The 66,442-nt window shown below is 37.0% G+C and overlaps 4 protein-coding genes, 2 long non-coding RNA genes and 1 pseudogene across 7 annotated transcripts; all 7 read left to right on the forward strand.

Moving 5' to 3' along the window:
- The first annotated feature begins 2,447 nt into the window (after positions 1-2,447).
- Positions 2,448-2,840, forward strand: LOC115978895. Its single transcript, XR_004088890.1, has 3 exons — positions 2,448-2,458; positions 2,547-2,726; positions 2,820-2,840. It is a non-coding gene; the product is annotated as an uncharacterized LOC115978895 (long non-coding RNA).
- Positions 2,841-38,077: 35,237 nt separating this feature from the next.
- LOC115979564 lies at positions 38,078-38,794 on the forward strand. Its single transcript, XR_004089097.1, has 3 exons — positions 38,078-38,142; positions 38,573-38,679; positions 38,763-38,794. It is a non-coding gene; the product is annotated as an uncharacterized LOC115979564 (long non-coding RNA).
- Positions 38,795-38,834: 40 nt separating this feature from the next.
- LOC115979672 (serine/threonine-protein phosphatase 7 long form homolog) lies at positions 38,835-46,365 on the forward strand. Its single transcript, XM_031101731.1, has 6 exons — positions 38,835-39,520; positions 39,693-39,780; positions 43,508-43,906; positions 45,052-45,736; positions 45,837-45,921; positions 46,003-46,365. Exons 1-5 carry the CDS (start codon positions 38,835-38,837, stop codon positions 45,884-45,886), a joined length of 1,908 nt encoding a protein of 635 aa, XP_030957591.1. The 3' UTR covers positions 45,887-45,921; positions 46,003-46,365.
- On the forward strand, positions 40,899-41,009 carry LOC115983093 (annotated as a pseudogene).
- On the forward strand, positions 46,028-48,492 carry LOC115979565 (phospholipase A-2-activating protein-like). 2 transcript variants are annotated; one of them, XM_031101615.1, is made up of 4 exons: positions 46,028-46,530; positions 47,189-47,292; positions 47,447-47,515; positions 48,228-48,492. In XM_031101615.1, the coding sequence occupies exons 1-4, from the start codon at positions 46,448-46,450 to the stop codon at positions 48,236-48,238; spliced, it is 267 nt and encodes an 88-aa protein (XP_030957475.1). In that variant the 5' UTR covers positions 46,028-46,447; the 3' UTR covers positions 48,239-48,492. The 2 variants fall into 2 exon arrangements, with proteins under 2 accessions (XP_030957475.1, XP_030957476.1); XM_031101616.1 differs by having other exon boundaries at positions 48,239-48,492.
- Positions 48,493-51,227: 2,735 nt separating this feature from the next.
- LOC115979673 lies at positions 51,228-53,855 on the forward strand. Its single transcript, XM_031101732.1, has one exon. The coding sequence runs from the start codon at positions 51,228-51,230 to the stop codon at positions 53,853-53,855; it is 2,628 nt and encodes an 875-aa protein (XP_030957592.1).
- Positions 53,856-55,999: 2,144 nt separating this feature from the next.
- LOC115979674 (B3 domain-containing protein At4g01580-like) lies at positions 56,000-58,081 on the forward strand. The gene is made up of 4 exons (XM_031101733.1): positions 56,000-56,101; positions 56,988-57,339; positions 57,437-57,564; positions 57,800-58,081. The coding sequence occupies exons 1-4, from the start codon at positions 56,000-56,002 to the stop codon at positions 58,079-58,081; spliced, it is 864 nt and encodes a 287-aa protein (XP_030957593.1).
- Positions 58,082-66,442: the final 8,361 nt, after the last annotated feature.

Raw genomic sequence — 66,442 nt, forward strand, 5'->3', positions numbered from 1 at the left:
CCAGGGTTTTAACTAGGGTTTTGAATCAAGCACAGCTGCTCTTTCTTTTGTGGTCTTCTGCTTTCATCGAAGCTGTTAGAGATATATATTAGACATATTAGCCCAATGTAATAGGCCCAAGCCCATTCCTGCTTGTACTAGTAGTCTAGGGTTTAGTCGCCTATATATACTCATGTTAGGGTTCATTGTAACATAGGAGGATATTGTACTACACTCTCATACAATAAAGATGTAGCCCTTAAGGGATTCCTCCGTGGATGTAGGCCGTCAAGACTGAACCACGTAACCCTCGTGTTCTCAGTGTTCCTCTTCTATGCTTCCTCTTCCGCATCTATTCTAGCATATATAACATGGTATAACACATCTCGTTGCTAATATTTAACATGGTATCAGAGCCAAACTTCGTTCTTGGTATTAAACAAAATATCTCTAGCAAACAAAGAAGATTCTCACGTGCATACCGCCAACAGAAGTCACACATGCTTGTCTGCTGGATCTAGACTCCACAGCATCTCGCAGCCGCCATAGCTCCTTGCTGTGTCCAGCTCCTCAAGCCCAAGCAATCCGTGCCTCTCCCTATCAGATCTGCGCAAATCCAAGCCTCGCCTGACGAAACCAACACGACAGACGTGTTCCAAGATCTCTCGCGACCGAAACCTAGAAATCCGGTCACCCAAAGCCTTGCCACGCGCCTACACCCGCCACAGAAGCCTAAGGAAAATTCCCACGCGCCGTCTCAGATTTATCACTTTCAGATCGTCTAATTGGTACACGCGCCACCATGAAGGCCTCCTCGTCCACCGATCTACTTGGCCTGAGAATCTGGTGCTCATACGACGCTGCACGCGCCACCACGCGCCACCCAGGATTTCTGGCTTCTCCTCCACGCGCCGGTCACGCGCTGCCACGCGCCGAAAAACTCCTGTTGTTGTCATCTGACGTCACCGGATGACGTCATCTAGCCACGCAAGCATGCCACGTCAGCCCTAGTCCACGTCAGCGACACGTCATCAGCCACGTCAGCAGTGTCGTCTCGTCAGCACCACGTCGTTGACCAGGACCGACCCGACCCGGACCGCCCGGATCTGACCCATGAGCACTTTGACTGTTGACTTTGACTTTGGACGATTTGACTTTGACTTTTTGCGTTGACTTTGACTTTTGCGTTGACCTTTGACCAAAAGTCAAAATTTCCAAAAGGGCTTATCTTGCTCAGTTTTTCGCGTAGATTTCAATTTTGGCCTTCGTTTCTTCATTTGAAGCTCTGAAATTGGACATTTGGCACATTCTTCATTGTGGTTTCTTCAAAGGCATTCTTCAAGGCATCTCCAAGTGATCTTCTCATGCTTATCCAACCTCAAGTCTTCATCGAGCTTCTGCCTTGAGTTTGAGGGAGGGTGTTAGAGATATATATTAGACATATTAGCCCAATGTAATAGGCCCAAGCCCATTCCTGCTTGTACTAGTAGTCTAGGGTTTAGTCGCCTATATATACTCATGTTAGGGTTCATTGTAACATAGGAGGATATTGTACTACACTCTCATACAATAAAGATGTAGCCCTTAAGGGATTCCTCCGTGGATGTAGGCCGTCAAGGCTGAACCACGTAACCCTCGTGTTCTCAGTGTTCCTCTTGTATAACACATCTCGTTGCTAATATTTAACAGAAGCTATGCCCATTTTTCTGGTACTCTTCTTCTGTTTCATCTTCTCATTTTTATTTCCGAACCTCCTTTCATTAATATTCTCACAGTGCCAATTTTTTTTTTTTTTTTTCATTTTTTATCTAATTTTTTCAGAAACAATTTTGTGGCAGAGAAAGCTCTCAGTTTCCAGTAGAAACTCTCTCCTTCGCATCATAGCAATCGCTTCTGCCGGGTTGGGTCTTTTGTATGCCAATAGCAACTCAAATTCCAGTAAGCTTCTAATTTTCTTTTCTGGGTTTTGATTCTTTTACCACTTCTTTGCTTTTTTTTTTTTTTTTTGGTATAATTGAGAAGTATTAAAGTTTAAATTTTGATTCTTTCTTTGTGGGTCTTTCTTGAAATAGAAAACTGAGAATTGGGTTTTATTTAGTATTTTCTGAAATCAAACAGAACACAACAATTCCAATTGGTTCTTTATAAATAAAAAATCTTATATGCTGTTATGATAAATTTTAGGAGCAAATGTAGCTAAAGTTTAAATTTTGATTCTTTCTTTGTGGGTCTTTCTTAAAATACAAAACTGAGAATTGGGTTTTATTTAGTATGTTCTTAAATCAAACAGACCATAACAATTCCAATTGGTTCATTATAAAAAAAAATCTTATATGCTTTTGTTATGATAACATTTTAGGAGCAAATGTAGCAGTGAAGGTTCCTGTGGCTCTGCAGGAATCACTATCGCTACCATGGCGAATTACGCAATACATATTTCCCTGCCCTTCGTTACTTTTAACGGATCCATGGCAACCTGGTTTGTTCTTAAATTTTATTTGGCAATAGATTGTGTCCTATTTATGTATATATATGTTTTTGGGTTCAATTCGAGCTTGAAATTGTAGGAATGCTTCCATTATTTTCTTCTAGAGTTGGTTCGGCTCCATCATCGGATATAAAGAAAGACAATTCTGGGGCAGTTGGAGGTGACCCCAAACCATGTTGCAATTGTTTGGGGAGAGATACAATTGCAAATGCTGCCGCTAGGGTTGGTCCTGCTGTAGTAAATCTTTCGGTTCCACAGGGTATATATTTTGGGTTGTTGTATATGTTTGAGATTTAGTAAATTTGTTTAAAAATAGGATCTAACAGTTGTTTGTGATCTTTGTGTTTGATAGGGTTCTATGGCATTACTAATGGCAAGAGTATAGGGTCAGGAACTATAATTGATCAGGATGGTACAATTTTAACATGTGTTCATGTTGTGGTTGATTTTCAAGGCATGAGGGGTTCAGTCAAAGGAAAGGTCAGTGTCTTTGGTGCTTTGTATGTGTTGTCTCCCTTAGTAATACAACTGTTCCATAAACGAAAACCTATATACAACTTCTCCATAAACCAGTAGGTCTTGCTTTCCTCATGCTTCACAGATTTGACTGGTCTTCAAGTTATAGTATACCAATTGAATAGCTTTATTTTACTAATACTTCTGTCATTCTTTGCAATCTCATGCTTCACAGATTCTTGGTTTTAAATTTCAATATGAACTGATTCCAATTTTTCCCAAGGTAAGGATGTGTTGTAGGTTGACTGGTCTTCAAGTTATAGTATACTAATTGAATAGCTTTATTTTACTAATACTTTTGTCATTCTTTGCAGTCTCATGCTTCACAGATTCTTGGTTTTAAATTTCAATATTATCAGCGTATGGAAGTAAATAGTCCTATACCGCAAGACAATATGTCTTTTAATATATGCATGCTTTATTATTTTCCAATAGTTTTCCCGTGCATCGCACGGGTTAGCGACTAGTTAATATTATTACCTAACCATTACAAAGTTTGTTTGACAATTACGACAAAGGAAGAAAGTTTTGAATCCGAACATGTCTTTATTGAAAATAACAAAAAGCATTGAGTTACTCTTAAATCTAAACATAGTTTATTTGTTTTGGTGTGACTGTATAAAAACAAATATATCTCTTTAATTTCAATCGTTATCAAAATTATTTGATTCATATTTATTAAATTTTGACCAAACATTAACTCAATTTAATAGTCAAATCATTTGATCACTAATTCAATTTGCGGGTAATCGATCAACCCGTAAGGTCAAATAAAATATATAAAAATAAGTTTGAGAAAAAGTTGAAAACAAATAGGCATGCCTAAATTAATAAATAAAATTAATTCTAAAGAACTAGTCAAGTTTCACATGCAAAAACATTATTAAAAAAATAAAATAAAATAAGGGTAAGTTTTTCGTAAATAAATCTCAATCACAACAATATATATATAAAAGAAGAGACCTCATGAGAAAGACTACGAAGTTCTGCCAAGTAGGGCATTCTATGCAAAGAAAATTGAAATATTCTCAAGTGTCTCATCAAAGATAAGAATAAATTAAATATTGACTTTTTGTTCCATTTGGTTCAATGTTTCAAGACTTTTCTAATTAAAAAATAAATATTCTTTGTATTCTTTATTTCAATATATCAAAACTTTTTATCCCTCACACACACATGCGTAACTCTTTGCGTTTTAATTTACCATTTTCACCTCTTGCACTTCTACTCCTTTATATATACTTACTTATAGCCCTTCATGCCATCTCATATCAAATAGATAAGACCAAAAACAATGTCATTTACTTTCAATCTTTTGACAATACCTATCTAGCTCTAACATTGTTGTTTCATTTAATCCTAACATGTATGTGTTGGCTACAACCAAGAAAGGGGGACTTGCATTTTATATTGAGTAACAATGGCAATATAATTATGATTTTGATATTAAGATCAGACGTTGTGGATTTGTGGATTTTGTAAATAATGTGATTGACTGCAAATGTTTGGGATATGTATTTTATTTTAGAATTAAGTAAAAAGAGAAAGACACATTCTATATCAACTTTGATTCTATAATATTCCTCCAGAGTTGTTGTTGTTGTTTTTTTTTTTTTTTTTTTTTTTTAATTGAATAATTAAAATGGATCTGTGTGTACAATTTATAATTGTTGATTTTTATGATGAATTCATTACTAATAAAATTGTATAACAAGGGTTAGGTTCAAGTTATACCTGATATAACTCTAAGCAATATTACACTACTCAATTTTTTTAATTGGATGCGAATATTGACAAATCCACCGTTAGATTACATTATTTTCGTATATTCTTCATGCTTGCAAAATTTCGAGGTGATCAAAAATTAAGAGCCATGTTATCAATCAATTGTTAAAATTCAAATTTTTGTAGTTTAAAATAATACATAAAAGATGAGTTTATAGATCAAATCGTAAATAACATCCAATTGATATGAAAATTAGCATGTATGTTAAGAACATATAGAAAATGTAATTCAATGGTTGGATTTTCAAAATATTAATTCAATAACAAGTTATTGGGTGGTGTAACATTGTTTAGAGTTACACCAGGTGTAACTTGAACCCAACCCGTATAACAATTATGCTATAATACATATACAACATTCTCTAAAATCATTTTACATAAAACATTATAACAATTTATGTGTATCGCACAGGTAACTTACTAGTTACTTAGAATTCTAGTTCCAGGGACGAAACCAGGATTCAAACCTGGGAGGGGGGGGGGGGCAAAGCTTGAAACAATTTTTTTTTTAATGAAAATAAAAACTAACATCTATTTCATATTCAACAAAATACTACATAAAATAAGTTTTTCTTAAACATTTGATATTATAAAAATGTCGACAAAGTATAACATACAAAATAAGTGTTTTTTAAACATTTCAACACATTTATCAAAAAGGAACTTGATGCTCTTTTAAGTCTCGAAAGTCGTCTATGATTGATTCAATACCAAATTTTGCAACAATCTCCTTCTCAATGTACAAAATCATAGAGTCCATTAGAAAATCATCAGATTTTTTCTTTTGAAAAAAATTAATATTGTAGTAGTCTTACTCATGATCTACAAATTAAAATTTTTTTAAAAAAAAAGTTTCATTATTTCCATATTTTGTAGTTCTATACACCAACTAAAAAAAAAAAAAGACTTCTTAAAAAAAAAAAATCTAACACCAAAATAATATTCACAAACAGACAAGCACAAATTTATATATATTACTAATATTAGCCACATCATACAAAGTGACAAAGACAAAGTTCACAAGTTCATATATATTACTAATATTAGCCACATCACACAAAGTGACAAAGACAAATTTTTTGATAAAACCAAAACAATTAGACCAAAACTTTGGTCAATTGATCTCACAAAAAAGTCATTAATGACTTACCAAAACACTAGTCTCACATATTCACAAAACTAGTCACGTCCTTGTCCTAGTGGTCCCCCTTTATTTCTTTATAGATAAAAGTAAAACCAAAAAAAAAAAAGTTACAATTTACAGACACTGGAACCGGTCCACACAAAAGCCACAATTACAAAGTGGTTGAGAGACACAACACACTAGTTAAAAAGCCACAACTCACAAACACAACAGTCAAACACCACAGTTCATAAAAAAACTCAGAGGGCAAAGGGCTAACCGGCTAAGGCAGAGCAATATAGCAAAGGATCTGAGGAGGAGGAGCAGAACAGCAACAATAGTGATGAAGATTGGAGGTGTTGATGAGGTTGAGTGGAGGAAGAGTTAGTTTAGGGTAAAAATTTGAGAATTGTAATTTAGGTTTTCAGTCTATATTTATTTTTTATTTTGTAGTTTTTAGTTTGTCGGTTATTATTATTATTATTATTTTTTGGATGAGAGTTTGTGGGTTATTTTTTCAGATTGCATTCAGGTATACTAGTTTTTTTTTTTTTTTTTGGGGGGGGGGGTGGTATTAGGACGAAAATTTAAAATTGCAACCCATATATATATATATATATATATATACACACACTAGGTCCATCCCTAACAAAAACACAAAAAACACATCCTATACATATTGCATTCTCACTAGTTGCTCTAGTCTCATAAATTACAATTTGACATAAAACTTGAAGCTCTAAAATCACATCCTATGCATATTATTTAGAGGACTAACTTATCTGTTAGGTTCTAAAGTGTAGGACTTTATGTATTTAGAACTCTAATTTGTATTGTTGGCAAACCATGATCAAAACAATGTGTTTAGAAGTGTTTAAAACTAGCTCAAAGTTGTATGTCAATGTAAAGTTGGAATCGAGTGTAAAGCAGAAAGCACTGTGGCTTTCGGCCTGGCTCGATCGATCGAAGCTTAGGCTCGACCGATCGAACGTCGGGCAGATTGCTTTTCTGCAAAATTTTCCAACTCAGCCCTAGTTGTTTTAAAACGTTTTTAGGGTTTCTTATTTGTCCTAAGTATAAAAGGCAAACCCTAGCCACGTTTTAGTGTTGCTCATATTGCAGTTTGTGTAAATCTCTTGTGAGATCTAGAGGAGTTTCCCTTTACACAAACTTAGGGTTTTCAAGGAGGAGATATTCTCTACACCTTGATGATCAAAACAGTTGCTGCCATTAAAGCTTAAAGAATACACAAGCGGGGGTGCTTGTAGCTGGTGGGAATCCAAGAAAGAAGGAGTCCGTGGATTCGGAGCTTGCACGTGGTCGTGTCAGTAAGTTCTACTGGTTGGTAGCATTAGGAAGTCGAGCGGGGGTGCTTGTATGTCCTTTTGTATGAACTTCGATTCTCTCTGATAGTGGATTCAAGTTTACCTTGAGGATAGCTAGGTCAAATCCTCCCCAGGTTTTTACCGGTTTGGTTTCCTGAGTGGTCATATCGTGTGTTATTTATTTTCCGCTGCTTTGCATGATTTGATCTTTATTATTGTGATAACCTAGACTTGTTTAATTGGACTAAGTAACAACTTGGCTAATTACCTAGGTTTAATCAATTGTTTAAGGGGTCTAAAAACTGTCATTATCTAAAGAGTAAAAGGAAAATTTTAGGGTACATACTTTTGTAAGGGTTTTTTTTATTTATTTAATTGAACACTTTGTTTTTTTGGTTTAGACAACTAACATTTTTTTAACATATCATACATTTTTAATCTTAATTGTTAATATAAGAAAAGATAGTCATTTAGGTGAGGAATCAAATCCATTTAAGAAGAAAAAATTTTCCCTAATTAATGTAATGTTATTGATAGTGTTTTTTTTAAGTACATAAATTATTTTGGTTTGACTAAAGGTTATTCGTGTGGTTTGTGATGTTGATTGGGTTAGTATTTGGGTTGTGATGTTGTTTGGGCTGGGTTGTGAATTTAATTTTGGAGGGAGGCCAACCTTCGATTTTTCTTCGGTCTGTCTCTGTATAACTTCCATGTAAGTCTATTGACACACAAAATTACACAGAAGCCTTTTGTGTCCTGCTGGCCGCTAAAAATTAAAATCAAACTCAAAATTATGGATCCAGTCATTGGCCAAGTCAAACTGTGAAAATATTTAGTAAACAGGCAAAATAAATTCTACAATTTTTGTTCATAACTTTTTTTTTTTTTTTAAAGATAAAGTTTGTTCATAACTTTGAGTTTGAATAATGTGATCTCAATTTTAATGAGATCACCATTCAAATATAATTATAATTGTGAAATTTATAGTGTCATTAGACTTAATTGTTTATAAAATTCAATTTATTATATTCATTTAGTATATAATGTTACATAAAGGAATACCTATCAAATCCAGGGTTCAAATCCCCCTTCTCATTTTTAGATTTAGTTTTCGTGAGTATGATAGAAAAATAAACTCATTTTATTTTGTTTTTGTCTTTTTCTAGACTCTTAGTTAATGAGATGTGGCAGTGCGTGTTGTTTTATTTCTAAAGAGTGCAACACACAATGAAAAGGATATGCAGTCATTCCTCAACTGCACTAAAAACATGGAACGAGTGGCACTAAAAAATCGTCCAAATGCACTAACCTCCTATAATTTCATTTCTTATTTTATGAGTAATATTGTAATTCTATTGTCTATGTTGCTTCTTTTGTATAGCTTTTAAAAAAAAAGTAGGATTGTGCAGCCAACCCGCTGATCTATCATAACTAATTTTATCACTTTGACATGTACAAGCAGTTATCATTTCTTTTTTCTTCTTGTCATAACTCTGGTATTCTAATCCACCATTCTTACCCACCTGCTGTGGAGCCAACACACACAGAGACTATAATTAATAACAAGCCCATAACAATTAGAAGGGTATCAGGTATTTGTTGGAACATAGCAGCAGACCCTAACGAATAAAACATATAGGTCTCATGTGAGCCAACATGAGTACAGATCTTAGCAAGGACTGTCAAATAGAAGTAGTGTCCACTTTTCCATTTACATGCAATTAGTAAATGTAGTTTGTGAAAATGTTACATGCTTTTGCAGAGAGATTTTAAAACCTGTTGAGGACTTAGGTTGAAGTCAACAAATTAATTTGTAGTACCTTATAATTTATAATGAGGGCATGCAATGTTGATCGATGGCTAGATCAATTCGATAATTTAGGATCCTTTCATTCTTATTCAATTCGATAATTTTGTTTGTTGTTGTAGGGCTTCCAAATTATATGATGCTTCTTTAATGATAACCTTCACCACAGTTCATAGTCTAGGAATGGATGTAGCTTTTACAGAAAGTGATTATTATTTGTCAATATAATGGGTTTCAATTAGCTCAACTAGTAAAGTCTCTGATGGTTATATAAGAGATCTGAGGTTCAATCCCTGCCTATAACAAAAACTGATTGGTGTCTTGGTCTGATGATAAAAAGTTATTATCAGGAGCGGACGCCATAGGTTGAAACTCTCTAAAAATATAAATAAATATATATATATATATATATATGATGGTGTAATGAAAGTGCACAAGTCTCATCTCATCCATACGGGTCATCCGTGAGAAAAGAAGGAAAAAGTGAATGCATCCCTAATAATCTCGTCCGTCCTTAATAAAGGATGGACGAGTTCATTGGAATCTGAACGTGTTGAGCTTTGGACGACTTTAATTTCCACCGAGCGTAAGGGACAAGTTGAGCTGCTATGAGCCAAGTTCTCCATTAACCATTATGGAACACAGGCCCAAATAAGGTAACTTCCATAGCGGTTATGGAAATTACCTCCGAATCCTTCGAACTCCTCGACAATAGGAATGGTTATTAAACAAATAACCGTTTCACGTATGCTATATAAGCATTCATCGATGAGAAGGTAAGGGACATTCAAACACTTTGACAAAACATTGAAATTCCGATAATACTCCCTTTTTACTTGGAATCACAAATCCACTGACTTTACTATCGGAGGACTTTTGGCCGGCCTCCACCGGTCTCCTCTAATTTAGTATTTGTTTTTTCAGGATCAAGCCCTAAGATCATTAGCGCCTGAGACTTTCAGCCTATTGATTTCCAAGGAATCATCAGTTGGCGCCGTCTGTGGGAAAAAATATTATTTTGCAATTTTCTTTTCCATGACAAATGGTTGGATGGTTCGGACTAGATCGAGGGCTACTAGCCCAGGCCATCAAGGAAGCAAAGATGCTTCAAGCAACCCCCATTGCAATCGCCAATCTGCATCGGTTATGCAGACATCATCTGTCCAACATGTGCAATCTATGGCGGCTGCAATGGCGGAGTTAACTCACCAACACCAAGAATTAAGAAGGGAGATTAATCTGAGAAGGCAGAGACATGAAGAGCGTGAAGGAGGAGGACAAACACAGAGTCAAGATGATAGAGAAAACATTGAAATTGGAAGTCAGTTAAGAGGTACCACTTCACGAATGGTGCCATATTTGAAAGAGGAGATGGACCAAATGAAGAAAGTCATGGAAGAAATGAAAGAGAATATGAGAAGGGCAAACCCTGTAGAAGATTTGGTCCACAGAACTGATTCCCCCTTTACGGCTTCCATCAATGGTCACCCTCTACCGCCAAAGTTCAAGTTGCCTTCTTTGGATTCGTATGATGGAACGCATGACCCGTTTGATCACATTGCTACTTTCAAAACTACAATGCACCTTCAAGGGGTCCCTGATGAAATTATGTGTAGAGCCTTCCCTATTACCCTTAAAGGTCCGGCACGAGTCTGGTTTAGCAAAATACCCCCGAATTCGGTAAGTTCTTTTGAAGAGTTGAGCAAGTTGTTTGTTAATAACTTCATTGGGGGGCAAAGACACAAGCATTCCTTGTCCAACTTGTTAACCATAGAACAAGGAGAGAATGAGAGCCTGTGGTCATTCATCACTCGTTTCAACAGAGAAGCCCTGAGCGTGGACGAGGTAGATGACAAGCATTTGTTGGCGGCCTTTCATAATGGGGTTAATTCTGACTTATTCATACATAAACTCTATGAAAAAGAGCCTCAGTCCATGGTCGAACTCGTCCATTCGGCCCAAAATTTTATGAATGCAGAAGACGCGATCATTGCTAAGAAGAGGAAGAGATCTAAGAGAATAGAAGCAAACCCCAATCGTCATTCCGAGCAAGGCTCTCGTCCAAAGAAGGAACAGACAGAAGAAAAGAAAGACCGAGATAATAAGAAGCCTGGCTCTTCAGCACGGAGTCAACAATATACCCCTTTGAACGTGCCACTTGAGCAGGTTCTTATGCAAATCAAAGATGATCCTTCCTTGAAGTGGCCGGAGAAAATGAAGGGAGATCCTAATAAGTGCAATAGGAATAAGTATTGTCGCTTCCATAGAGATCATGGGCATGATACAGACGAGTGTTTTGATTTAAAGCAGTAGATTGAGAATCTCATAAGGCAAGGGAAGTTGAGGAATTTCCTTGGACGAGACCACAAGGACGAGAAATTGAAAGGGAAGATAGAAGAATCATCGCGACCACCGCTCGGAGAGATAAGAGTTATCATAGGGGGAAGTTCGACAAGCCAGTCGTCCAAGTCAAAGAAAGCATACCTGAAGGTAGTGCAGAGCGTCCAACTTTCTGGATGATCACCAAGGGCAAGGTCCACAGATGAGCAAGCGATCACTTTCACGGACGAGGACGCTGAGAGAATTCACCACCTTCATAATGATGCTATTGTCATCACCTTGCTTATTGCTGACTACACAACCAGAAGAGTGCTAGTGGACAACGGAAGCTCAGTGGACATTTTATATTATCCAGCTTTTCAGCAGATAAGGATAGGATGAGACTAGCTCCGTCTAGTGAACTCCCCCCTGGTAGGTTTTGGTGGAATGAAAGTACAGCCTCTGGGCACTATTTCATTATCAGTGGTAGTGGGGGCATACCTGCGACAAATCACCAAGGATGTGAACTTCCTCATGGTAGATTGTTCATCCTCTTACAACGCCATAATTAGAAGGCCAACTTTAAATAGTTGGAAGGCTGTTACATCTACCTACCACCTGTCGGTCAAATTTCCAATAGAATACGGAGTAGGACAAGTACAAGGAGACCAATTAGCAACAAGAGAATGTTATCTAGCCATGTTGGCCATAGACGAACAAGTTTAGGCCATGAATATTGAAGAAAAGAGAGTTGTAGCAGAGCCCACCGAAGCGTTGGAAGATATTTCCTTAGATGAAAATAACCCTAAGAGGTGTACCAGGGTTGGTGCAAATCTAGAAGAGAAGATTAAGAAGGACCTCGTCTAGTTTTTGAAGAAAAATATTGATGTGTTTGTTTGGAGTCATGAGGAAATGCCGGGTATAGATCTTAGTGTCATTACCCATTGTCTAAATGTATATCCTTCGTCCAAGCCAGTGCGACAAAAGAAGAGGGTGTTTGCCCCTGAAAGAGATAATGCTATCAAAGACGAAGTTCAAAAGTTAATTGTGGCAAAGTTTATTCGAGAAGTGTACTATCCAGATTGGTTGGCCAATGTAGTAATGGTCAAGAAGGCAAACAGCAAGTGGAGAATGTGTGCAGATTTCACCGATCTAAACAAGGCTTGCCCTAAGGATAGCTACCCGCTACCACGCATTGACCAGTTGGTAGATTCCACTGCGGGCCACAAGTTACTTAGCTTCATGGATGCTTTCTCTAGATACAATCAGATAAGGATAGACGAGGTAGATCAAGAGAAGACATCCTTTGTCACCAGTCAAGACTTGTTCTATTATAAGGTAATGTCCTTCGGTTTGAAGAACACGGGGGCAACATATCAGAGATTGGTTAACCACATTTTTCGTCCACAGATCGGGTGAAATGTGGAAGTCTATGTAGATGACATGCTAGTGAAGAGTCAGGACAAGGGAAGGCATCTAGACGACCTGCAGGAAATATTTGACATACTTAGGTAGTACCACATGAAGTTGAACCCTAGCAAATGTGCTTTTGGAGTATCATCAGGGAAATTCCTTGGATTTATGGTCTCCCATAGGGGAATTGAAGCGAATCCTGACAAAATTCAAGTAATACTAGACATGAAGCCTCCGCAAAATACTAAAGAAATCCAGTCCCTCACCGGACAAGTTGCTGCACTTAACAAGTTTGTCTCTAAAGCTACTGACAAATGTTTGCCATTTTTTAAGGTTCTTAAAAAAGCATTTGAATGGACCAATGAGTGTTAGAAAGCTTTCAAAGATCTGAAGGCGTATCTCACCATGGCTCATTTGCTAAGTCCGTCTGTGTTGGGAGAGGAGTTGTATTTGTACTTGGCAGTCACCCCACATGCCGTAAGTTCAGCATTGATAAGAGAAGAAGACAAAGTGCAAAGGCCTGTGTACTATACAAGTAAGGCATTAAGGGGAGCGGAAGGACGATATCCACAAATGGAGAAATTGGCCTTTGCATTGATAACAGCTTCCAGGAAGCTAAGGCATTATTTCCAAGCTCATGTCATTAATGTCATGACGGATCATCCACTCAAAAAAGCAATAAACAGACTAGAAGCTGCAGGACGATTGATCCAATGGGCTGTCGAGCTCAGTGAATTTGACATTAGATATCAACCAAGGAATGCCATAAAAGTTCAAGCCCTAGCAGATTTCATTGCGGAGTTTACCCCAAATTATGATGATTTAGATGAGACGGAAAATAGTAAGAGATGGGTCGTCCATGTGGATGGTTCGTCTAGTCAGCATGCAGGAGGGATTGGTGTGGTTCTACAATCCCCGGAAGGAGATAAACTGAAACACAAGATTCGTTTGCAGTATTAAACAACTAATAATGAAGTCGAGTATGAAGCCCTCCTCAAAGGGCTGGAATTGGCTAAGTCTGTGGAAGCCAAGTCTATACTCGTCTTGGGGGATTCTTAGTTGATTATGGGCCAAGTGAATGGGATATATGAGGCTAAGGAAGAACAGATGAGGAAGTACCTTAATAGGGCGATGCGCCTTATGAAAAGATTTGAGGAAGCTGACTTCGTTCAAATCCCAAGGGAAGAGAACGTGAAAGCTAACACCATAGCGAAAGAAGCCTCAGCAAATGAATCCATGGACGAATTTGATGAGATTCAGTATATGCCAAGTATAGATATCCCAGAAGTACAACAGGTAGAGAATAGAGGAAATTAGATGACCCCGATTGTATTATACCTGAAAGAAGGACGACTACCAGAAGAGAAAGACAAGGCCAAAAAGTTGAGAGTAAGATTGGCTAGGTATGTTCTTATGGACGAGGTCCTATACAAAAGAGGTTTTTCTCAGCCTTATCTTAGATGCTTGGCTCCGGACGAGGCGAACTATGTATTGAGAGAAGTTCATGAAGGAGCGTGTGGCAATCACTCAGGAGCCAAGTCACTCGTCCACAAGGTCGTCCGTGAGGGGTACTATTGGCCAAATATGCAAGCTGATACTAAGGCATATGTCAAGGTTTACGACCAATGCCAATGGTTTAGCAACGTCCCCAGGCAACCATCAGAGTACCTCACCTCGATGATGGCCCCGTGGCCCTTTGCACAATGGGGACTAGACATTTTGGGTCCCTTTCCGTTGGGCACGAGGCAGATGAAGTTTCTAGTGGTAGGCATTGATTATTTCACCAAATAGGTGGAAGCTGAACCATTAGTAAATATCACATAACAAAATGTTAAAAATTTCGTTTGGAAAAACATTGTGTGCTGGTTTGGAGTGCCCAAAGTACTAGTATCCGACAACGGACGACAGTTTGATAATGCACTTTTTAAAGACTTCTGTGAGAACTTTGGAATTCACAATCACTACTCCTCACCCGCCCGCCCACCCACAAGCAAATGGTCAGGCTGAAGTTGCTAACCGATCCTTGTTGAAGATCATCAAGACTCGGCTTGAGGGAGCAAAGGGAGTATGGCCTAATAAACTACCAGGTGTTTTGTGGGCATACCGGATGACGATAAGAACCCCTACAAGGGAAACCCCTTTCAAGCTAGCGTACGGAAGTGAGCAGTCATACCTGCAGAAGTGCATATGGCCAATCATAGGGTGATGATGTATCAAGATAAGGATAATGAGGAGCAACTTTGTTTGAACCTTGATCTAATAGACGAGGTAAGGACAGATGTAGAGCACAGGACAGCAAAGTACAAAAACCTCATGGCTAGGCAATATGATGCAATGGTAAAACCAAGGCGGTTCAACGTAGGAGATCTCGTCTTAAAGAGGGTTTCCTTAGCAACCAAGAACCCGGCTCATGGAAAACTAGGACCTAATTGGGAAGGCCCCTACAGAGTTGTCAACTATAAAAGACAAGGATCCTACTACTTGGAGGCCCTAGACGGGAGGAAATTGGAGCATCCTTGGAATGTTGAGCACTTGAGGAGGTACTATCAGTAAAATGCCAGCCTGGATGAGCATAATTCTAAAAAAGCCTGGACACCATTTATCTACTTGTCCATTTACATAAGGAGCTTGTTTATATACATATTTTTAGTATTGCTTTGTTATTATTATGTTGAAGTTATGGACGAAGTTATGGTTTGGCTTGTATTTATTTCCCTATAAGGCATTAGCTTCTAAAGCGCATGCCTCGTGTATGAACAATATTTATGTTATGTACATAATGTTGTGCTTAGGTTCTTGATTTCCACTATTTTCATTGAGATTAACCCATAAGAGGGCTAAAAACCCAAGACAAATAAATTCTCTGGACGCAGGGATATACTGTCTAAATTCTCATGCTCGTCCAAACCATGGGTGAATTGAAGAGCTTACTCATCCTAATCATGGACGAGCTGAAGCCATAGTCGAATGAAACTACAAATCGTCTAAGTAATGGATGAGTTAAAGTCTATTGCATTAGTTCAACCCATGAACGAGAAAATGCATAAGCAAATGTTTACTTTATCTATTAAGATCCCAACCAAACAGGATCCCAACCAAATAGTCCAACCTATGGACGAGTAAAAGGCTGGGCCTTGTCTTTATAAAACATGAAAATCAGTCAAGTCTAAGGACGAGTAAGGCTGACAATTACCATTTCACGAAGACGAATCATACTTAAGAAATTCAAGGAATGAAAAGTATACGTTCGTGTTAAAAAGGGGGAAATTCCTTCTATGGACGAGCCAAAGTTCTAAACCTATCATGGAAACAGAAATTCTCATCCATATTATAATAGAAAACAATAATATTCATTCAGTTAATTAAGGGCGGACGACCAACATCCAAACACCCTTGTATAATGAAACTTAATTGTTTTAACAACTCATCCTAAAATCATGGACGAGCTTAATGTACTTGAGTTAAAAATGGAAAAGAAAGGTCCTAAATAGTGGACCAGATAAAAAAGGAACACAAACATTGAAATAGTTTCTAAGCAGGGGGAGCATCAGCATTAGGGTCGTCCTGAGGAGGCAGAGTTGTAGCGTCATCCTCAATATTAACGTCCTCAGAGCTGGTTTGAAGGAGAGAGCTAGTGGCAGCAGCATTCAGATTAAGCTTAATGGAGCTGAAGTCCACTTCAGGGAAGTTTTCTATGGCATCCATTCTAAAATCTTCAAAACCTGCTGCATAATTGGTGTCCAGAAGATTAGTGTATTGCTTGGACGCCTTGAATTTAGCCACTGCATCTTTTTTTGCCTTAGAGAGAAGAGTACTCAGCTTGTCGTTCTTTTTCTGTAGATGATCAAGACGAGTATCTTTCTCCACTGCATCAGTTCTCAACTCCTCAATCAAGTTTTGTAGCTCCTTCGTCTCTTCCTTAGCCTTGGCAGCTACGTCAGCCCATTTCTTAGATTCGTTCTTTAGCTCCTAATTCCTCGTCTCTAACAAGACCCTCGTCTTGTCCAATTCTATGGCCTGTCTAGATGCTACTATAAACTTTGACATAGCCTATAAAAAGGTAAAGGACAAATGATCAAAAAAAAAAAAAAAAACTTTTTTATAAAGATGAGGCAAAAGACAATTATTTACCTTAAAAAGATCATGAACACCAGAGTGTTCAAAATCCTTTAGGGACATGTCATAGCAAGTGTTTATGTCCTCATCAGAAACAACATTCTGAAAGCATTCCCAGGCCAGATCTTCATTTTCAATAATGTTTGAAGGAACCCTTTGAGAAGGTTGAGACAAGGCAGACACAGTCATCTTGGGTGGAGGAGTCTTGGATGGGGTGGTCTCAACCGGAGTGAACGAATCTACATCAAATACTTGGGCAAGCTGTTGGGGTGAAGGAAGATTTGGCTTGATTATTTGGGACGAGCCATGCTTAGCCTTTTTGCCTCGTCAACTGGGGAGATTTCCCAAATCCAAGTTCTTAGACAAAGGTTTCCTTTTGTCCCTAGCCAATGGACGAGCCTGAGACTCAGTCTCAGGACGATCCCCCTCACCAGCTACCTCTTTTCCTTTGTTCCCTTTCATTGTTGCCATCCCTAAGAAAAGGGGGGGGGGGGGGGAAGAATAGTTTTTAGAATTAAAAAAAAAAAGTAAACAATGTAAGGAATGTTTGGAATTTTATACTTACTTCTTCTTACTGTAATTTCGTGTGCTAGTGCTTTTTCGAACGGGTTAGGGCCAAATCCCCACTTGGCAAGTCATCTAAGCGTGACCAAGGAATGGAAGTCCCTATCCGTGTGTAGACGAGCCCTATGGACGCGGTCACGATGAAATTTACTCAAAGAAGGTTGTCTAGCGGTTGAAAGGAAACAAGTAAAGGTTAGACATGAATAAAAAATAATAAATAAATAAATAAAAAAGAAAAAGAAAAGGGGTAGGGACTTACCCTTAGGACGAAGGTTCCCTAGGTCCCCAGTGTAACGACCAAACGTGTCCCGACCAACGTCCACAAGATTCCCAGCCCAGAAGCCAGAGACGAAGAAAAACTTCGTCTTCCATTTTTTGTCAGACAAGGCTAGGGACTTTATAAATCTACAGTCTTTACCCCTAGCTTTGAATTGGTAAAAGCCAAGGGATTGGTGAATTTCCGAAGGTTTGTAACAATAAAGGAACTCATCCACAGTAAGAGGACGGTCCCCTCCAAATACTTCCCCCCACAAAATTTACATAGAGGTGACCAATTTCCACACATTAGGGTTGAATTGACTTACCCCAAACCTAGCCTAACCAATAGTTCTCTAGTAAAGGCATTTAAAGGAAATCTCAGACCCCCCCCCCCCCAATAAATAAGCCTCATAGATGCCTATCCCAAAATGAGAATTACAACACCATTCTCCATGGACGGGCAACCTAGGGTTAACCTCGTCCAGGATCTGGTACCATGCCCTAAGATTATTAAGTCTTTGCTCATCTGTTTTGGAAGGGATATCTACCGCACAACTATAAACAGTAATCTCCGCCTCGTCCAAAGGACTAGACGGAGGGATATTGGACGAGGTAACTGCTTGGGACCCCGAAACCTTCCTAAGCTGTTCTTGGACGACTTCCACAGGGAACCTAGGGACGCCAGAAACATACTCTTCGTTCGTGGTATTCCCCCACTACTATTACTAGTGCCCCTAGAACTAGTGTTATTATAACTACTCTCGTCGTAATACTCGTCTATGGCTCTTTTTGTACTACTACTAGACGAGGAAATAGCTGTTTCAAACATTTTTGAAAAAAAATTGAAGAAACCTAAAAGACAAGAAAAGAGGGAATACCTGGCTCTAAGACGAACGGAGGCTATGGTCGCGAGGAAACTCCTAGACGAGGCTCTAGACGACAAATGTCAAAGATGGAAAATCTTAGAAATATGAAGGGTAGTGGAGGAATTCCACTATATATAGGCAGTTGACTTGGGCATATGAAACGACACAACAAATCAGGAGATGACACGTGGCTTTCACCTCGGAAAAGCTAATCGACGGGATTAGTAACCAGTTAAATTATGACACGTGACACATCAACTCATTGATACCAAATGTGTATGTCCAAAGGAAATGACATCTGGTTACCCATCCTCTTGACGACCCATGTGGACGAGGGGGCAACTAATGGTGTAATGAAAGTGCACAAGTCTCATCTTGTCCATACGGGTCGTCCGTGAGAAAAGAAGGAAAAAGTGAATGCATCCCTAATAACCTCGTCCGTTCTTAATAAAGGATGGACGAGTTCATTGGACTCTGAACGTGTTGAGCTTTGGACGACTTTGATTTCCACCAAGCGTAAGGGACGAGTTGAGCTGCTATGAGCCAAGTTCTCCATTAACCATTATGGAACACAGGCCTAAATAAGGTAACTTTCATGGCGGTTATGGAAGTTACATCTGAATCCTCCAAACTCCTCGACAATAGGAACGGTTATTAAACAAATAATAGTTTCACGTATGCTATATAAGCATTCATCGATGAGAAGGTAAGGGACATTCAGACACTTTGACAAAACATTGAAATTCCGATAATACTCGCTTTTTACTTGGAATCACAAATCCACTGACTTTACCATCGGAGGACTTTTGACCGGCCTCCACTGGTCTCCTCTGATTTAGTATTTATTTTTTCAGGATCAAGCCCTAAGATCATCAGCGCCTGAGACTTTCAGCTTATTGATTTCCAAGAAATCATCAATATATAATTGCCCAATTGTGGTCAAGCTACCAAAAAGTAAAAGAAAAAAAAAATTAATTCTTCAAACAAAGAAAGTATATTCAATTTTTTTTTTTTAAATTCAAATAGATAGATTTTTTTTTTTTTAAAAGTACATTTTTAGAATATCGTTGTCTTGATGCTGTTTTTAATTTGGTTATTGGTATAGCTACACCTTTGAATTATGGTTTTGCTTTTAAATAATAATAATAATAACTTTGATTTTTTTTTTTTTTTAATTTATAGCCGTAGAAGTCAAAAGTCTTATATCTCAACTAGTTTACACTTAATAATTGAGCATCATAGATAATTGTCATAATTAAAGGATTTGGACATTGAATGCTCTAAAATGTGTGAAAACACAAGAGTTGTTTAGATCCCAAGTTAAAAATTACGGCTCGATAGATTTTACTCTAACTTATACTGAGTGTGGAATAGAGTAAAAGCGAGCGGATGAACAAATAAACTACTCTAATCCATATTCATAATAACACAGCAGTAAAATGAAAGGAAATATAGTAGGAAAGAAGGATGCAAACACAAAAATAACAAAGCGATGTGTTATCGAAGAGGAAACAAAAGTCCTCGACGTAAAACCTCTCCGCCGCCTTCCAAGCGGTCAATAATTCACTAGAGAATGAAGTTGGGATACATGAACAGTAGAAGACCCTCCAAGCCTAATCTACCTAGTGTACCTAAGTTCTCCAAGCTTTTTGCTCCAACAAGTTTACACTGAACCTTTGTCTTCTCTAGCTTATCGGATCCCGCTATAACCCATAGCATCAACGAAGCCTCACCGACTTCTTTTGGCAATTCCCCAAAACTTTCCAAGCTCCAAATAGGTCTGGGTTCTGTTTGCGTACAAATCTTCTCTCAAGGTATGACAATGGGAGAGGGATAGAGAAGAGGCTACAATGATTTCTCACTAAGGATGAATAGCTATCTATCAAAAAGATGGGTGTGTGTGTTGTAGAAAACCTATCTAGGGTTTTTCTCTCTAATTGGCCTCCCTTACAGTTGTGGGTAATGATGGTATATAAGTGTGGGTACAAATAGAGTGTATCAGAAATGACAGTTCAGCAAAACAGACTGTTTCGCGGGTATCTCGCGAGTATATCTCGCGAGAAGGCCTTACCCACTAGATACTCGCGAAAACCACTTCAGTCTTCAATTGCTTGAGTCTTCACACACTCTCTCTCACACACAACCCTTACAAATAAATCCCACAAAATACAAGGAAATAAATTAAAACAATTACAACACTTTTTGTCATGAAATAAAGCCAACATAAAATATAGTTGTAAATCACAACTTTACAGACATTATTAAAAAAATGTTCCTATATATCAGCAATTCCACAAATATATAATCATTTGAAAATATTTGGTACATGCAACTTAATGAAATAATAAAGCTAGAAAAATAGAGTGATAATAAAAAATTAATTTTAAAAAAAAAATCATAATCCACTTAAACCATTTCATGCCCTGGAGAAGTTTTATGGGGTAGAACCCATTTTTAGCACCAAGCATTCTGGCATATATCAGTCAAGTAACTTTTTCAACTAATGCTTCTTTCATAAGAGGTTCCATTAATGGAACAACAGCAGAGGTTGCACTATGTAGTCATTCCTCAACTGGATCATTTTGCAGTCTTTTTTAGACCTAGGTAGATGTGATGTTTCCATTAGCATTTGCTTTCGAATTCTTATTTTGAACAAAATATCGTATCCCTAAAATGAAAAATATTGCTTTAGAAAAACAAATGAAAAATATCAGAAAGATTTTTTCTTAGTCATGGAGAAAGAGTTTGGAGCTCAGTGACATAAAAAAAGAAAATATTGGACATCATTTGAGGACTTATGAATAAACAAGGGGCCTGTTTGAAGCAATTGGGGACCAAATCTTATACGGATCGTGGGCAAACTAATAGGTCGGGTATGACTAAATCATATACGGATCAAGCCCACTCCATGACTGCTTAATTAAAGACTCAACCGCCTAAAGGGCCCAAATCCAATTGACTCTGGTTTCTGCTATGATCGAACATGTTGAACTCTATTCTGCTATCAGATTATCTGAGCAACACAGACCGCATTCTTTCCTTCCATTTCCAGATACACTCATCACGTGTAATGCTTTAATCGCTCTTAAAATCCTACGTTATCACAGGACCCATTATCACTGCTAATGTTGTTTGTAATTGCTAGATTTCTTGAGGAAGTTCATATCATAAAAATCCTCATCAATCCTACTTTGCTTTGCGAAATCAAGTTTCCTATACAGAAAAGCAAATTAATTATTTAAAAAAAAAATCCATTTTCACTATAAAACTTACTACATTATATAGATTAAAAAAGACCCATTAGTTAATAAAACAAAATTAAACCTCTAATTTCCATGTCAAAAAGGACATTTTTAACCCAAAAAAAGGGACCTTTGGAGCAGGTGAACCAAGAGACAATATCATTGCCGAGTTCGTGTACAACCATGTGTTATTCTGTAGTGCCATTTGGAGTCCCCACTAGGGAGAGAGGACTAGGAATATCATTTCTCTTAATATTGACAGACCCTCCACCGACAAAGCTCTTCGAGAATCACCACCTAAATCCAATGGAGACTCTCTCAGCCAAAAACCCTAAACCTCAACTTTCATTTTGGTTAGAATCATTTAGACCTGGCAAATGGTTGGTTGGTCGGGTCGGGTCGGGTCAATTGGGTTGCAAGTAAAAACGAATCGAGTTGAAAATGGTCAATTTAAATGGGTTGAAAACAGGTTCAAGCCAATTGGGTTGCTGGAGGGTTAGTCAGGCCAACCGGTATTTTCACATAAAAAAAAATTAAATAATTAACCAAATTTTTAGAGAGAATGAATTAAATCAATAAAGGAAAGGAATTGTACCTAATACCCTTTTTTTTTTTTTTTTTTTGGGGTTAAGTACTTACAATTATTACTATATTATTTGTGTTATTATTATACATGCAAAGGGAAAAAAAACAAACAAAACAAAAAATATAAAGTTTTCCATATCCTTCCAACTCTAATAGTTTTGAGCATTATTAAAATTCTTTATAGTTATGATAACAAAATCTTTCATGTTGATAACTCATAGTCAGAATGCTTTTAATTACAAATTTACAACTTGAAAGAAAGATAGATTCTAAGGAGCACCAAAAGGAATATATTTTAAATTTACACACTTCAGATTCAGAATTCAGAAATGATATGAATTTTTTCAACCTTTTCTTTTACATTAGCATTTTTGTGTTAGTTAGACTTAGTGTTAGTAACTTAGTCTTATTATTTAACTTAGCATTAGACATATGGTAATATAGACATGTAGTTGTAGATGCTTTTTCCTTCTATATTTTTTTTCCTTTTAATTAAATTTTTTTTTTTTAATAAATGGGGGTATACCATTGCCACTAGCGGCTACTAAATGGCTAGGTAGTGCAAGTGGAGTGCTTTGTTCTTTTATGTCTATGTACCTAGCACTTTGGCATGTAGTCTAAATATTTTGTAAAAAAAAAAAATGGTTAAAAAACAACAGGTTGAGTCACAGGTTAGCCGAGTCGAGTCAGGTTGGCTAGCAAAAAAAAGGAAAGTAATGGGTTGGGTTCGTATAGGGTTAGAAAATTTCACCCCGTTTTGCCATGTCTAAATTTGGTATTCATCATTCAATAACACAAATAAGAAACAAAAAAAAAAAAAAAAATGTTGAATAAAATAAAATTCACGCATATAGTTGGAAAAAGTTTCTCAGAAACTCTTCAAACTTTGCTAATATTTTTTTATTAAATGTGAATTTTGAAAATATAACCGTTAGATTGCATATTCTCATTATATCCTAAATACTTGAAATTTTTGAAGAAGATTAAAAATCAATAGTTATGTCATTAATCAAATATTTAAATTTCAAGTTTTATGATATAAAATTGTGCGTAAAAAATAAGTTTATTGATCAAATAATAAATAAAATATGATTTGAATGAAATTTTACTAACGTATTAAGAATATAAGGTATATGAAATCTAATGGTTAGGTTTTCAAAATTTACATCCTATAAAAATATTTAGAAGAAGTTTGAAGGGTTTCTCTTCAAAATAGTTTGGAGAGAAATTTTGTCTCATATGGTTATTAGTAGTTAAAAAGGTGATGTGAATTTAAATAAAAATCAATAAAGAGTAAAAAATTATCAATTCAACTGTTGTGAAAAAAAAATTAGAGGATTAGATCAACAATTAGTGGATCAGATAAAGAATTATAAGATTTTTTTACTAAATAGATCATAATATTAAGTATTAACTAATTACAAATACATTTTTTACAAAATAGCTCAAGTTTATCAAAAGTGAGCAAAGGTTCCACCATAGACACTTAGACAGTGGTTCATTCAAAATATAGAAGTCTATTAATTGTACGATACCAATTTTAGCTAAACTATTGGCACATCTATTTGCTTCTTTGAATATGAATATATGAGTCATGGTAGAGTTAAGGAAGGCCCTTAGCAGGTTCCTACAGTCAGATAAGAAGGGTTCCAACATAAGGTTAATAGTTGATGGACTCGTAAACATATGAACAAGAACTTCAGCATCCATTTTTGCATTAACGTTATTAAATACCAACTACAGAGATAAAATAAAGTCATTTTTAAGGCCCAGAGTTCTGCCTTAAGACTAGAAGTGGTCCCTAAATTTCTAATGAAGCCCAATATCCAATCACTTGCACTATTACGAAGAACACCACCTCCACAAGCCTTTTTGCAGCTCCCAATGACTAATCCATCTATATTGATCTTCACCCATCTTGGCATAATGGCATGGGTTTGTTCCATTTCACTTGTGCCTGGATTCTTGGGAGGTTTGGTAGAACTATTTGTTGCAATTGCATAAAACTCTGCTCCTTTCTTATACAATAGGCCAGTGGATGTTTTTCTCAATCAGCCCTTATGTTACCTTCAAATTTATTCTTGTGAAGCCAAATAAGTTAGATGGCTTGTGGGAACGAAATCATTCAGAGAATATGCGGATGCTTGAAAGTAGTTTGGGATTCACTGTTCCTTTTCAACCGCTTAGACGGAGGAAGCCCCCCCAAAAGAAAAAGAAAAATCATGTTTAGTTCCATTGATATCCAATGCTACCCAAACTCTTTTGGCCATTATAAAGTCGAACCATAAGATCTTACCTTAAAAAAAAAAAATTGATGTAAGAAAAATGTGATGTACGTTTAATAATAATTTGTATTGAGCAATTTTTAAAAACATTTGTTCTTCAAATTTAAATCATCATATCTAGACGCAACCATCGCTTCTTTTAAAAATAATGGTTTACTAGTCAATATTCGTATAATGCATTGAAAAGTTTAGCAAAATATGATTTTTCTTTCCATTTTCTTTTAATATTTAAATATAGAATTTGATAATAATATTTATTCATAAATATTTATACGATTATGTTTGTATATATTTATTATTTAATCATCTACTTTATTATTTAAATTAAGGACAAAACTTAGATACAGTACCTTATGTACTATTCCTTAGATACTCATCTTAAATTTTAGAAATAACTCAACTAATTAATGGGAGTTTAACATCGTCTCTTTAATTTTTTTTTCTTCTTTTTTTTTTCACCGTCTCTTACAATGAGAAAACCTGATAGCTTCTCAGACTTGAAACTTCTCACACATAATCTCAGAAGTTAGAACTCAAAAGAATTTGATGGCTATTATGCTTCTGAAACCCAAACTCTCGGAGTTCTAATAAAAATCAAGCAAAGAATGGCAAAGGGATTGGCTTGTGAGCATCACATCGACAACAAACTCTAATTTTTCATGCTCTATCTCAGAACCCAATGGCTTCTTTAAATCAACAATCCTTTAACAATATTTGGCAAGTGTTAACGAAATTATTTAATTAGACAAGTGTTTGCAACTTAAAAGGGGTACTTAATGAACAATACATAAGGTATTATATCTAAGTTTCCCTTAAATTAAACATGACATTACAATATTTTAATGGAGGTTATAAAACATAGGGTGTAAATATTTAAGCTTTCAAAAACTTATATGTCAAATTAACATAATACAACAAAAGAGTCAAAACTTTTGACTTTATGTGTGTATTTGGCAAAAATTATTTTTGCTAACTTATTTTACTATTTAGCTTATTTTTGTTACTATTCATGGACCCCACTGCACTTTTTGGTACTATTCATGGGTCCTAATGTACTATTTCAGCTAACTTTAACCTTTATTTACAGTACTTTCAGCAAAAAGTTTTCAGTTTCAGTAAAATAAGCGGATCCCAAACAGACCCTATATATAATTTTGAAATTATAGATTTTAAATTATACATTGATCACAAATTATTAATAAATATTAAGTTCAAAAAAGAAAGAAAGAAAAAAAGCATTCACATTTAGTAATGTACAATTTATCTATTTTGGCTCTTTAAAAAAAATTCTACTTAACTAACTATTATTATAATACACTCTACATCTCAAATTCCGTTCTTTTACCACTCTAAACATTCTTTCTTTTTTATATGTTTATATTCACCATTCAACTGGAGTAAGCTTAATACGGCATATTGGTTTGGTAGAACTATTTGTTGCAATTGCATAAAACTCTGCTCCTTTTTTTATACAATGGGAGTGGATGTTGTTCTCAATTAGCCCGTATGTTACGCGACCATAATATTTTGTTGCCTTCAAATTTATTCTTGTGAAGCCAAAGCTAGATGGCTTGTGGGAACGAAATCTTCTAGGGAATATGCTGATACTTGAAAGTAGCGGGGGATTTATAGATGGAGGAACTGTTTAGGTCCATTGATATCCAGTGCTTCCCAAACTCTTTCGGCCTTACAGAAAAAATAATGTAAGAAAATATGGTGTATGTTTATTAATAATTTGTATTGAGCAATTTGTAATAACATTTTTTCTTCAAATTTAAATCATATTCAAGCGCAACTGTTGCTTCTTTTTTTTTTCTTTAAAAAAAAAAAAAAAAAGTTATTAGTGAATACTGTGTAATGTATTGAAAATTTCAACAAAATAAAATTTTTATTTCTATTTTACTTTTAATATTTAAATATAAAATTTGATAATTTTGATAGTTATTTATAGATATTTATATGATTGTGATTGTATATATTTATTATTTTATTATTTAAATTAAATATGACAATATTTTAACGGAAATTATAAATATATAAGTTTTTATAGAAATTGGTATAGAATTTGAAGTTTTAAACTCAATTAAAAAAGGACAGAATTTGGCATGAAACATGTTTGGAGTCCTAGGCTCCAACTATCAATAGGATATAGTTTCAAGTTTCTTATCTTTTACTGTAACTATCAAATTATTATAATAAAAAATAATGCCAAGAGCCTTATTCTTGAAGTAGAATTGTGCTTTGGTTCGCAACTTTGCATACATCCCCTATTTTGTGGAAAACAATCAAAACATGATCAATTTCAATTATTTTATTTTATTCCGAATCTAATAATCTATCTAATATTAGTGGAATTTTGTGCAGGGGCAATAGTAATAAGGCTATGAATGGATTGAATATTCAGCTCCATTCAACACGCTCCACTAACTCTTTCTCACACTTAACTAACTCCTCAATTGTCTATGGAGAATTTGTAGTCATATCTTATTACTTTAACTAACTCCTCAATTATTTATGGAGAATTTTGCAGTCTTATCTTATTTCTATGGTTCAACAATTATAATCAATCTTCCAATTAATGTTGACGTTAGTCCTGAATTTTCAATTTTAGACTATGTTTATTTCAATGTAAAGTGTTTCTTGAATGTATTTTCAATATTTACAGGTATATGAAAAAATAATGATGAATTTTCTGTTTGTTATATTATGTTTTGTGAAATTTACAGTAGATCTTGGTATTGTGGATTTGTTGGTACTATGGATTTGAGTTATTTGTGTTAAATTTTGCGAGATTATTCTCTGTAAAATGTTGGAATGGTAAATTTTTTTTTCTTGGACTATTTTTATTTCAGCATGAAAATATGATTTTTTTTTTAAATATTCCATAAAAACCAAACATTAGAAAATGTTTTTCTGGACATTTTCAAGATCACAATTTAACCACCCCAAAAAAAATTTTTCCTTGAAAATATTTATTATAAAAAATATTTCACTTTGAAATAAATGCAATCTCAATAACAAATCGTGATGCTCGAACAAGTCAGTCCTTCCCATCTCCCACTAATGCAGCATGACTCATTTAGTCCTTCCCAAAACACACGGCTAGTTAATCTTTCCACCCTAATGGTCAGTTAGTCAACAAAACAATTGAAAGCACATCAACATAAGTAAGAAAGTAAAAAAGTAGAACAATTAAGTCAATCTGATTTCTATATTTTATACCAACACTTTCATTTTTTTTAAACCTAACATGATACTTCCTTCTAATGTATGACATGTTGATTCCCAAGCATGACTAGTTAGTTAACAAAGCAATTGAACAATTGCAAAGATCATCATAACCTATTAGAGACAAGTAAGAATTATGAAATATAGAAACCTTCATTTCAGCAACGGAAAAAAAAAAAAAAAAAAATTATAATCTAGACAACCACTAAATGGGTTGAAAAAAAATCCTTGAATATGATGGATATAGCTAGTTACACACTCAATTTCACTACCTGCTGAGTTGTGTAACTATGAGTGGTGGAAATTTTTTTCCCTGTTCAACCCACCACTTTACGTAAACTTCTCACAATATCATAATTCAGCAAGTTGTGAAATTAAGTGTGGGAATGGTTGTATTCGTAGGCAAACTCAATCTCTCTTACAACTTAATTTGTAGAAAAATTCCTCAACTCAACATATTACAATGGTGAAAATTTAAGGATAAAGCAAAATCTCTCAACATTTTTACAATAGCCTTTTAGTTGTGGTGGTTTTTGGTATAATCTTATTTTAATTTTATTTCATTTTATTTTGACTTATAGTGGGTTTTTACCTTAGCTTGTTGTGAACATGTGCAATTTTCTTATGTTCATAGTTTTTTTCTCTCTTTATTTTGTGGTGATGACAAGATTTGTGAACTCTGGATTGTGTAAAGGTAAAAATATTTGTAAGATTTAACTTTTATTTTTTACTATTTTGTTATTTATTCTTGTATTTGTAATAAAATGAAAATAAGTACATTATTATTAAGTGAAAATACAATTCAACTTGAACGAGATTGACCTAACTTATACCCTGATTAACCCAAACCGTTTTGCAATTGATTTAGGATGGCATGTTTTCAACCTGAACTCAGTTGAGTCAAACTCAAAACGCAATCAACCCAGCCTGTTTTCCAAGTCCACCACAGTACCACTACGCACAAGTCATTAGAAAACAATGCAAAATTCTGGATGACTGCCCCATTTTCAGTACGGTCATTATGGAAAAGTAAGCAACAATAGGCTAGAGTAAGGATACTGACTGTGTAAGTAATGGGCTAAAAAAATTCCTATATATGTCAAAGAAAAGAAATAGTGGATCAGATGTAGAATTAGAGGATTGAAGCAAGAGTTGTAAGAATTTTTTTAGAGAAATGATATGTCCATAATATTTTTACAACATAATATGTCCATAATATGTCTAAAAGACTAAAAACTACTAAGTACTAACCCATCTTATTTGGACTAATTAGTAATTATCAATATTGAAAATAAAGGATCTTGTAATAATTTTGACTTGCTACTTCAATAAAATATCAAGTATATTCACAGCCATAAGAACATGCTTGTGTACGAAACAATAAAATCTATAATTATTTTAAGTCAGTATACCACCTCAAATATGGGTCATTAAAAAAATTTTGAATTGCAGATTGTGGTGAACAGGTGGTAGGATAATTTGAAATGTTGTGAAACTATTGTAATTTTTTGTTAGCTCCCAAACTTCTATAATCCTTTTACTACCAAAAAAAAAAAAAAAAATCATCATAGACATAAAAGATTGAGCTGAATTTTTATAAAAAATAAAAATAAAAGAAGAGACCATTCTTTTGAGAAAATCTTTTTGTTTTTTTGAGAAAAATGTAAGTCCAAAAACTTAAAACTGAGCTGAAATGACTGCCAACTATGTTAAAGTAACAATATATTTTTTATTAAATGATTTTTTTTAGAGAATGCTAAAGTAAAAATATAATTGTTATCAGAATAATCAATTTAATTTTTGCAACATTAAGAAGGTTAGGTTCACAACCATCCTACATACATATAAAATAAAGAACAAAATTTAGCTACAAAATTGGTTATAGTCTAAAACTACAACTTTACTTAATATTATTAACATTACTACATATTTCGAAAATGTAACCATTAGATGACATGTGCTTTACGCTCTTAATACACATGTCAAATTTTGTGCCAATCGAAGAAGAAGAAGAGAGACCATTCTTTTGAGAAAATCTTTTTTTTTTTAATGTAAAAAACATAAATCCAGAAACTTAAAACTGAGCTGAAATGACTGCCAACTATGTTAAAGTAACAATATTTTTTTATTAAATGATTTTTTTTAGAGAATGCTAAAGTAAAAATATAATTGTTATCAGAATAATCAATTTAATGTTTGCAACATTAAGAGGGTTAGGTTCACAACCATCCTACATACGCATAAAATAAAAGACAAAATTTAGCTACAAAATTGGTTGTAGTCTAAGGCTACAAATTTACTCAATATTATTAACATTACTACATATTTTGAAAATCTAATCGTTGGATTACATATTCTTTACACTCTTAATACACTTTAAATTTTGTATTAATTGGATATTATTTACTATATAATAATCTATAAGTTTATATTCTACGCATAATTTTAAACTACAAAAACTCGCAATTTAAACAATTTATTGATGACATAACTATTGATCTTTAATTTTTAAGAAATTTGGCAAGCATGGAAAATAAGAAAAAAAATTATAATCCAATGGTGGATTAGTCAAAATTCACCTCCAATAAAAAGATATTAAGTAAGGTTATAGCCTTAAAACATAACTAATTTTATAGCTAAACTTGATCCTAAAATAAATAAGAATGAACATACAATTGCAAAATAATTCTAAATAAAATCGGTAATTGACACCTCCCTCATATGAAAATTATAGCGTGACAATTTCATCACTCAAAAGGGAAAAAAAAAAAATGCAAATCTTGCGGCGGATTTGCATTTTCCTAATATATGAAACCCCTCTAGAACCAAATTTAAAACTATACATTTGATTGTTGAAAAGGCACAAAGTGGCCATTAGGGGAAGGACCAACCGACCGGGTATTTCGGTAGAGGAGACTTGACTTGGTCATTCATTAGAGAGGACTAAATTGGCCGTGGTCAAAGTCAAAGAAATTGAAAGCAAGAATTATGCAGTATTTCATCATGGCTTGGAGTGTCAAGTAATAATGACTAATTGTCCTGTGGATATGGGATTCTCTGGCCCAAGGTACACTTGGACAAACAAGCGGGATGTTAGTAATCTCATCTTGGAAAGGATTGATCGGTTCTTCATGAATCCGAAGTGGTGTGTCCTTTAGTCTGAGGCGAAAGTTACCCATCTTCCCCAGTGTCACTCTGACCATTGTCTGATTCTTATGGAGACCATTCCGATTAGATCCGTTCGGCTCAACCGTCCATTCAGATTCCAAGAGTTCTGGCTCTCGAATATGTCTTTCCCTAATGTTGTTTCTAGTGCTTGGGGTGGTAACCGGAATTTAGCTGAGTCTATTGAGGTTTTCTCTAAAGAAGCTACCTGTTGGAATAGGAATCATTTTGGGAATATCCACCAAAAGAAGAGAAGAATTATGGCGAGAATCTATGGTGTCCAAAAAGCTATCTCCAATTGGCCGAGCTCCTCTCTCATTAATCTCGAGGATAAGTTGCATCAGGAGCTTGAGGTGGTTCTAGATCAAGAAAGGGACCTCTGGATGCTTAAGTCCAGAATTAATTGGATGATTCAAGGGGACTGCAATACCTCTTTTTATCATGTTTCTGCCCTTGCTAGAATGAAAAGGAATCACATTGCCTCGGTTAAAGATGAGAGGGGTGTGTGGTTAACGATGGAGAGAGAAGTAATGGAGCATTTTAGAAATGGTTTTATCTCCCTCTATACCACTTCTTTAGAGGAGGCCTCTTGGGTGCCAAGGCAGAATGTGCGTGGCCATGTGCATCTGCCCGAGGAAATCAAGGACATGATTGGTGGTATGGTTACCTTGGAGGAAATCAGAGATGCTTTATGGTCTATGAAACCTTATAAGGCGCCAGGCCAGGATGGTCTTCATGCCGGGTTTTTTCAACGGTTCTGGCTTGTGGTTGGGGGGTCTATAGTGGAGGAAGTAAGGAAAGTTTTCAGTGATAGAAAGGTTCATGATTATCTTAATAGGACCCATATTGTGCTCATTCCTAAAGTCCAAGGCCCTGAAACCATTGGTAATTACCGTCCTATCAGCCTGTGTAACACTATCTATAAGATCATCACTAAGGTTATTGTTGCTCGGATTAGACCTCATTTGGAGTATCTTGTCTCGCCTTATCAAACGGCTTTTGTTCCGGGTAGGGGAGGGGCGGACAATGTTATAATTGTGCAAGAATTGATCCATTCTATAGGTAGAGCTAAAGGTTGCAAGGGGTGTATGGCTATTAAGATTGATCTGGAAAAAGCTTATGATAAGATTGAGTGGAGTTTTATTAGGGAAATGCTGATTTTTTTCAATTTCCCTGCCTCTCTTATTGATATTATTATAAGCTGTGTTTCCTCGGTCTCGACTTCCCTTCTTTTTAATGGTGGCTGTTTAGATGCTTTTTGCCCATCTAGAGGTATTAGACAAGGAGACCCCCTCTCTCCTTATCTTTTCATCCTTTGTATGGAATTTTTGGGCCATTTGATTGAGGAGAAGTGTGAGGCTAAGCTCTAGAATCCAATGAGAGCTTCTAGGAGCGGCCCCTTTTTTTCGCACTTATTTTTTGTGGATGACTTGGTGCTGTTTGCTAGTGCAGATCAGGACAACTGTAATACCATTAAGGTAGTGTTGAATGAATTTTGCCAAAAATCTAGGCAAAGGGTGAGTGAAGCCAAATCTCGTGTGTTTTTCTCTCCAAATGTGGATCCGGATCAAAGAGAGCTTCTCTCTGATAGTCTTGGGTTTAATTCGACTTCTAATCTTGGTAAGTACCTGGGTTTTCCGTTGAAGCACTCAGGTGACGGCAAGCATGACTTTGATTTTGTGCTAGATAGAGTTAAGAAGAAGTTGGCAGGGTGGAAAGCCAATTTACTCTCTATGGCTGGTCGGGTAGTTCTCATCCAGGCTTCTTCCTCAACGATCCCAAATTATGTGATGCAATATGCTTCCCCTCCTGCAAAAATTCTGAATGGTATTGATAGGGTCAATAGAAGCTTTCTATGGGGGTCTTCAGATCATGCTAAAAAAATGCATTGGGTCAATTGGGGTGAAGTGACTAAGCCGAAAGAGGCAGGAGGGTTGGGTTTACAAACTGCTAAAGGTAGGAACACGGCGCTTTTGGCCAAGCTCAATTGGAGGTTTCATAAAGAGGGGAATGTGCCTTGGGCTAAGGTTTTGAGGTTCAAGTACTGCAATAGGCAACGAATCAGCTCAAGGAATGAAGCTAGACTTCCAAGCTCTCCAGTATGGAAAGGCTTAAAGAAAGGTGAAGAAGTTTTCAAAAAAGGGGTTAAATGGATCCCAGGTCACGAAAGCAATCTAAACTTCTGGTCTGATACATGGACCAACCTTGGTCCCATCCGGTCTCTTATCCACGGCCCGATCCCGCAAGCTTTGGAGAATTTACAAATCAAAGATGAGTTTTCTCCTGCTGGCTGGGATTGGACTACTATTCCTTTTGAGCTTCCCCCTGAAGTTAAAGCTGACATTCAAGCTGTCCCGGTTCCTCGTGTGGCAAGATGCAGTGATAAACTAGCCTGGAAGTCTTCTTTAAAAGGAAATTTTGATATGAGAAGTGCCTATCTCCTTGCCATAAACTCTCCTGGTATCGGGTCCTTCTGTGGTTCTTGGATTTGGAAGCTTTCGTCACTGCCTAGAATTCAATTGTTTATTTGGAAGTGTATGCAGCAGAGTATTGGTGTTAAGGAATGTTTAGCTAATAGAGGGATTTCGCTTGATACTACCTGTCCATTGTGCCATTTAGAAGTTGAATCTATTTTGCATGCCCTCAGAGATTGTAGTCTGGTTAGACCCATTTGGCAACAATTAAGTTTATACTGTGTACAATCTTCCTTCTTCTCTCAAGGTATTAGAGATTGGCTAATCTCTAATGGTGGCCTTAAATCTTCTCAAAATGCTGTGGGTATTCCTTGGAATGTCTTATTCTCTTTTGCTCTTTGGTGGATTTGGAAGCAGCGGAACCAGGTTGTTTTCAATAGAAAGAGTGTTAATCCGAACCTGAGTAAGAGTATCTCTTCTCAGGCTTTGGAGTTCTTCCTCTGTGTCTCTAAGCCAAGTCGGAACCGACCTATGATGATCAAGCAAGTGAAGTGGGAAAGACCGAAGAGGGGATGGTTGAAGTTGAACACAGAAAGGTCTTGGAGTGCAGCGTTAGGCAAGGCAGCTGGGGGAGGCTTGATCAGAGATGATATGGGCAACTGGGTGATTGGGTTTTCAAGGCAGCTGGGCAATGTGAACAATTTTTCTGCAGAAATCTGGGCTTTACGAGATGGTTTGATGCTTATCCATCAAATGAAGCTTCCTACCATTATTATTGAACTAGACGCCAAGGCTCTTGTGGATGCTCTTAAAAATCCCCGTTACAGTAACTCTGTTATTTCTTCTCTATTTGATGATTGTAAGGTACTGATTTCCCAAATCCCCCAAGTTCGTATCAATCTTGTATTTCGCGAAGCTAATAAATGTGCGGATCGGTTAGCAAATTCTGGCCATTCTCAAGCTTCGGAGTTTATTATTTATTCTGTTCCTCCTATGGAATTAGTCTCCCTTGTTGAGGCTGATATTCACGGTGACTCTTGTAAAAGGCGCTGTCCTAGGTTGGTTTCCGGTTGTTAGTTGAATGTTAATTCCAGCTTACCAAAAAAAAAAAATTAATGACTAATTAATTACAAGGACCGAATATTTCCTCCAACCCATTTGAAAAGCATGCAACTTCATCCACACCCAACTCTATACCAATTGACCATGATTTAGCGCTGCTTTGTTGCCAATATGATCATCGCTGCCTTTTCCTTGTCAGTACTTGTTGTTCACGGTCACAGTTCGAATTGGTCCTCAAAATGCCAATCGAATATTCAGCATGACTGGCTCACCAAGATTGTAATAGCTAAGCCTAATAAGTGGTTCAAAGTTGGAACTTGGAAACAGCAGCAACAAGAAATGAGAAGGGCTGTATCTCTTTACCCATTCATTCCGTTGGGTTGGGTTATTAGGGCTGATATTTTATTGACCTGAAATCCATCTGAATTAAACAGGGTGGCTTTGAGTTTTTAAAACCCAACTTCGATAGAATTATAAGAGTAAATTGGCCGGCTTCGCCAGCTTAATCAGGTTTTTGGGCACCCCTATATTTGTGAATATGCTTTTAATCACATTACTTTTAAATAAAGTTAATTTGAAGGTTCTCAATAGTCTTGCAACTCAACTAGTCTCTCTCAAAAGTCTTGTAATCAATAGTCTTGCAAACATATTGGGGTCAAGTGAGTATCCTCCAAAAGGATTTAACCAAAATTTTATTCCATTAAATATTCCATTCTCTTCTATAAAAATTGGAAAAAAAAAAAAAAAAAAAAAAAAAAAAAGAAGAAGAAGAAGAAGAAGAAGAAGAAGAAAGTCTCCTTCACCCAAACCTGAGAATTGAACAATCTCATAAGACTTCTTTCTCACATTCCCTATAGACCAAGTTAGTCTTTCAATTGAGTGGATTGAGGTGCAATTCACATAAAGTATTTACTTATTTTTCTTTATCTCATAGTTATTTTATTATTTTATATGTAATAGGTGCACTTGAGAAGGTGGATAACTTGATATGATCCACATTATCTAGTTCTTTTTTCTTTTTCTTTTTTCCCCGTTATTTTGTGGTGATGACAAGATTTGTGAACTTTGGATTGTGTAAACCTAAAAATATATATAAAATTTTACTTTTATTTTTGAGTATTTTGTTTCTTTATCATCTTATTTGTAATAAATGAAAATAAAGACATTGTTATTATTATGTGAAAATACAATTCAACCAGTAATCAATTAACCCAACTCAAACCAATCAACTCAACTCATTTACAAACTCTACCACTTCACACCTTCTTTTTTTTTTTTTTTTTTTTTTTTTTTTTTGAGGGAGTACCACTTCACACGAGTCACTAAAAATGAAAATAGAATACAAATTGTAATGGACCTGAGGTGGTAAGCTAATTTTTTAAAATACTATGAATTTTCAGTGTGTCCCTAACTTAATCCGCATAATTATTGTGTTGTTCCTTTGCAAAATCATGTTGAGAGAGAGAAAAGTAAGGACAGAATTGTAACCAAAAAAATTCCAATATACGTCAAAAAAAAATTTGTGACATTGAGTTGAGTATGTAAGTTATGGGTTAAAAAAATATTCCAAAATACATCAGAAAATAATTTTAAAAAAAATTCGAATAAACTAATTATAAGGACTGAAATTTTCCTCCAATCCGCCGAAGGACACAGAGCAATGAAAGCTGCCAGATCTATCTATCTACGGACTTTGATAGGCAATGTTAGCACTGTTATCATGTTTAAGGTGTAGTTCAGATTGAATATTCAGCATGAAGTCATTTGTCCACTCCTACAGTCCCACAGTCCCATCTATAAATTAATATCTCTATCCATTTCAACCCATTCATCCACTTCTTCTTCCAACCTTACTTTATCCTTTCCTTCCATCACCCTACATTATGACTTCCCTTTCAAACAAACCTCTCTTCAACCAATTCCTTTCATCTCTACTCTTCTTCCACCTTCTTCTCATCGTGCTCCATTTCGTTTCCTCATCCACTGCTCCTGTTTCCTCCCTATCTTCACCTTTTGCTCACTCTAGCAGTAAGGTTAAGATAGAAGAGGAAACAAAGGAAGCGATGGCTCTTCTAAATTGGAAAACCAGCCTTCACAACAAAAGCCAATCTCTCTTGTCCTCGTCGGTTGGAACCAATCCTTGCAATTGGGTCGAAATAAATTGCGACCACTCTGGAAGCGTCACTCATCTAAACCTTTCAAGTTATGGTTTGAGAGGTACGCTTCACAATCTCAACTTTCAATCCTTCCCCAATCTACTCAGTCTTAACCTTTCTTACAACTCACTATCTGGAATCATTAACCCAAATATTTCTCACCTCTCCAAACTCTCTCTTCTTGACCTTTCTGTTAATCAATTCACTGGGAGAATTCCTTCTGAAATAGGCAAATTAACCAGCCTTCACATCATTGACCTTTCTGTCAACCGTATGACTGGCCTTATTCCTCAAGACGTAGGAGCATTAATTTCTCTGAGTAAGCTTGATTTCTCATTTAACAATCTCACGGTGTCATTCCTGCTTCTCTTGGAAACTTAAGCAACCTAACCACTTTATATCTTCATACGACTCAACTTTCTGATCCCATCCCTCAAGAATTAGGAATACTAAGTTCTCTGATTGACTTCAAGTTAACAACAAACAATCTAATAGGTGTCATCCCTACTTCTCTTGTAAACTTTAGCAAATTGACTATTTTATATCTTTTTGAAAATCAACTTTCTGGTTCCATCCCTCAAGAATTAGGAATGCTAAGTTCTCTGACTGACCTTGATTTATCAATAAACAATCTAATAGGTGTCATCCCTGCTTCTCTTAGAAACTTGAGCAAATTGACCGCTTTAGATCTTTCTATAAACCAACTTTTTGGTTCCATCCCTCAAGAATTAGAAATGTTAAGTACTCTGACTGACCTTTTGTTATCAATAAACAATCTCACGGGTGTCATCCCTACTTCTCTTGGAAACTTAAGCAATCTAACCACTTTATATCTTCATACGAATCAACTTTCTGGTTCCATCCCTCAAGAATTAGGAATGCTAAGTTCTCTAACTGACCTTGAGTTATTAGTAAACAATCTCACGGGTGTCATCCCTACTTCTCTTGGAAACTTAAGCAACCTAACCATTTTATATCTTGATGAGAACCAATTTTCTAGTTCCATCCCACAAGAATTAGGAGAAAATGGGCAAATACCCTTTTTTGGGAAATTAAACATTCGTTTGCCCTCTTTCTGAAACTAAATAGGGAATTGCCCCTCTTTTGTAACTCGACAATATAGAAATCGAGTTTTAATGAATAACTCGATATTTGTATGGTCAAGTTAGTCTGACCCTTCGAATTTTTCCCAATAAAAAAATGTTTGTGTAGACGGTCATAACTCGGGAAACTGGAAATCGAGTTTTTTTCAGCGATTTGAATCAATAGGACCCTAACGTCTCACAACGCTATTCAGTCACTCGCTCTCCCTGTACACTCTCTTTCCCTCGCTCTCTGCCATCACTCTCTCTCCACACTCTGTCTCTCTCGCTCTGTGATAAGGCTTCCCCACTCTTCCTCGAGTCTCCATCAGTCGTCGTTGGTTCCCGCCGCCGCTGATTACAGGTACGGTCCTCTCCCTCTGAAATATTTTCTGATGTTGGTTAATGTTAGGTTGCGTTTTGTGTGGGATTTTGATTATTTTGTTGAAACTTAAGGAAGTAGTAAATTTACTAATGAAGATGAGAATTTCGTTGATTTTCTCATTAATGAGTTTAAATGTGCTTGGGGTTTTGATTAGGGGTTTTGGCAAATCGAGTGGTGTTATAACTTATATTTTCATAAATAGTTAATTAATAATTATCCTAAGCTTTAAGAAGTGATTTAAATAGTTCTGAAATAATTTTTTTTATGGCAAGTTCTTATTTATTTAAGAAGTGATGTTGAAAATCTTGTGCTCAAAATATAATGCCTTACTGAATCTATGCTTTTATTTTATATTAAATGTGGTTTACTTGTTAGAAAATTGCTAACAATGTATTTGCTGCCATGTCAGATATGCAGGCACTAGATAGAGTGCGGCCTGGACCCGATGTGGATACCCAGTTGTCCCAGCAGCCGAATCATCGGTCAAGTCCGCTTTGGAGGTGCGCCGCTGACGAGGTATGTAGTAGTATTATTAATACATGTTTGTTTTATAATTACCTCGTGTTTAATCTCCTAACACAATACTCGTCCGTGTGCAGGAGGCGCCTGGCATGATAAAGGTTCGACGCCGTAAATATGTATTGCCACAGGGTGGGTTAGATCCACGTATCATGCAACACATAGATGCAGCAGGGTTGACTGGTTTATTCAAGGTTCCTGATATGGAGGTCGACCACGCCTTGATCACGGCGTTGGTTGAGCGGTGGCGTCCGGAGACGCACACGTTCCACTTACCCCATGGAGAAATGGGTATCACCTTGCAAGATATGGAGGTGATGCTGGGGCTTCCGGTGGATGGGTTGCCTGTCACTGGGAAGACAGACTACATATGGAATGAGCTGTGCGAACAGTTGTTGGGCCATAAACCTCCACCCTCGATACCAAACTCAAACAAGTCTATCCTTGCTGGGGCGAGGATAAGATACACCTGGCTTGATGCACAGTTTGCCGATCCCTTAGTTGCGGACGCTGCTGACGAAGTCGTGCAGCAACATGCCCGCTACCACCTACTTGTACGGATGGGGGCCCTCTTGTTCATGGACAGGTCTGCGGACCGGGTCTCACTGCTGCCTTTGCAGTTGCTCAACCCAGTCAGCAATGCGAGACGGTATAGCTGGGGTAGTGCAGCATTGGCCTGGCTGTATAGGCAACTTTGTGGTGCATCGAAGAAGGATGCGATGCAGATTGGAGGAGCACTCTTGTTGGTGCAGCTATGGGCCTATTCAAGGTTCCCACAATTATGCCCTGTTGTGAGGCCGCCTCTACCGCCAGTGCACTTAGGGCCCCTTGCCATTAGGTACATTCATTGAGTTCTCGTTATTTGTCTCTTTCATATAATTAAAAATATGCCAAACTAACAAACGAAAGAAACTTATCAATGCTTAGTATATGGATGTGAAATATAAAAGCAAAGTTTGTTAAATGTAAGGTTCAGTAATGAGCATTTGTCGACACCTCATGTTTGGTAGGTGGAGCGGGCCAAAATGCACCGCAGAGCATGCCACACACGTCCTTGCTGCGTACCGGGCGTCACTGGCTACAGTACGGGCCGAGCAGGTATTCGGTTAATTTAGTTTGAATTCTTATGACCACGTTTCCCTCAATTCTTATGACTACGGGCCGAGCACGTTTCCCTCAAATGCACCGCACATGCTTTTATTTTCGTTTCCCTCAATTTTTATTTTATTTTGAATTCTTGGATTGTTGTAGGAATGAGTTGATTTCATAATACCATCCAATCATTTTGTTTGATACTTGGATTTCCATCCCATCATTTAACTCAATTGGAATGTCCATCGTGAAGTACTTCACATTAGAACTTCCATTTGTAGCACCTGCATGAATACTTGCTCGTCCTTACATAAAGTAAAACAAAAGTAAAAAATTCTTGAATGTTAAATCAAAGGGTTTTTTCCAAATTGGGTTGGATTGAAGGGTTTTTTCCAATGCAACCCAACTCACATGACTCAGGTTAAGTTGGGTTAAATCAATGGGTTATATATAAATTTAGTCATATATATATAAAGTAGAATTTGGCTATATTCTTCATTATGTACGGAAACGTTTGTGATTTACACCGAAAAAAAAAAAAAAAAACACAGAATAAATTGTCCCTTTTCCAAGATGTTTGAAGCATGTGCAACATGCGCAAAAGATTGAGCATGAAGTCTTGGTTTAGTGCAAGACAGTGAGTTCAAACTTGTGTTGCAACCAAAAAACAAAAACTCCACCAATTGTTACAAATGTCATTAAGCTGATGCAATGAAGAGAAGACGCACATATTGGATTATGTAATTGGTTATAATTCAATGAGAAATGAATTTACCTAATAGTATACCAAAGATAATCAGATTTGTCTTTGGTTGTATTTGTGTGCTCAAGTAATTCATTTGATTTTAATGATGCATCTTCGAAACTGACGATGACATCTTTAAATTCTTTCCAGCTACTAACTGAATCAAAAGTTTGTGTTCATTTTCTGATTATGTCATTATACACCGTTTCAACCTATTTAACATGAGAAAATAGAACTTTTAGCCTGCTATGAAAATGAACTAAAAAATTTCAAAACAATATTTCTTAAGACTTTATATAAGGCGAATGATTGTAAACGCAGAAGATATCAATTAAATTCTAAACAACAAATTTCCTACTATAAACTTGACAAATATGGGTCTTTTCAGAACAAGGGAATCAAGGCATATTAGAATACAAATGATATTTTCAAAACGCATGGCCCCTGCGCAAGGATGACACGCATAAATCGAGAAATGGTCCAAATTTTTTTCTTTCCCTAATCCTTGCGTGAATTCTGCTTCACTGTCTTCTTCGTTGTTTTTGCACTTTCTGCTTCTTTACATGCGTTTTGGAGTCTTGCTCAACAGGTTAGCCCAGACTTGTGCTCATAATTCTTTTAGAGAGAGTTTGAATCTTTGATAGTTGTTATACTTCAATATTAAAGCTTTAAAATAGAAATTTTTTTTAGAACTGTTGAAGCTTATTAATATTTCACACCTTCTGGATTCGCTATAGTTTTGGTGGTTGACTTAGATATTACCACAATTATATTCCAGATTTTCGTTGAATTAAATTTGCTGAGTTAGAGCTTCTCTTCACTGTTGTAATATAGTTGGCTGTTAAATCTCATAAAATGATAAAATTCTTTAAATTTAGAACGTTGGGAAAGCTGCAAATGTTAAACTACGAAAATTTTATCTAATTATTGTGTAATCATGACATGAGAGCAAAAATATAACCCCAATTTGCATTTTTGGCCTAAGTACAGAAACAGAGGGAATGATGACATTATTGATCATTGGCCCGTAAAACACATGATCACTTCTCTGGCTTTCATTGAAATTTGAAATTAAGCAAACTAAAGGATGGAGTTACTCTGCCTTGAATGTCATAGAGTGACCATAGGCTAAGCCATTGCCATAGCTTGTCCTTGTCCAATGCTGGATGGTTGTCATTGCTTGGGTCCACACTGTGAAATTTCCAAAATACAAAGCCATTAGTGCCCCCCCACTAGGAACTCGAGAGTCCAGGGTATAGGTTAAACCCTTTGTGAGATTTGGGGTTGTTTAGGATGCCAGAGTGAGCACCGAAGATAGTCTCAATTGTTGCTTTGCCTTCAAAAACTTACTAATGTTTGGAGTTTATGCATTTCACTACCCCTGTGACAGAACATAGCAATATTTAGTATTAAGTGACCATCTAAGGTTAATATAAACTTTTATGTTATCTAAACATCCGTTTGGGATGTTCTAGTTGATGGTGTTTTCATAGGTAGTCAATGTGAATCTAAGCTCTTTACAATTCATTGGTGCCACTGGTGCTGCAGGTGGTTTTAGTGTGTGAGCTCCATTTGGGCATAGATATAAGTTTCATAGGTACGATCGAACTCTCTTGGCTAGAAGTTTCATATGTACAATTGCACCAGATTACTATCACGCTCTACTTTAGTCGGTTGTTTTTGCATATAGTCTCAATATATGCTACAAATTTGATTAAACAAATAAAATTTAAGCTTGTACGGTTTGTAATTAAGCTTGTGAAATCACTTGTAATTAATTAATAAAATGTTATGAGCTTAAAACCATAGTTATTGCTCTGCCTAATAAGTAGACAATTTAGTATTTCTTCTTCTAACATAGGGGTATCCAGGATTACAAACATTGTTATTGTGATGCAAAAAACATTGTTACATTGTAAGTTATAAATTACCTTTGCTGAATTGAAGGTTATATTTTTACAGTCTAGTAGAATACTGTTTGACTTCGATTTACGTATTCAAGTGGTATATTTTGAATATGCACAGCCTCGATTGTCTTCTTGGAAAACAATGGCCTAAGTTTAAAGAAACAAATAATTGTTAATCAGTGATATATGAGAAAACATAAAGACGCTTGACACATTACCTCTTGTTGTTGACCTAAATGAAAAGTTAGTTCGTGCTCCTTGCACCAAAGTTGGAGAGCACAATTTAATTGCAGCATGCAACTCCTTAAGTTGTCCCCACTTTAGCTGCCTTAATAGTCCTAAAATTATTAAAAGCTATGGATTATTAACGAGTACTTTATTCATATAATTTTAGAAGCGTGCAAAATATGCTGCTCACCATATTCTTCAAGAGGAATGTAATTTTAGACATTGACATGATTAGTTTGAGATAACTAAAAGGCTTACGTAATTTCCAACACTAAAATTTATAAGAAATATATATTTACATAGAAATATAATAACAGTATTTGATGAGGATTATACCATGTAATAATTTACATAGCTTCCATTTCTTGCAATATAAAGTGCTACTTGAAATGCAATGTCTTCAGTAGACCTTATAATAGTCATTTTGTTCTCATTCATTGAAACATTGTTAATGACTAATGCAATTAATGTAGCACAATATTTCTATTATGATAAAAAGATTTTGCGAAATCATCAACTTGGATTCATCTTACAGCCATAAGGATGCTCTAGTACCCTCCTCTAAGTTTGGTTCAGATTGAAAACCCTAGTATTTGATGGTGTCAGTTAGCTTTGAACCCTGTCCAGCATATGAACATGGGGCTGAAAATGGTGGACATGAACAACCTAGATCTTTTAATATTTTTTGCAGGTCAATTTTGTTGTTCTTTTACTTTCTGCCCAATAATCCCTGAAGATTTTGTGTACGACTAGAAGCAGACAGAAGATTCCATGCTTTGCATATTACATATCACAAACATAATGTTAAATTAGTATGATGTCTCACTATCACAAACATAATCTACTTATGCAGATTGTATGGGAGCCGTACACGCATACGCTAGGCTCCCTACCTGCGTATTGCACTGCTGGGCAGCATATTTGGAGGGCCGAGGTGCCGTTGATATTCTTTTGGATAGTGGAGTGGCATCATCCTGAGCGAGTCCTCCGTCAGTTTGGGATGAAGCAACCAGTTCCAAGTGTCGTGGATACGTCGACTACCCTTCACAAGATATCCCTTCAGGGTAAATGGGAGAAGAACTGGGAGGTAGAACATGATCCCTTTATTCGGCCATGGGCCAACCGAGTGAATGTAGTTCGCGGGTCCGATCTCCTAGACGATGATGATACGTATCTCGTTGAGTACATGATGTGGTACAATCGCCACACAAGGCGGTACATAACACCAGAGTCTGCGTATTGGGAACTCATGGTGAGGCAACAATTCCTATTTTATGGATGAAACCATTGTTGGATTAAATATCCTCAGCAACTTTATCATGCATGCAAAAGTCCACAATAATTATCGTTGTTACATCTCTATAAGTTTCTCTGTCATTTTGTTTTAAAGTCAAAAAATACTGCATGACATGTCATTATGTTTTAAAGTCAAAATACTGCATGATTTAAGTTGTTCATAACAAACTGAATTTGTCTTGATCCAATTTGTTTGCATGAGGAATGGTTAATGGGCAATGACTAATGATGACCACACCTTTGTTCATATAATTACATTCAACTTTTAAAAAGGGTGGGTTGGGTTGGGTTTTATTGTATTTTATTTTATTTTTTGTTTATTTTTTTTTGTTTTTGGTTGGCTTGTACTTTAAAATGGACGGTGCAACTCTGTGTAGTAGTGATAAATTCACATTTCATGATAGTTTAGATAGCCTTTCCTCCAGGACTGATTAATGTATTACATATTCCTTGATAGATATTACCTCTAGGATTGGGAAGTCCCTTACTAAACTGTTGGTAGAATGCAATTCCCAACAGCTTAAAGGTCATTTAAAATCTTGCAAGTATGCAGCAAGGAGATGTGCATTTATACTAGATTCAAGTATGATATATGTTCTAAGTTTTTGGTACTTCCCTTAATTGAAACTTGAAGCTTGCGTTTGATATTTTCAATTCATTTGATTTGGGCGTGTACGTTAGGAAATAATAACTTCAAAATATGTGTCCTGATTGCAATGTGATATTAATGGAGTTGTAAATCTGGTGAAGCCTAGATACAGAAGTGAAATTCTGATATTTTCACTTATGCTAAGATTGAACTTATGTACAACCAACTATACGTGTTTTTTAGGAGTATTATCTCAATGTTTAGATTGCATAGCGATAAACATAACAGGAAACTGAAAATTCCTGAGTGTTGGGTTGGAACTATAAAATTTTGCACAGGGGGGGCCAACCCCTATTTTTATACACTGTCTTTTTAAAGATGCTTCATAATTATAAGTAATATAAGGATTTCATTAGCTATGTTTGCTACTTTTTCTTTTGATTTTGGAACAGATTTATCCAAGTTTTGCATCATACTTGCGTTCTTGCTTTTATGACGCCCTTGTTTTGTAGGTTCGGACGATGATTAGGTCTATACCGAGGTGCGATGAAGGTTCTGACATGCACACTGACCTTACATTTACACTAGAGCTTGTGGAGGAGCTAGGCCGACTTAAATTGGCGAATGCGCTTGCAGAAGCAGTTGACATTGATACACAGGCCCCAGTTCGTGGCGGGCAACGTGGTGGGTCTCGTGGGGGTGGACATCGTGGAGGTGGTCAAGCTGGTCGCAGCCGTACGACCGAGTCGGCTCCCATCTACGAGGAAGGGAATGAGGAGGGTGTAGAAGAGGCATGGCTTGGCACTGATTGGGTACTGTCTGATGACGACGGCAGGACACCGCGATGCACGCCTGGCGATGGTGCTGGGCCATCCCATAGCGTCGATCATCAGGGCACTGTTCCAGCCCACACTACATCCCATGGTGCTAGCACGGACTTTGAGGGCCCTCCTCGTATGTCGCCCCCAGTTTTCAGTGGATCTGCCCATGATGGTGGATGCATATTTGTCCCCACACCAGGCATGCCCACCCCACCTCTAGTGCATGTGGACCCCACCATGTCAGCTCCATCTCAAACCCCCCACGGAGAGGCTGTACAGATTGAGCAGATACCGGCTGAGGACATTGAGCCGGTGGAGGCTTTGCGGAGATCGCGACGCCCGCGTGCGCATGCTCCCGATTGCGGGACCGGTGATGGTATGTACTTCGTCTACACTTCCCATCTTCTTGAGCTACTTGTACTGTGCATTTGATTGATTATGTTAATTTAATTATGCTGTTGTGTCTGATGAAACAGGTAAGATTAGACCTGTCAGGGCATATGGGCGGAAACGAAAAGATCATTAAATGCCTTAGTGTATGCTTATACTTCCTGCCTATAGGTGACTGCATAGTTACGTTTCACTTTTCTTCTAAAGTCGTATTTTTTTTTTAGACCTAACTGCAATGGTGGACACGAAAAGGCCATTGAGCTGGATTGTCCTTGTGTGCTTATTCTTCATGTGTATAGGTGACTGGAATAAGCATGCAAAATGTTCTACTAATTGGGGAGAATCTTGGTGGCTGTGCATCTATTTCTGGATCATTGCTTGGGGAGAATACTGGCTGTCAATGTGTTTGTTGTCAAGAAATTGATATTTTGGAGAAAACCCATAAGGCGTATTGTATTTATTGATGTATTAGGAAGTTTTTCTGCACTTGGAGTTTTGATTGCAATTTGACAAATGTCTGGATTGGTATTCATTTGAAGCCAAACTTTCTTGTGTTTTTGTATGTTGTTAGCTACAGTAAAGTGGGTTGTAAGAGAGTAATTTGTTTTTTTATTTTTGTTATTTTTGTGAGAAACAAATGTGTGGTATTGTTGATAAGCAAGAAGAAGTAATTTGATACTTTCTGTAAAAGAGTTTGATGACGAAGTTTATGCGGATCAATGGCAGAACCAACTCCTTTGTAGCAAATCATTTATCCGAGTCTCTACAATGCTTGGCTAGGTATGTGTCTCTCTCCTAATTTTCTGATTCGCCTTCCCTACAATTCCTAGATTGGTACATCCTCCTTCCCATTTTCTTATTTTTAATCTCCTTTAAATCCCCTCCTCTCTAGAATGATTAGATCTGTGTACATTTGATTACAAGTTCGTTAGTAGGAACTTTGGAGAATAGAATTTATATTTTTTTTTTCTGAGTTCTAGAGCAGCTCACAATATAACTTACCCAAAGCTGAAAACGGCAAAAATCTTAGTTATGTGTGCATGTTTTGTTCCTTTCGCTTCTTGGGGTTTGTAATTGTTATTTATCATTGTATATATTACCTTTTCATTTTGGTAGCAAATTGGGAACCCAATGAGAAACATTTAATTGATTATTGATTTTTTCATCAATTAGCCTTCTTATTTTATGATTTTCAGTATATATATATATATATATATATATGTTGTGTGTGTCATTGGCCAATGAATCAAATCTTGTCCATCATTTGCTTTAATGAAATGATGGAGGCGTTAATGAAAAATTTGCATACTGTTTGAATGTTACTTTTATTGTTTGTGTATTGCCGTTTTTTGGGTTTGAATTATTATCTATGCTTACAAAGGTATATGCATTTTTCTCAATAATTTTCGGTTAGTATCTAATGTCTCCTTCACCACAGCACATTAAGACGTTGGAGAAGTGGCCAACCTTCAGAATCCTGGGAGGCTCATAAGGCAGCAATCCAAGCACTCATAAAGCTGCCTTCAGGCGAGCTTGTTACAGGTATAATATGATTCAGTAGATGACTGTTCTGCTAGATATTGTTTTAGATTTTGTTGGTAGTTGGAACTGGTTACATCAGATTGGAATGCATAGATCCAACTATGTCTTTCACTATGAACTTATGGGGTTCATTTTTATGCTACCACGATTTTAGGTTCAAGTGATACAACTTTAAAACTTTGGAGAGGAAGCAAATGTACACATACTTTTGTTGGGCATACAGGTATTTTTTCCATTTATTTGCCTTCATTGTGCTTTATATATATATATATATATATATATATCCTTATCTGCAATGTGTTGAAATCATGTGGGAATGAAAATAATTGTAGATTTTGCAAACTAACGATGCTGTAAAATTTTCTTCTTACATGTCTGTTTGGTGATCATCAAACATATTTTCTTTGAGCTTCCTATAAGTTAGAAGTGGAAGAAGCATTTAATAAGACTTCTGATCTACAAGTGTGTTGCATGTAATTGTACAAACTAACGATGCTGTAAAATTTTCTTCTTACATGTCTGTTTGGTGATCATCAAACATATTTTCTTTGAGCTTCCTATAAGTTAGAAGTGGAAGAAGCATTTAATAAGACTTCTGATCTATAAGTTGGCATTAATTGACCAAACTGTTGACATGGGTAATCCTCATATGTTTAGTGCTTTACATGGTTTGATTGCTAAAAAATTTAGACATGATGATCCCTCTTTGTCTCCTGTGGAGTATTTGGTGGGAAAGGAATGCTTGCACTTTTGACGGAAGTGAGATTGATTCTTGATTTGAAGTTGCTCTTCCGGACTTTATCTAAGCGGACTAATGCTTTGGCATTCATTACCAATCTGACTGGTTTTGTATTTATCTTCACATGATTGAGAGTTGTGTTATTTGCTTCAAACTTGGCTTTATAATATGGCTTTATATATCATTGATAAAACAGATCAAATATAGGCTGATGCACTTGTTCTGAGGGGGATCAGTTGCACATTTGAGGAAGGGCACAAAATACGTATTGTTGGCAGAATTGGCAGTGGCAAGACCACTCTCATAGAGATGAACCTGTTTTGTCCAGTGGAGCTAGCTAGAGGGAAGATATAGTAATGTATTTATTGAAACCTGTAGTATTCCATGTAATGTTCACTTTTTACGTAACTTTTAAATTTTAAGTGTTCATTTTTTTCCTAATTCAGAATAATATTACAAGGTACATCATAATTTTAGGGTTTTATTTACTGTGTTTGGGATTCAAGAACCTTTATATAGCTGTGTTATTTGTTTTTTTAGTTGGTTGGTGTCAATTTTTATTCATGGTCATTTTGTTCTGGACTTCTATATTGTGGCTATTAAAATTTTCAGAATTGACTTGAAGAATTTAGATAATTTTCTAATGTTGGACGATTTATCATGTATGAATAATTCCAATCCTATCTTTTTTAAACTTTGAATTTTCTTTGATTGGTATGGATTGCAGTGAATCCTCCAACGAGGAGGATTTCCAAATCGTTCATGTAGAGGTTATGCAATTCATTGTTGTTTTTTACGTCATGTACATTCGTTAATCGTGGCTCATTGTGTATAGGCTGATCTAGTATTTTGTAACTACACAATAATGGACTGCAGTGAATCAAATAGACGGGGTACGACCAAAGCTGACTGAATAGGATCAAATAGAGTAAATAGAATGTAGTACACCGATTTTCCTAGAAACCACAGTGGACTGAATAAGACCAAAGTAGATATAATGGACCGAATAAGACCAAAGTAGTCCAAAAACAAAAATAATAAGGTTATTTTTCTATATATACATATCTGCCAGTGAAACAATTGGAAAACGATGACACTTCTACTTAAAGCACACATGACAACAGATGGTACTTGGAAGTATACACATATCTTACTAAATACCACAACAAGAAGTCGTACTTTTGCATTCATGCATCCGTACGTTGTCTCGTGGGTGCATCAACTTCATCATCCCCCACAACATGAGCCACCACTTCATTCAACATGTTTGCACTCAACGTTGCGATCCTCCTTGCGTGGTCACGCTCCTCAATGGCAACTTCCAACTGATACCTTAACAAAGTGTGCCTAATGTCTCCACTGCCATAGTTGGTTCCTTCGCTTTGAGAAGTGCTAGGTGGAGTTGAGGTTGATATGTTTGGAGTTTCCCACGATGTAGACGCACCACCATGCACGCCCATACCATTACCATGCAAATACTCCATGTATGCAGCTTCGGCTTCCCTTCGATCTTTATATGATTTGTGATTGGCGTTTGGGAATTTATGAACTTGTCTACTCGCATCTAGCCAACTGTCGTATATGCCTGGAACACGACCGTTAAACACAACATAGGTTCGTCCCATCCTGCTCTACAAACACGCAATGGTGGGAATTCTTTGCACTAGAATGTGGTTGCACCTTCTAACGTGTGAAGTGCGCTTTTGTAGAGGAAATGGGGCTAAAACTCGATTCTATAGAAATCGAGTTATAGCATGCGGAGTTACATGTAACTCGACTTCTTATTAACCGAGTTTCTGAAATGCCGTCATTTCAATATGTCTTGTCAACAGTAACTCGATTTATGTGGTATCGAGTTTTATATAAAATCGATTTCCTTAATATCGAGTCATATTGTCCCCCTCCCCACATTTTAGAATCCATGCACGTGTCTGGCTCTATCTGTGTTGAAAACCTTCACTGTCTGGTCTCTGAAAAAGAAAGCCTATGAGGTGAACAAAGTTTGCTAACTCTTCTGCCATTTTCCTTGTCATTATTGCATCCTCACCAGGCGTGCTGTTGCTGTGGTCCCCTTCTTCTTTGTTCTGGCACATCTTCCCTGACAGGTATATATTCACTTACATAACTACTTATAAATGGATTGACTTACATAACTACTTATAATTTGGATTGCTTTCTACAACTGTTTTATTCTGACATTATGTGTGTGTATATATATACATAAATGTATGTATGTATAGATATATGTATATATAGACAAACGTACTTACCCATATCATAAGATGTATATGTGGCATTCCCAAATATATGTATACACACACACACACACACACACACACACACATATATATATATACATGTATGTATGTGTGTATATGCAAATATATGTAAATATAAACAAAGCTACCTACCCATATATGATCACATGTATGTATATATATATATATATACACACATGTATAGGTATGTTTACATATAATGTATGTGCTTAGGGCACCAATTTTTTGAAACATTTTGTTAGGAATTGCAAAAACTGTTAATGCATTGAAAATCCTGAAAAAAATTGTCCAAGAAACGATTAATTATTGTGTGCTCTTATGACTTATGTGAGAATAATCTTATATGTGTGTGTGTGTGTGTGTGTGTGTGTGTGTGATAGTGACATTGTATACATATTGTTCCTAAATATGTCGAGTTTTATATAGTAATGTATATAATAATTATTTTTGAGAATTCTTTTGGGAAATATGTATATAATCATTCTAAATAAACATATATATAAACAAACATTGTACGGTGAATTCATATGATGACATATGCATTCATTCATACATATTAACAATGATGTGTAATGTATACTGAGGTTTAAATTGTATGGCTCTTTCAGTTCTGAAAGTCTTTACTGTGTGGGTTCTGAAAAAGAAAGCCTGCGAGGTGAACAAGTTTTGCTGACCATGTTTGCATTTTCCTACTCCATATTGCATCCTTACCAAGCGATATTACAAACACCCTGATTCTTTGTTGTGGCACGTCTCCCCTAAAAGGCCAATGTTTGTGTCCAAACGAATCAAGTGTGTACACCTATAATTAGGATAGCATCATAGTGCATCTGTAAAAGATTAATTACTGTTGCATTAACATAACCCCCTATCTTCTGCATGATAACCACAATTAATTGTCCTTATCCAGGTCTGGCATGGGTCGTCACTGCTTCTACGTTTACTATGATGGGGAACAGTATTTCCATGACTTGCATGGGCTGTCCTATAAAGGCGAGTCAGTGAAGCAGAAGTTCATTGAGTTGAAATGGGGAACACACTTGAGAAAAATGCACCGGAAGATAATGGAAGCTCTACGGTTGGACAAGGAGTCACATAAGATATCCATTGTGTACCGTGCCCCCCAGATACTTGTGAGTACTCAGGTTGTCTACAACTCAAATCCGTTGGGTTGCAATGCTGACGTGGACATGATGTGGGCAGTGATTAAGCGGACCCCCCAGTTCATAGCGTCCGACTTGTATGTAACTGTTGAGGCTGTTGGGTTCCATGGTAGTGCAAGTTCACAGCATGCCAGTGGGGTGGAAGAGCCACACTCATTGTCGGTTGACGTGCATCCTCCCTTTGCCTATGCCACGCCTTTCCCCTACAATAATCAACCATGTAGTGCGGTTGATCATTTGGACAACACCGAAGTGGTGGGCGCCACCAATACACATGATGTGGGAGGGTCTACTCACACATATGAGCATGTCCAAGCTGATATGGACGGGGGAATTGATATTGATGCCAGCCGAGATGTGTATGAAGAGTTCATTGATACTGATGGACCAGTGGACGACGCGGAGGTCTTAGATGTACCACTGATCGAAAATAACGAGGAGGATTGCCTTACAACAGTTCCTATCCCAGAATGGTTCACATCAAACACATGGGACAATATTAATGACCCATCACCTGCATTGGGTACAGGACATCTTACAAGTTGGCATAAAGATGACCACCCAGCAAGGGGGATGCTATTCAAGAATAAAGCCTCTGTTCAATATGTGTTGACCCTCTACTCTGTGGAGCATAATAAGCAATACAAGGTCATCAAGTCTGACACCAATAGGCTGGTAGTGCGGTGTAAGAATGAGGCATGTCTGTGGTCAATTCGGGCCAATTGCAGCAAGAAGCACGGGATGTGGGTTATCAGTACATGTAAGGGTCCCCATAGTTGCTCATCCCTCCAGCTACCAACTGATGGGCGGATGATGGATTCAAAGTTCATCTCCATTGCACTTGAGAAGTATGTACGGGAAGACCTAACCCGAAAGGTAAGGGACTTGCGTAGTATGTTGCATGCAAGGCATGGGCATGATGTAACTATGTACAAGGTTTGGGAAGCCAAACAGAAGGCAGTTGCACGTATTTACGGGGATTTTGACGAGTCGTACGCAGAATTGCCACGATTTCTAGCTGCATTGTCTGATGCAGATCCGGATACTGTGACCACATTAAAGTGTGACCCCCATGTCCCGGGGACTTGTATATTCAACTCCGCGTTTTGGGCTTTCGGTCCGTGTATTAGAGGGTTTAGGCATTGCAGGCCGGTGATAAGCATAGATGCAACGCACCTCTATGGCAAGTACAAAGGAAAGCTGTTGATAGCAATGGCAACAGATGGTAACAACGAGGTTTATCCACTCGCATTTGCCGTTGTCGAAAGCGAGAGCACGGAGACATGGGGATGGTTCTTGGCATGCCTGTTGACCTATGTTACAGACCGCACCAATTTGTGTATAATATCCGACAGGCATCGTGGGATACAATCATGCTTCGATGACACCACTAGGGGCTACTTGCAACCGCCCTTAACCCATCACCGGTATTGCCTCCGCCATTTAGTAAGCAATGTTAACACTAACTTCAATAGTGTGCCGTTGAAGAACTTGGTATGGAACGCAGCAACTGCGAATCAAGTTAGGAAGTTTGAGAACACCATGGATTGCATCAAGAATGTCAACCCGGCTGCGTACGACTATCTTAAGGAGGTAAATCAAGAAAAGTGGACACTTGTACATGACCATGGGCACCGATATGGGGCAATGACAACCAACCTGTCAGAGTGCTTCAATGGGGTACTTAAGGGCGCACGTAGCTTGCCCATAACTGCAATGGTGAAGTTTACATTTTACAAGGTGAACTCATACTTTGACGAACGTCGAAACAAAACCCTAGAGAAGTTGGAAGAGGGGCAAGTGTGGTGCAAATATGCCTATGACAAGTTCGAGGAAAATCAAGAGAAGGCGAAGCTCCATATTGTTAGAAGGATGAGTGCGCAACAACGGTTATATACAGTGGAGACACAGTCTTCACTGTTGAACACTGGCGGGGGAGATCACACCCATAGGGTTTCCCTCATAGACATGACATGCACGTGCGGCAAATGGGAAGCAAACAAGATCCCTTGTTCCCACTTGATAGCAGTTTGTGCCAAACACAACCATGATGCCACTGAGTATATGGATCATTTCTACCGCCTTGAAGAACGGTATCACAGCTATGAGCCTATATTCCAACCACTAAAAGATAGGTTAGAATGGCCGGAGCCAGCAGAAAGGAGAACCGTGATGCCAAACCAGCGGTTGATCCGTGAGAAAGGTCGGCCCAAGTCCACGAGAATCCGCAATGAGATGGATGACGAGGATAGGGAGTTGCCAACCTCATTGTGGATTGAGAATGGACCAAAGTTGAAGTGTGGGTTGTGTCGCCAAGAGGGTCATAACCGTCGTACATGTCCAACTCGAAATGTGGCTTCAACAAGCCATGGTGCTATGTAGCAGGTAACAATTACAAATCATACTAACAAGGGGGTATCATAAGTTATTCTTCTTTACATGTTTAGATATTACATTATATGAGTTATAATTAAGATGTGGGCAGTAATTTGTAGATCGGAACCATGATAGTAATACCATTGTATCAAATGTAGCTCCACTTTGGGCAATCTTGTGATTACTTCTTCAAGTAGTTGCAGTTAGTCTTAACTCCTACATATTACCATTCCAAGTCTTTTGTCCCAGTTTTGGTGTTCTTTCAATCTTATTGTTTGTCGTGTACATATTCTAGTATTCATGAGGTCTCTATTTCCCTAACTGTATATGTTTTGCTGCAGATTTGTAATTGTTGCCAAGGTGTAACTGTAGATGCTCCTCATTTAAGCAGGCAAGCCTGAATGCTCTTCTATATTTGTCAATTCAATTTATTAATTACCATGGGTTGTATACTAATTTCTGTGTTGGCTACTCCTCAGAAAGGAGGCAACTTCTGAAAAGAACAAAAAGAAGGTGTCACTCAAATGCTATGACTCCATGTTTGCCTAAAACCATTGTTGGCGGATGCTGTCCAAGTTTCAACTTACAATTGTGAAGAACGTTTAAAATGCAGAAATGGAACTTTTTATTTTTGTACATCAACTGATTTAAATGCATAGAGGCTCTTTACTTACAAATAAACTTGTATATATGGATGATTTTTTTATTCGCGTAATGCAAATGGGGGAATGTTACTGATGGATGTGGTTGGTTATGATTTGTATGGATGACTTGTTGTTCACAGCATGGTTGTCAGCAGGTCCACTTTTACTATGAATAAGCATGATACTGAATGGGTGTGAACAGTGCAAGTCGCAAGCAAAACTACAAGTAGAAAGGTTATGCTAAATGAAACTCGATTTTCCAGCTAACGAGTTACGTTGCAGTCCATTTTCAATCCCCTTCGACTGTATCCATTCTCAATTGTCAAGTATCTGGGTTACTCGATTTCTCTAGATCCGAGTTACGTTCAACATAACTCGATTTATAGGGTACCGAGTTACGTTGGAGAGCACTCTACACAGCTAGATTCCTCTTGGATTGTATCTGGACCAGTCCAAATAGCTGGACTGGGTGTTTGAGCCCAGTCAAGGTAACTCGATTTCCTTATAACCGAGTTATGTTGAGAAGAACTCGCTATTTGTAGCTTCGAGATACGTTGAAGACCATTGTGCACACTTAGATTCCTCTTGGACTGCCTCTAGACCAGTCCAAATATCTAGGCTAGGTCGGGAAGCCAGTCAACGTAACTCGATTAAGTTATTACCGAGTTATGTTGAAAATAACTCAATATCTTTAGCATCGAGATACGTTGAAGACCATTGTCTACACTTAGATTCCTCTTGGATTGCCTCTGGACTAGTCCAATTATCTGGGCTGGGTCAGGAAGCCCAGTCAACTTAACTCGATTTAGTTGTTACCGAGTTATGTTGAAAGGAACTCGATATATATAGCATCGAGATACGTTGATCACCATTGTCTACACTTAGATTCCTTTTGGACTGCCTCTGGGCCAGTCCAATTATCTGGGCTGGGTGGGGAAGCCCGGTCACCGTAACTCGAGTTACTTATTACCGAGTTATGTTGAGAGAAACTCGAGATCTGTAACGTTGAGATACGGTGAAGACCATTTTCTACATGTAGATTCCTCTTGGATTGCCTCTGGACCAGTCAACGTAACTCGATTTACGTATTACCGAGTTACGTTCAGAAGAACTCGATTTCTCTAGCTTCGAGGTACGTTGAAGACGTGTCTACAGTTAGATTCCTCTTGGACTGCCTCGAGACTAGTCCAATTATCTTAACTCGATTTCTTTATAAGCGAGTTATTCGCATGTAACTCGATTTCTTTAGTATCGAGTAATTCTACTTTAACCTGATGTTCAGGATATCGAGTTACTTCAAATGGAGTTACTTCCAAACTACCACACACAACATGGATTCCTCTGAGATACACTGCGCACAGCATGGACTCCTTTTAGTCCCAGTACACATAACTCGATTTCTTAATAATCGGGTTATGTGTATGACCAACCCACTATTTAGTGCTCAAACGTACGAAGCAGCAACTGTTCAACTTCTTCTCAGCGAAAGTTTGGAGAACCAGAACAATGGCTTCTCAATGGCGGAGAGACAACGACGATGGTCCTGCTGATCGGTCCCCACACTTTTTCAAGATTATTCTGCCGAATGCTGTTCAAGAAGGAAAGCTTGTAAGTATGCTCAAATTTATAAACTAGATTCCTCTGAAAATCATATGCTAATTATACACTTCATCTTCTTTATTTGTGATTCTTGAGAAAATGTACATCTGTTACATGTAGTCAGAAAAACTTTCATTTTGCAATACGTAGGTTACACTTTAAGAAGAACACAGTCACATAACAGAGTACTTTTGCATCGTACACTTTTATATGAACAAAAAATGAAACAGGGATAAGCGCATGGTAGAGATTGAGGAAAAATAAATACAGAGCAAGAGCAGATGGCATTTTTTTGAAAATGTGATAGGGCTTATAGGGTCACCACAGATGTATAACTCCATTTAAACTGTGAAACTGTGTCCTGGGATCAAACTAGGATACAGAAATCGTTCACTCTTTTTATCATTTGTTTTTTAGAGTTCACAAACTTATGAAGTGGCTAAGTGGCAAAAATTACTACGTCTAAATCCAAATCCTGCCCATAAACAAAAGTGGGTCATCTTCAATGTTTCCCCAACACCCCAAAACCAAATCACAGACACATTATCAAAATACAACATTTCCCCAAAAATTTTTACATTTCAACAACAACAGAGAAATGTAAAATGTTGACAGCTGTTGATGGTTATTTTGGTTATAAGATTAGGTTGTATAATTTGGATTCAAAATTCATAAGATTTGTTACTGTTATAGCTATTAAATATAACGTCAATGTTGCAGGATTACATTTTATTTTGTTTGATTTTCTTTTCTTTTTTGTGTGGGGGTGGGGGGCTGTAACTAAGAAGTATTCTGCCATCATTCAAACTTTTATTTTCTAGCATTGTGTATAAGGATTGATTGCATGTGTTTATTTCCCTAGCCTGCATTTATGTTATGGAGATTCTTTTTACAGCGGATTCCAGATAAGTTCGTGCAGAAATTTGGAGTGGACCTGTCAGATATGGCCTTTCTCACTATTCCAAATGGTAGAAAATGGAAAGTCAAGTTGACACAACATGCTGGGGGGGTTTGGTTTCAAAATGGTTGGTCCGAATTTGCAAGCTCTCATGGTGTAGCCGTGGGCCACTTGCTGGTTTTCAAATATGAAGGAAATTCACAGTTTCATGTACTCATATTTGATGCCACTGCAACAGAAATAGACTATACTTTAGACGACGAACTCCAAGTTCATAGGATCGAAGATGATGAGAGTGATGACAGCTCTGTTGAAATCATCAAACACTTTTATAGGGGAGAGGGTTCAGGTTTGAATGTTACACTTTTGTAAGCAAGTGGTTGATTTGTTTAGCTTCTGCTCTATTAATTTTATGTGCATGACTTCGTATTTTCAACTTCTTTCAGGATCAGCCCATCCTAAGAAAGACGGTGGTGTAGCTAAAAATCTTGTTATAGCCAATGCTTTTAAATCAGAAAATCCCCTTTTCACTGTTATCATGCGTCCATCCTACGTTAATGGCAAGGATCGTGCGGTAAGCTTTTAGCTTCACTAAAATGGAATATTTTTGTAATTTAGAAATGCAACTCCCATTAACTATCATTTTTCATAGATCAATTAGAAAGATTGTCATACTAGATACTTGTGGCTGGACATTTTGTTGGTAATGATTTTTTCTTATTTGTGTTTTTAGGTGAAAAGATGTAGATCAATTAGATACTTGTTGCTGAAATATATTTGTTAAATATCTATTATTGTTCCTTGTACAGAGTTTACCCCAAGACATTATCAACTACTTACCAAGAGACGGGTTTACCAAGGACTACACCAAAGCAAGTATACTCCCTATCAAGCTCCAGATTGTGGACCGATTATGGCCTGTGAAGCTATACATTTATGAACGAAGTGGGGGTTCATCATGTGTCGTATCAGCTGGTTGGTCTGCATTTGTGAGGGAAAATAGTTTGCAAGTAGGAGATGTTTGCGTATTTGAGCTGATTATGAGGGACGGTGTTCTGTTCAACGTCCACATTTTCAAGTGCCAAGACTAAGTGGTTAGGGTGGATGCAAAGTGATGATAATATTATGTGATGTTCAGAGTGTGTTTACTTTGCAACTTTACTATTCATCCCTATTTTGTTCATCCCAGTTTGCAACTTTATTGATTGGGTACTTTTGTGATGTTTAGAGTTTCACTCTTGGAAAATTTTTAATTACTATGATGAACTTTCATATGTATTTTAAAATGAATGTGATGCTGTATTTTTTTCTGCGCTTTTGTTTGGATTTTGGCCTTTTTGCATGTCATTCAATTATATTACATTGAATGGCGACTCTTGGATTTTATTTTAGGGGGGTCAACATTGTTATTGCTATAGGATTTTGTTCTTTTTAGATGACATTGTTGTATGTTTTGTATATATTGTAACACTTTAATACAATAACACCATGTGCAACATAGGTTAGTCATTATTTTTGATGTTTGCAAATTTAGATGTTTAAAAAATAAGTGAGAAGTTAATCCATCAATTGTGTCAATCAATATAATGTGGCAAATTGAAAAGCTTGATAGCTAAATTTTCAAAATTTCACTTGGTAGCAATTTTTCAAATGTTATAGATGAAGTTGGAACTTCTTGTAAACTGCAAGGACTAAAATAGGTACTGTTTTCTTCAATGAACTTGATGAATCGTTGCTCAAAGAAAAATATCATTGTTTCCTGAAAAATCTTTGTATCTTACAAATGAATAACACAAAATACTGGTGAAATATGTACCAATACGCTATTTGCAGCCAAATTTTCCACGGCTCCTTTGCCAGCTAAAAAACCACGAACAAGAGGACTGTATGGAACTATTCCAATGCCAAGCTCCCTGCATGTACAAAAACATTAAAATTCGAGAGAGCATACTCATGCTTCTGGATAAGATAATTAAATTATATTGAAATCAAATCTACACAAAATGGATGATATTTTTTTTTTTTGTTGCAGTAGTCCTTCAAAAGAACAGTAGTGTTGCAAACGCAAGGATGAATATAAGGGGAAAATAAAAAAGGAGAGAGATTTAGGATACACGGAAGCATTCACAACACCAAAATTTATAGAAAAACATCATCTTTGAACTAAACAAACCTGCAAACAACATCTGTCAGACTCCTATCATAACTGCTGCCATTAACTGCTTATGAAAGTGGGTCATCCACACGGTAGAAATGCAAGTAATTCTATCATTGTCATAAGGAATCATGAGTCTGGATTATTTCTAAATCCATTTTCTCAAGAAATTTTCATGAAAAAGAAATTTTCATGAAAACTGTGAAACTTACATTTTATTGAAAATCATACCACTAAAAAAGAAGTAAATAAAAAATATTAAATAAAAAGGCTCCGCATGATTTTTGGAACAACTTAGAAGACTACTTGTTATTGTCAATTAATGTTGAGAAATGATTACACCTAACAGGAAGATTAAGGGAGACCAGTGAAAATAACTCAAGTTCTACAAAATTGAGTAACTCTGCAAATAACTCGCTTTATGATGTATCCATTTATATGCAAGCCATTACACACAGAAATTGCATTCTTGAGATATTCTACTGCAAATAACTCGATTTTACCGGAGTTCGGTTTTGTGCGAGGTAGCCATATACAGTTGGATTCCTCTTGGACTGCATCTGGACCAGTCCAAATATATGGGCTGGGTGGGTGCATGTGTACAACGTAACTCGATTTTCCAAATCTCGAGGAATTTGAATTCTTGTGAGTGTCCACTGCACAGAACTCGATTCAAGTAGAATCGAGTATTGTGGCAGGCCTACCTTTAAACTTCGATTCGTCTTGGACTGCATCTGGACCAGTCCAAATATCTGGGGGCCCAGAAAAATAACTCGAGTTATGTATAATCGAGTTATTTGAAATTAACTCGTTGTCTGCAACATCAAGTTATGAGAAAGCCGTTCCACCATTAACTGGATTCTTGTTATTTGTGCTACACATAACTCGATTTACGGACAGTCGGTTTATGTGCAAGCCTTTGTGCTGAAAATTTGATTGCATGTAACTCGATTTCAAGAAAATCGAGTTATATGGACATTACAATCTATTACCCATTTTTATTAACTCTTCCCCAGTTTTGCAGAACTTGCAGCTGTCCGAAATTACATCTTCGATTGCTCTCGCTTCATCCGGCTAGAACCCACAATTTCCCGCGCAAATTCGTCGAGGATTTTACATAGTAAGACTCTTTTAACGGTTGCTGTCTTTGAAATTACACATTGTTGGTGCATTATTCTCAAATTTTGCATTTTGATGCTTCACACTTCTATGTCTATGTCTATGAAGATTGTGATGAAATTGGGTGTTTGCCTAGTCAAATGTATTGTTGTTAGTAAGGTTGCCTATGTCATAGGTTGTCTTCCTTCCACAAAATGAACTTGCCAGTGGCTCCATATGTGTGTGGTATAGATATATGCTGGTTGTATGTCTGAACTGTACATTGTGCAATTTATTTTCTGTTTTTTGTAGAAGCTGGTGAAACTTACTACATGTAGCTACGATGGTATGATATATGTCAGTTCCTAAATCCACTTGTATGTTTCCTATATAATAAGACTTATGTTATATACTCTATGTCTCTAACTTCAAATTATTGACTCGGACCAAAATGCATTACAATTATTGCACCAACTAAACAACCCGTGAATAAGAATATTGTTTTTTCATTGTGTTGTTGTAAACTGCTCTAGACAGTATATTGTGTGCATGATTTTCTACACATGGTATCTGGTTACTCTTCAATTTTTGTTCTCTGCTTCAAACTTCATTTTGGTTCTGTTTTTGTGTGAGCTGATCGTGTTTGCACTACTGACCATCGATTAGTTATGGGTCCGAAGAGGACTAAGAGGGGAAAATGCAAAGCTGCATCCGAACCTGAAGTGGTGTTTGATCAATTAAGGTTCCTCACGCCAGAAAATGAACAAACCTTTGAAACCTTGATTAAGCGTAGGCGTATTTGGGGAGAAAGGCAAATCAATTTACAGGAACTGCATCCTTTTGTTCGTGAGAATCTACAGTCTAGGCATTGGCTGTCCCTATGTACAAACATACAACCCCCTCCAGCTGACTTGATTAGAGAATTCTATTCGAATCTATCGGTGCATGAGGATCTTGGTGGTCACAAGGTGACATCGTCCATACGTGGTGTACCGTTTACAATAACTAGGGAGCACGTATCTAAAGCCCTTGATGTACCTATAATTTGTACACCTACTTATCCAAACTCTATGTCTCCTCGTATTGATGATGTTATGGATGTTCTTTGTGGACGATCAAACAATCGGGATTCTGGCCGAAGTATTAGCTCAAGTGAGTTGACTGAGCTTAATTATATCTTCTTTAGGATAGCTTGTCACAACATTTTCCCTATCTCTCATATCCATACAATCCCTGTAGACAGGTGTATCTTGCTTTACGCCCTTGTCACCAATAGTTCCATTTGTTTTCCTTCCCTTTGCATCGAAACCATTGTCAAGGTACGTAGGAGCAAGTATAAGAGGCATACTTTGTTTTTCCCAGTTCTCATCCATAGGGTCCTCAAATATTTAGGATTAAAGAACTTTCCTTCCCACGAGTTGGTTCACATCCAAGCCCCTATAGGAGCCAAATTTCTGAAACAGCGAACTGCCCAAAAGAAGGTTGTCGACCTCAGTGTTGGTCCATCCAACAGACCACGAGTACGGTCTACTACTGGAGATGTTCAAGATGAGGACATGCATGGGGATCCCACATCTGTTGTTGCCGAGGATGGTGATGATGAGATAGATGTTGACACTGTTGATGCAGCGCATACATGCCCTCTTCCTCCCTCTCTTCATGCTATGATGGAGACCATTATGACGACTCAGGCAGCCCATGGTCAGCTTCTACATGGTCTTCTTGCCGAGGTTGGAGCTATGCGAGCCGACTTAGCTCACTATAGACGTCCTGTTCCACCTTCTACACCATCTGAGTCTTGATGATTCCCATTGGGTATTGTACCCAAGGGGGGAACGATTTTCAGTTCGTGGTTGCTATAACATATTTGGAGAATTGTATGACAGTTCTATATTTTTTTATTTTAGTGGCAATTTGAAGAGCATGGTATCCGTTGAAAGTAATTTGATATATTAATATGATGGTTAGTTTCATGCCCATCGTTACTATCATTAGTATTATTGAAATGGATGTAATGGTCTAAGAATTTTTTATGTTATTATGTGATTCTATATAATATCAAGTAGATCCAAGTCTGTGTGTAAATAACATTTATTTCATAATTCTGTACGACGCTCACGTGTTTTTAGATTATAGTAATTATTAATACAAATGGAAGGTTTTGTGAAAGCACAATTCGTTTACAGGTTTTGATATTAACGATGAACCACCTAGGAGATTTTCCTTGGAACAATGGTTGAAGCTATATCTTGACTTCAGGCAACTATTTTTATTGGAGGTTTTGCTGAGCTTACATGTATTTTCCACTAATTGGATATTTTTGTCGATCTTAAATCAGCAATTATATTATTCTGAATTTGATCCTCGCCTGGACTATTCCTCATGCATCATATTTTCATTACAAAATTTATTGATGAAACCTTGCAGTGCAGACTCGTCGAAAAAGATAAAAGCGACACTTGGCATGACCTCATTCACTCTAGCATTAGGTCTAACAGATTTTTTTTAATCAAATATGAGAAATCCAAACCTAAAGTGGTGGCCCCTTACATAATATATTAGATAAACAGTGAGCTGAAGATAATAAACATCGTGAAGTTTAAGTATGTTGTGAAGGACCAAACACGATTAAACAGATATAACAGTGACCTCAAGCCACTAACATCAAAGTTCTAAGAGCAAAGTGGTGCTTTCAACCTGTAAATTATTATGGCACGCGTTTGTTTGAGAGCTTAGTTTCAGGGTTGAACATGGTTTTACCTATGTGCAATCTCTTCTAACCAACAGTCACGAATTATGGGAAGAGCGTTTTGACTACCATCCTTGAAAATGACCAACGATAATAAACACCCTGATGTTTAAGATTTTGTAAAGGTAAAGTCCACAATTAAACAGATATAACCAGGAGCTCAAGCCACCACCAACATCTACGGTATAACAGATGTGGTATTCAGACCAAATTGGGCCTCACTTCAAACCGACAAGTCTTTGACCACGATGTTTGATCGAATAGTCGAGTAAGTAGGTATTCCCTCAAATGCAGTCTCACATCAATTGGCTACAATTACAAGAGAAATTTCAGTGTTTCAGCCTATGGCGCTACGTAATTTGTAAGAGTGATGGTTCTGAGACCAAAGTGATGCTTTTAACTTGTAAATGTTTAATGACCAAAGATAATGAACACCGTCATATTTACACACCATGATGTTTACAGACATTCAAAATGACCAAATCACAGAAAACACTGTGATCTTCATAATTTATTTTGTGAAAGACCAAACATAATTAATAAATTAATATTGTGAACTTGCTGGTGAAAGACAAAACACAATTAATATAGCGAAGTTTGAAGGTGACCAAGTTCCAACTCTAAACACACGTCACCAGCCTGCTTCTGTAGCACCAACTGTAGTCATATCAAACTCCTTCAATCGCAGCACATGCGCCAACAGACGCTGCTGCTTAGTCAAGTCATGTTCGGTGCTCTACACGATGTGGATATCCAGGTCGACACTGTTTCACACCCACACTCATGTGAATACAGAATTGTGAAATTGGATGCACAGATGTCTCATTTACATCTACTGTTGCAACTACTGCCCACCTTTGATGTGACATTAGGAACATTTAAAATCCTGTTCATATAGCGTTTTCCTGAAGGGTTTGACATGACAGGCCCTAATAAGTGAAATTGTAATGCCTGGACCGTGAAATGAGGTTATAAATGCACCAGTGATATAATGTTAACTTTCTACCCCGCTAACTTCGTAGATTGATTAAGCTATGAGTCGCAATGCCTCAACATCAAATCGTACAATGCGAAACAAGTTTGGACCTACTTCAACAAATGCATCATCACAAGTTCCAACAGATCAACAACTACATACATACACAGACCACTATGGAGAAAAATGGGTTGGAAAGAAGAGAGATTTCGTTAATATGCCAATATACACGTATGAGAGTCTTGGAAGCGTCGGACACATCATGGGCAAACCTACAAAACTAAGTACAGATACCACCGCAATAGAGTTCACTATAGCAGAACCACCATGGTCAACCCTATACGAGAAGAGGTGTGAGTTAGAGGTGTATTGTCGATGGCACGGGTTACAAGTTCCTAAGGCACGCTCTGCCGAGTTACCTAGAGATGAACCTGCCAACATACTTGCTCGTCTTGAACAAGAGAACAATCAAATGCAAAGGCGACTAGATCGTTTTCACGCAATCCAAAAAGCTAGGAAGCATCTAAAGGGGAAGGCGCAAGAGCGAGCCATGAAGTCTATTAATGAAATTACTGCGTTAGATGATGAAACAGATATTTCAGACTTCTCAGATTCAAGCAATGATGATTTCCCAAAATTTCTACCTACGAACATTAGACGTTGTTGTTAATGTCTACACATTATGTGCAATACATGATGTTATTGTTAATGTGTGACAAATGATGATTATGTATGTTCAACTTTTGCAACTCTAAAGATTAACTGTTTATTACTTTTGGCTAAGTTTATGTGAAATCACTTTCTCATTTTTTTCATATGTGTTCTTTGTTGTTACATTCAAGTAATGTGGGTCATGGACGAACAATGTCCTTTGCTTTGTAATGTAGGGAAAACCTTAGGAAGTGAAATGCCTCCAAATTATATTTATTGCATATTACTTGTAGGAAAATTTAATAGATTCAATACATACAGACTGATCCAAACCACATAGACCAACCGCGCATATGATTCAATAATACGAATAATTCTTTTATATGAGTTGTTTGAGTCACGATATAATATGCACGTATCTGTGTATCTTAGTTGTAATAGTGTCCTACTTTATATAGATACATTACATAAAGACTCGTCCAAACTAGACTAACCACTCACTCACTGAAAATCCATATGGCTCACCCAACACACTCTCACAACGATATTTGGTTTGCTTAAAAATAGGGTAAAGGCCTAAAAGCCTGATCAGCCTTTCAAATGTTTCATTCAAGTTATTGGTTTGTTGTAGCATTGCTTGAAAGCTCCCTAATATTGCAATTGTGATGATCGGAAGCCATTGATGTAAAACTTGGAAGCATAGTTTTTTTCATGTAATTTTACATTGATGTTGAGAAAATGTAACTACATTTTCTACCTGCAAAGACTCCCTGAAAAGTTTGTAGGGAAACAGGGGGATAAAACTCTCTACTGTTGCTACACTCACTGCTCGTAATACTAGCATTTGGCAAGTGAGGTTGGAAAAGGCTAACACAGCTCGTCACTGTTCAGCGAAGTCATGTTTGCAGTTCTGCATGTGCTGCTCAACAACTCGACACTATTGAACCCTGTCCAGTTATATCATCCATGCTCACGTGAATAAACAGATATGCAACATTTTGCAATGCACTATTTTCAAGGATGCAGAGGACCCTTCAAAAGTGTAAGCAAATTTTTGGGGGTAAGTTGTCCATCATTGCTACACTTGATTGATGTAGTTCTGCATGTGATACTCAACATCTCGAAACTATTGAACCCTGACCACACGTACCCATCCCCACTCACGTGAATACACATATGTGCAACCCTTTGCAATGCACCGTTTTCGAAGAGGCAGAGCATCCCTGAATTGGCTATGCATCAATTTTGGGTGTGAGCTGTCCACCATTGGTACACAGATGTTGTTCGTAGTGCTACATGTGCTGCCTAACAGCTTCGCACTGTTCAACCCTGTCCAGTCAATACATAGATATGCCTTCTTTTGCAATGCACCGTTTTCAAGGATGCAGAGCATGGCTGAAAAGTTTATGATACATTGAACACAGCTCAGTACTGTCTCAACAAGTCATGTCAGATGAAGCACAGGAATTCTAAATAGTTTTGAACAAGACATACCAAACTGGTCAGAGAAAAGTCTTAAAACCACATCCATTAGAAATAAACCATAGTAGTGATCAAAGTCCCTAATTAAATATAAGCATAAACATCACTAGTTTAAATTTTAAACAGGTTATCCTTGTCCAAACTCTGATGGTCAACCAAGTGAAATATTGAGACACTAATCACAACAGGAGTCCTTTCGATCACCTCATTGGCAGTGACATCTCCTTTTTCTAAATTATTGTCTTTCGAAAATGCAACCCAGCCTTCCCCGAATCTCATTGCTTAATATGTTTTGATGGAGGGTAATAGCACAAGACATTGATGTGTGACAAATTGCTTCC

This window comes from Quercus lobata, chromosome 3 (assembly GCF_001633185.2).
Source record: "Quercus lobata isolate SW786 chromosome 3, ValleyOak3.0 Primary Assembly, whole genome shotgun sequence".
In the NCBI taxonomy this organism is placed as follows: domain Eukaryota; kingdom Viridiplantae; phylum Streptophyta; class Magnoliopsida; order Fagales; family Fagaceae; genus Quercus; species Quercus lobata.

Coding starts and splice junctions, on each gene's coding strand:
- LOC115979674 (XM_031101733.1), top strand. CDS start 56,000: ATGGCTTCTCAATGGCGGAGAGACAACGACGATGGTCCTGCTGATCGG. Junction 56,102..56,987: donor CTGTTCAAGAAGGAAAGCTT/GTAAGTATGCTC, acceptor TTCTTTTTACAG/CGGATTCCAGATAAGTTCGT. Junction 57,565..57,799: donor TTAATGGCAAGGATCGTGCG/GTAAGCTTTTAG, acceptor TTCCTTGTACAG/AGTTTACCCCAAGACATTAT.
- LOC115979672 (XM_031101731.1), top strand. CDS start 38,835: ATGCAACACATAGATGCAGCAGGGTTGACTGGTTTATTCAAGGTTCCT. Junction 39,521..39,692: donor TTAGGGCCCCTTGCCATTAG/GTACATTCATTG, acceptor CATGTTTGGTAG/GTGGAGCGGGCCAAAATGCA. Junction 45,737..45,836: donor CGATTGCGGGACCGGTGATG/GTATGTACTTCG, acceptor CTGATGAAACAG/GTAAGATTAGACCTGTCAGG.
- LOC115979673 (XM_031101732.1), top strand. CDS start 51,228: ATGGGTCGTCACTGCTTCTACGTTTACTATGATGGGGAACAGTATTTC.
- LOC115979565 (XM_031101615.1), top strand. CDS start 46,448: ATGACGAAGTTTATGCGGATCAATGGCAGAACCAACTCCTTTGTAGCA. Junction 46,531..47,188: donor TCTCTACAATGCTTGGCTAG/GTATGTGTCTCT, acceptor CCTTCACCACAG/CACATTAAGACGTTGGAGAA. Junction 47,293..47,446: donor TTCAGGCGAGCTTGTTACAG/GTATAATATGAT, acceptor CCACGATTTTAG/GTTCAAGTGATACAACTTTA.